General features: G+C 47.3%; 17 protein-coding genes across 17 annotated transcripts; 11 read left to right on the top strand and 6 right to left on the bottom strand.

Moving 5' to 3' along the window:
- Nucleotides 1–1,764: 1,764 nt before the first annotated feature.
- Nucleotides 1,765–2,295, top strand: ATNIH1004_005258 (uncharacterized protein; the record flags this gene model as incomplete). The annotated part of the gene is made up of 3 exons (XM_033569912.1): nt 1,765–1,841; nt 1,900–2,186; nt 2,258–2,295. 3 exons carry the CDS (start codon nt 1,765–1,767, stop codon nt 2,293–2,295), a joined length of 402 nt encoding a protein of 133 aa, XP_033428718.1.
- A 4,864-nt stretch (nt 2,296–7,159) lies between these two features.
- Nucleotides 7,160–9,147, top strand: ATNIH1004_005257 (uncharacterized protein; the record flags this gene model as incomplete). Its single annotated transcript, XM_033569911.1, has 8 exons — nt 7,160–7,242; nt 7,306–7,526; nt 7,661–7,771; nt 7,831–8,192; nt 8,248–8,376; nt 8,459–8,670; nt 8,732–8,824; nt 8,883–9,147. 8 exons carry the CDS (start codon nt 7,160–7,162, stop codon nt 9,145–9,147), a joined length of 1,476 nt encoding a protein of 491 aa, XP_033428717.1.
- A 394-nt stretch (nt 9,148–9,541) lies between these two features.
- Nucleotides 9,542–10,629, bottom strand: ATNIH1004_005256 (glycerate kinase family protein; the record flags this gene model as incomplete). The annotated part of the gene is made up of 2 exons (XM_033569910.1): nt 9,542–10,270; nt 10,390–10,629. 2 exons carry the CDS (start codon nt 10,627–10,629, stop codon nt 9,542–9,544), a joined length of 969 nt encoding a protein of 322 aa, XP_033428716.1.
- Nucleotides 10,630–11,859: 1,230 nt separating this feature from the next.
- On the top strand, nt 11,860–13,618 carry ATNIH1004_005255 (MFS transporter; the record flags this gene model as incomplete). Its single annotated transcript, XM_033569909.1, has 6 exons — nt 11,860–11,934; nt 11,990–12,379; nt 12,438–12,543; nt 12,613–12,931; nt 12,981–13,110; nt 13,172–13,618. The coding sequence occupies 6 exons, from the start codon at nt 11,860–11,862 to the stop codon at nt 13,616–13,618; spliced, it is 1,467 nt and encodes a 488-aa protein (XP_033428715.1).
- A 1,782-nt stretch (nt 13,619–15,400) lies between these two features.
- Nucleotides 15,401–16,616, top strand: ATNIH1004_005254 (uncharacterized protein; the record flags this gene model as incomplete). Its single annotated transcript, XM_033569908.1, has 2 exons — nt 15,401–16,396; nt 16,482–16,616. The coding sequence occupies 2 exons, from the start codon at nt 15,401–15,403 to the stop codon at nt 16,614–16,616; spliced, it is 1,131 nt and encodes a 376-aa protein (XP_033428714.1).
- Nucleotides 16,617–20,514: 3,898 nt separating this feature from the next.
- Nucleotides 20,515–22,087, bottom strand: CAD1 (MmgE/PrpD family protein; the record flags this gene model as incomplete). The annotated part of the gene is made up of 2 exons (XM_033569907.1): nt 20,515–21,741; nt 21,881–22,087. 2 exons carry the CDS (start codon nt 22,085–22,087, stop codon nt 20,515–20,517), a joined length of 1,434 nt encoding a protein of 477 aa, XP_033428713.1.
- Nucleotides 22,088–22,970: 883 nt separating this feature from the next.
- Nucleotides 22,971–24,137, top strand: ATNIH1004_005252 (uncharacterized protein; the record flags this gene model as incomplete). Its single annotated transcript, XM_033569906.1, has 6 exons — nt 22,971–23,039; nt 23,093–23,168; nt 23,223–23,354; nt 23,435–23,582; nt 23,646–23,936; nt 23,984–24,137. The coding sequence occupies 6 exons, from the start codon at nt 22,971–22,973 to the stop codon at nt 24,135–24,137; spliced, it is 870 nt and encodes a 289-aa protein (XP_033428712.1).
- A 229-nt stretch (nt 24,138–24,366) lies between these two features.
- ATNIH1004_005251 (MBL fold metallo-hydrolase) lies at nt 24,367–25,344 on the bottom strand (the record flags this gene model as incomplete). The annotated part of the gene is made up of 1 exon (XM_033569905.1): nt 24,367–25,344. The coding sequence occupies one exon, from the start codon at nt 25,342–25,344 to the stop codon at nt 24,367–24,369; it is 978 nt and encodes a 325-aa protein (XP_033428711.1).
- Nucleotides 25,345–25,852: 508 nt separating this feature from the next.
- On the top strand, nt 25,853–27,217 carry ATNIH1004_005250 (TauD/TfdA dioxygenase family protein; the record flags this gene model as incomplete). The annotated part of the gene is made up of 5 exons (XM_033569904.1): nt 25,853–26,042; nt 26,103–26,426; nt 26,490–26,526; nt 26,579–26,910; nt 26,982–27,217. 5 exons carry the CDS (start codon nt 25,853–25,855, stop codon nt 27,215–27,217), a joined length of 1,119 nt encoding a protein of 372 aa, XP_033428710.1.
- A 511-nt stretch (nt 27,218–27,728) lies between these two features.
- ATNIH1004_005249 (MFS transporter) lies at nt 27,729–29,264 on the top strand (the record flags this gene model as incomplete). Its single annotated transcript, XM_033569903.1, has 3 exons — nt 27,729–27,962; nt 28,026–28,557; nt 28,609–29,264. The coding sequence occupies 3 exons, from the start codon at nt 27,729–27,731 to the stop codon at nt 29,262–29,264; spliced, it is 1,422 nt and encodes a 473-aa protein (XP_033428709.1).
- Nucleotides 29,265–30,320: 1,056 nt separating this feature from the next.
- ATNIH1004_005248 (GrpB family protein) lies at nt 30,321–30,926 on the bottom strand (the record flags this gene model as incomplete). Its single annotated transcript, XM_033569902.1, has 1 exon — nt 30,321–30,926. The coding sequence occupies one exon, from the start codon at nt 30,924–30,926 to the stop codon at nt 30,321–30,323; it is 606 nt and encodes a 201-aa protein (XP_033428708.1).
- A 2,378-nt stretch (nt 30,927–33,304) lies between these two features.
- On the top strand, nt 33,305–34,661 carry ATNIH1004_005247 (uncharacterized protein; the record flags this gene model as incomplete). The annotated part of the gene is made up of 3 exons (XM_033569901.1): nt 33,305–33,376; nt 33,565–33,854; nt 33,917–34,661. The coding sequence occupies 3 exons, from the start codon at nt 33,305–33,307 to the stop codon at nt 34,659–34,661; spliced, it is 1,107 nt and encodes a 368-aa protein (XP_033428707.1).
- Nucleotides 34,662–37,227: 2,566 nt separating this feature from the next.
- Nucleotides 37,228–39,267, top strand: ATNIH1004_005246 (homeobox domain-containing protein; the record flags this gene model as incomplete). Its single annotated transcript, XM_033569900.1, has 1 exon — nt 37,228–39,267. One exon carries the CDS (start codon nt 37,228–37,230, stop codon nt 39,265–39,267), a length of 2,040 nt encoding a protein of 679 aa, XP_033428706.1.
- Nucleotides 39,268–39,345: 78 nt separating this feature from the next.
- On the bottom strand, nt 39,346–40,411 carry ATNIH1004_005245 (uncharacterized protein; the record flags this gene model as incomplete). Its single annotated transcript, XM_033569899.1, has 2 exons — nt 39,346–40,111; nt 40,164–40,411. The coding sequence occupies 2 exons, from the start codon at nt 40,409–40,411 to the stop codon at nt 39,346–39,348; spliced, it is 1,014 nt and encodes a 337-aa protein (XP_033428705.1).
- Nucleotides 40,412–40,919: 508 nt separating this feature from the next.
- On the top strand, nt 40,920–41,930 carry ATNIH1004_005244 (uncharacterized protein; the record flags this gene model as incomplete). Its single annotated transcript, XM_033569898.1, has 4 exons — nt 40,920–40,987; nt 41,047–41,221; nt 41,275–41,541; nt 41,607–41,930. The coding sequence occupies 4 exons, from the start codon at nt 40,920–40,922 to the stop codon at nt 41,928–41,930; spliced, it is 834 nt and encodes a 277-aa protein (XP_033428704.1).
- A 906-nt stretch (nt 41,931–42,836) lies between these two features.
- ATNIH1004_005243 (uncharacterized protein) lies at nt 42,837–43,343 on the top strand (the record flags this gene model as incomplete). Its single annotated transcript, XM_033569897.1, has 2 exons — nt 42,837–43,004; nt 43,059–43,343. 2 exons carry the CDS (start codon nt 42,837–42,839, stop codon nt 43,341–43,343), a joined length of 453 nt encoding a protein of 150 aa, XP_033428703.1.
- Nucleotides 43,344–47,228: 3,885 nt separating this feature from the next.
- Nucleotides 47,229–50,368, bottom strand: QNS1 (glutamine-dependent NAD(+) synthetase; the record flags this gene model as incomplete). Its single annotated transcript, XM_033569896.1, has 13 exons — nt 47,229–47,537; nt 47,595–47,635; nt 47,687–47,737; nt 47,785–47,855; nt 47,994–48,060; nt 48,114–48,257; nt 48,343–48,750; nt 48,851–48,884; nt 49,010–49,305; nt 49,358–49,494; nt 49,604–49,804; nt 49,911–50,114; nt 50,211–50,368. 13 exons carry the CDS (start codon nt 50,366–50,368, stop codon nt 47,229–47,231), a joined length of 2,121 nt encoding a protein of 706 aa, XP_033428702.1.
- Nucleotides 50,369–51,789: the final 1,421 nt, after the last annotated feature.

Raw genomic sequence — 51,789 nt, 5'->3', positions numbered from 1 at the left:
CCGGGCAAGCAGAATGAAACATCTGTTTCATTCTGTTCTCTTCATGCTAATCTTCATAAAGTAGAACGTGTCTTTTAAGCTTGTTCAGTCCGGGTAGATCTTTTTCTGGATCTAGTTATTGGGCCGATCGGCTCTCCAGCGTGAATGTTGTCGCTGCTCAACGGCCCTGGTTTGAGCAAGGACTCTAGTACATCAGTTGCCGATGGGGTTCGATAGTTCTCGGGTCTCCGTTGATGAAGTTTCTAATATAATATTAACCTGGCGTGTGTCTGTATGCTCGTCTGCACTGGAGTTTATTTTTTTAGTGTCCAGAGAATTGTCAATATGGAGGATCCCAGACACAGGCAAGACTTTAGTTTCTAGAGAATATCCGCAGTATTCAGGTTTCCTGGATTCCTTTACATCCCTGAGGTCTGATTTTTGCCCGCCTAATCCAATTAAGGGGATAGTATCTCCTTGCAGTATCTCTGGATTAATAAGTCTATTAACCTTTTGCCTCCCTCTTCCTTTGGACATTGTTAAGGCAGAATCCAAGCCAATTTACTTATCCCAAGGATATCGCGAAACAGCAACAAAAAAGAACGTGATATAGCAGAAATTAAAGAATAAATAGGGAGTAAAAAGCTCGCGTTGCACGATCTTAGGAGATTTCAGGGGTTGGAGAGCGAGAGGAAAATAAAAACATTTTTATCTACTATTTATCAGGTGGGAACTGTGGGCCAGTTTTTTACAGCCATAATTGCAATCTCCTCTAGTCGGTGCATCTTGACTTTCTTGGTAAGGCAGCTAAAGAGCCGGCGTAAACGAAGAGAGGATAGATAAGTGAACGGGGTGAGTGTGGGTGTTGATAGGTGAGCGAATCACCTCAAATGGGTGAACGAATCACCTCGAAGGGTGACCCAACCACTCACCCTCTTAAACAACGACCGAATGAGGCAGGCAGAGATACTCGTAGTATTTTCAACGGTAGATTTACCTATTTAGAGGCTGATAGATGTCGGTGGTTAGTTCTAAGTGTTATGGGAGCTTACTCCCTATGAAATAAGAACGATGAGCTGAGTAGAAAGAGAAAAACCTGAGCCTGCTTTATCCATGTATTCTAAACTGGAATTCGGAAAAGCTTAGAACGAGAAGCTCCTTCGGACGCACTTGGCCAGCCGTGGAAGGCAAAAGTAGAGTGCACTCTCGCCCGCAGTTGCACAGTACCCGCCTATGGACATTCACATAGAAGTTTTTCACTGAGGTGTAAATAATAGCACAATATCACGCCTAAATGTCACTGCCTAACAATCTTTGGACCTTATTGTACTTGTTCTTGCCCAGCGAGACTCTCGGCTTGTCAGGAAATGGCCTGGCCACTCAACCAAATACAACTCCAACCAGGCTGAAATGAATACTAGATTCAATCGAGAGTCCAGAATCCTAGTCGGCCTAGGGTCGACGTGGTTAGGTGGGGGTCTAAGGACTCTAACCATGGGTCACCTTTTTCTAGCCCTCAACCCCTGGGGTGCGTACTATATCTATCCAGCTGTAACCCCCGGACGACACTCAATTTCCTTGTCAATTATACCCGCGGCGCATCGAATATACGCCTTGTCTCTCCTCCAGATCCCACTCTTGTAACTAACCCTGTTCCACAAATAGGTTCACTCCATTCAATCATTCGTCCCAGGCACAAAGCTCCAACCACGATCACTTCGGTTTGTAGATGAAGAGCCAAAATTATCCGTATCACATATTTCGGAACTGACCACGACCCCAACAATGAAGATTACACTTTACGTAGCCAACAAACCCGAAAACTCGAAATTGAAGGTGGGTATCACCTGGCGAGATGACGGGTACGTGAAGCAAGATTCAACACAGGGGTTTTACATCATCACTTCTTAAGCCTCGCAGTCTTGAGATGATCCCGCAGGCGATGAAGAATTCGGTTCTAGCTGTCGAGCGGTCGCTTCGACGTGGTAATCGTGCGGCGTGTTCCGATGCGGCGTTGAAGTGGTTCAAACTGGATGAAATCATGGATAAATGTGTACTGACTGATGCATCCGTTGATCGGGCGAGGGAGGAGTTTCGCACTATGATTCGTGGTTGGTTTCAACCTTGTAATCCGCCAGAGAATGGGAATTGGGATGAGGGTGAGGATGAGGACTTAATTTTGGCTGAGCTGGAGTTTCCTGATGAATGTCGGGAGGGTAATAGGATGCTTGTTAGGTGCGGGTGGGTCACCTAACATTACAGTGCGCTACTATATAAGGTGTTCAGGAATATCTGATCCCATTCATCATCTTTTAGGGCTAGTTTGGTGGGTTGGGCCTTTTCTTTCGAACTGCAGCTCACCGTATTGTCCTCCAGCAAGTGTAGCATAGCCGACATTGGTTTAGACTCTGCCAACAGCCTTCCTTCAGGGTATTGGTCATGGATTGTAGGAATATTTAGCCCCTCTTTTCTTAGCATCCTGTACATCGTATCCCGTTGTAGCCGCCGCTATCGACACTGGAATAGTAGATGTTTCACGGACTGTTGTGGAGCTTGGCACCCCTGACAGGCCGTTGAGTCTTTTTGTCGAGTCTGGTTTAAGTATGTTCCGATAGCCGCGTGGCCTGACTTAACTTGGTAGTAGCAACTGGATATTACCTTAGAAGCCTTCACAGCCGCTGGATCTAACTGCCATCTGGACCGTACGCGATATAATCCTTGTTGTGTAGCTGATATTTTGGCTAGTACCGCAGTCAGCCATCTCTGTCTAGCTTGTTCAGTAGCTTCCGTGCATATACGTCGTGTATATGCAAGCGAAAAAGCTTCCTGCTTCCTCGACTCTGATCAAGGTGGTTTCATCGCTACCCGTTTAGCTGCTTGGCCCGCTCTTTTGTTTCCTTCTACTCCCTTGTGGCGAGGAACCCAGACCAATGAGATCGGTCGGTTCTGTGCCGTGAGAGCTTTAGTAGCTCGGTGGGCTTGTCTCGCTAGATACTGGCCGGGCCGGGGCCCCAGCTGTTGTAGTCGATGGACTGCGGACTGCGAGTCGAGGAGAACAGTGACTGGTCCCCGTCCTCAAATCGGTTTGGCCAACTCTAGAGCTCGGCGGGCTCCTGTCAGTTCCGCGTCAAAAACCTCCTTTCCCTTGCCAAGAGGAATTTTCTACTATACCGATAGTGGTTTATAGAGAGAAGTGTTAGAACACTATACCAGATATATGAAACTAGCAGGGATTGTAGGGTTGAAACTGCTACAGCTCGGATGAAAAGACTTGAACGCAGTTGACAACCAAGTCAATGAGTTAACGCGATGCCAAGAGGCTAAGTCTTGGTCCGCTGTGGGGAGCTCAGTGGGAAGGCTGTGGAATCAACTGATTAGGAAACCCGAGCGCATGCCGAGCCTTGGCAGCCGCCAAGGCAGCCTCCAACGCTGGTACCAGGCGCGGCCGACATCATCGTGCTTTGTCTCCAGGATGTTGTAGCACGTAGCTGACGTGGGATCAACTTTTATTAAAGGATGACTGCCGTCGCTTACGGAGAGATGTACCGCATTTTCCCTTTTCGTGTCTCCAAGCCTCTTGACCATTAATGAACAAGGAGCAACATGTGATGCCTACCTAAGTCTTTGTCACAGGATAGTATCCACCCCCGGGTATGCGGAGGGCTGGGGTAGTGCGCGGACCATGTAGTCGTGCACCGTAATACATGATGAGCCCATTGCTTGAATAGCTTACTGCGCCGACCGTTCTTGTATGTGTCAGTTGGAGAGAAAACTATTGGAGATGGTTTTACCATACAAGAAAGAGAATACGGTATTTTATGCTGTATCTAGTCCGAATACAGTTCCTTCTCTGCTTTACTATCTACTAAACCATGAAAGGATGCTGCCAAGGCTTGGCGCTCCGCCCAGAATTTGAAGCTGTATCTTGCTGCTGCCTAGACCACAAAGGCCAATCCGGTGGCGTCTTTATCATTTGTAACCTGTGTCTGGTATAGCCTGTGCATAGTGTCAATGTGTGTGTAGGCCCATAAATAAAAGTCCAAGGCAGGGGAAGCGCTATTCTTGACTACGTAATAAAGGAACTATTAGGTACTGAAAGGCCCTAGGCGTGAATCTATTTATTGCTTGGACAAATCCTTGGTATCCTCTTGCCTCATCCAAGTCATATGCTTAGTTGCCAATGACTTGTGCTTATATTGCTTCCCGCAGGAGTAAGCCTGTAAGCCCAATCATGTACAGTTTCGGACAGTGCATTAAAATGATGCATGTGGTTCCAACACCACTTGGCAGCGCCACCCGAGCCTCTTTGTGTGGTTCGAGGCTTAGACCTCGAAATTCACCGGGAACGCCTGATTTGATTCGGAAACATTTCCGTTGGTATCTTTGTTGAAATGCCATGCGTCTTCCTTGTACCATAGCTGATTGTCGAGGGGATTATGAATATTCCATCGTATCACATTCCTCCACTCTCAAGGTGTTTTTTAGTATTACAAACCTGATCCACGGAATATAGGATGACTGGGAAATCATATCTTGTTCAAGTAGGAAATTGAGCACAAAATGGCATGACAAGCAATATTAACTTTCTAATCTGCTTAGAAGTGTCTGGTATAAGAGTTATTATGAACCGCTTAGATGCATGGATGAGGCCTCCCCCGTGATCTGCCTGATCTAAACCTGGAGGCGGACCGTGATATTAGTTGGGAATTCCACACATGGTCGGTGCATAGGAAGGTGCCTAAGTAAAATTGTATACGGCAAGGATGTTCGCCATCAAATCCCCGACTGGAATTTTAAACTAGTCATGCGGGGGTTACTGTCCATCCGGGTCGGGCGGGAAACCACGGACATATGGATTCATGATTAATGGTCGCTGGGATCATTTCCTGTCGCATATTTCAGCATACCAATGGATAAACGTATAGAAGATGGACAACATCATATGAAAGAGCTTCCACAACTATTGCTAGTAGACATATGGGTTGAAGCGACAGCCATCTCTGGGGGGGGTGCTATCTCTATTACCCATCATCATCAAAAGACGAAAAGGTGGTCCATCACCTACAGGAGCATTAAATTTAACTTATACATAATGTTGGTTATGTGTGGTCCTTCGTATGGCCCGTATTGGTGCTAGATTGGTTTCTCACTGTCTGCCGCCCCTTACAACGTATCTCAACCATAGGCGTGTCATAAATCACATTTCCCAACTGCTTACGGGATATTATGACCAACCTGCCAGTATGACGATATTAGTGATTGCAACCACGTGTCTGTTGCTACTCTGTGTAGCTGAACTCGGCTTTGGGCTTTCCTGTCCCGCGTTTCGAATAGTGTCTAATGCCTACTAAGTTCTCTAAGGGCCACACTTGGAGTGGGGGCGCTCCTAGCCGCGGCTGGCTGGGTGAGCGCGGAAATCGTGCGGAGCAAATTGGATGGCGCCAGATCAGGGACCAAGGAACAGAGCTCATTATATTTCCAAGGCTAAGAAATCATGGCTTTTTTGGCTCCATGCTGAAGTAGCTGATTCTGAATTTATAGAATGACCTGTCTATTTGCCTGCAAACGGCGTGGCGTAGGATTAACTTCAACGGGGCGCAGCTGCCTGCACATTGCATTCCCTTTTAGGACTAGCTCCACAGTTACACGTGGCGCTAGATCAAAATTGGCAGATCAGAGCGGAGGGTGAGGCAACACACCGTTTCCCTTGTTCCGAATAGGTTGCAATATGTACTGCAAAAACAGAGTAGAGTATGCTTCGATATATTCAGCAATTGCCCTACTTCTCACCTGGGTTTTATATTGGTATTAATGCCGGCCCATTATTGGCAACAATCACAGCCTTATATGCCCGTGGAGTCGGAAGATAGTTCGGCTGGTAATTGCCACGTGGTTCTTCTCCGATTCTCCCTATGATGATTTCAGTATGAGTGCAAATGGATCGATACGCTTGACTTTCTTTTTAGTATAAACGCTGGATTTGCTCCTGGTTTAATTTATTCATGCTTTCCCGTACGCTCTACTCGGATAGTCCACCTCGCCTCTGTACACAACACCTTCCTTTTATCGTGCCTCCACCGGTTATACGTCATAGGAATGACTCCATTAGCTGCCTTTCGGAATGCGCCCTAAATGACGCCACTGCCGAGGAAGTCCGGAATCCTCGCACGGGGATTCCGGTAGCTCTTGCTTGGATTTGATTGATATTATGCCGTAGTCGAATTGAAGATGTCATTAATTATTTTTCGGCCGTTGGACTATGCTCCCAAGTTGAACGAGATGGTAAAGGCAACTGCCTCAGGAATACGATTCTAGTTAGCTATTAGTTATAAATATCCTGCGCATATTGCGTAATCCTACTGCCGTATCTAAACAATACACACAGACTAGATCCGTGGAGATAGGCTTAACATGCAGTTTGTTCCTTTATTCCTTTCATGGTTGTATCCATCGTAGACCACAAGTTGGTTGGGCTTCATCGTATTGCTTTTGACTTATTAGGCTAGTCTCCCCTGTAGTTGTTTTACCCGAGTCTACCCGAACAACCTGAGCTGCCCTCTTAATGCTTTTCTCGGACGTTGCTCTCAGAGACAAGCATTCGCACACTTGATCAACTGATAATGGTCGGCCTTATGAATGCCACGCTGCACTAGTGCAAGCTGTGTATGATGTCTTCCGTAATTAGTCGACATATGCACTACGAGGAAGTGCTTATTTTTACCATAATTTATTTAGCCTGGCCTACTTAGTAAGCCCTAAGAGCTCGTTCGGCTAATAACGTAACGAAAAGGCTGGAAGGATACGATATATTGACACATTCGTCTATTGAGAAGGTTGCCAAGATGCTCCATGCCACCGCCAAGTATTTCGTGCGTCGCCAACAGCGGGTTAATTATGATTTTAGAGGAGGAACTGGTCTTTTCGTCCAGTCACATCTGGAGCAGCAAGCCACTCCCCATTGCTACTAAAGCCCAACTCCCCACCCCCGAGCCATTGTCTCTCCCCGTATCTTGGCCATCCCCATACACTGTAGGAACCCTGTCATCTCGGATTACCACATTGATCAGTCCGAGATCATTGGCGCACGCCGACGTTATATATCCCGCTTCTCATCATTTCAATTTCTCCCCATCCCTATGCCAAGGTCCGATACCTGTCGTTTGCGCTGTGTCTGACCATCATGTTTGGCATCCCAAAGTTCTTTGGCTGGAGAGGGCGAGCCCTCAACTTAGCCATTAGTTCTCTTGGCAGTCTTGATTTCTTGTATGTTGCTGCTATCATATGCTGGTAGTCTCTTGGCTCGCAACTGACTGGTGTCGCAAAAAGGCTCTTTGGATATGATCAGGGTGTCACAGGTGGTCTACTGGACCTGCCGTCATTTATCAAATATTTCCCCGATATCGACCCCAAGGACCCAGCTCTCATAAATGACCCTGCTGCGCGATCGCAGCGCAGCTTGAACCAAGGGATTGCAGTGGCTTCTTACAATTTGGGGTGCTTTCTTGGAGCCATCTTGACCATCTTTATTGGAAATCCGCTTGGCCGCCGTAGGACCATCTTTTTTTGGGCTGCTGTACCATGGCTACCGGGGCGATATTGCAATGTACATCATACTCCTTGCCGCATTTTATTGTTGGCCGAATTGTCACGGGTGTCGGGAACGGAATGAACACGAGCACAGTGCCGACTTGGCAATCGGAATCATCAAAGGCCCATGATCGTGGCAAGATGGTTATGATTGAGGGTATGCTCATTACAGGAGGCATTACTCTAAGTTACTGGATCAACTACGGTGAGTGGGACCTGTTTGGCCTGCTAAATAAACCGCAGGCGCTGATGCTTGCGACGTAGGCTTTGCACATATCGGAGAAAAAGAGGTTGCATGGCGTTTCCCGTTAGCTTTTCAGATTATCTTCGCTGTGGTGATTTTCTGCTCTATTCTCAACCTGCCGGAGTCCCCGCGATGGCTTGTGATGCAAGGCCGGGATGATGAGGCGTTAGAAATCCTCGAGTGCCTACTTGAGAAGCCTCGCGAAGACCCCTATATCCAGAACGAATTCATAGCCATCAAGGCCACCGTGGAGGAAATGTCGAAGGGCTCCTATAGAAGCCTGTTCCATATGACTGAATACCGTGAATTCCATAGGGTTATGCTTGCCTACATCAACCAGATGTTCCAGCAGATCTCTGGAATTAATCTCATCACTTACTATGTGAGACCCTTCCCTATGCTACTATGGTCTTGCCCACTACTAACATGGATGCTAGGCTCCTTCACTATATAGTCAGATCGGCCTTGGTCAAGGCCAGCTACCAAAGCTGTTAGCCGCTTGTAACGGCACAGAATATCTGATGGCTGCATTTATCCCTATTTTCATCATTGAAAAGTTGGACGACGTCCACTGATGCTATTTGGGGTATGTAACTAACCCGTACCCCAGTTTTGGATCGTATCGGCTAATCAAGTATCGTAAATTAGGCTGCTGGCATGTCGGTTTCTATGGCCATCCTGGCTGGTACCAACTATCGGTTGACTCATCTAAACGACAGCCAAGCCGGTATTGGACAGGCCGTATTCCTTTTTGTATTCAACACCTTCTTCGCCATCGGCTGGCTTGGGATGACCTGGCTGTATCCGGCAGAGATCGTGCCGTTGCGAATCCGTGCGCCGACGAACGCGCTGTCAACTAGGTAAACTAATTTCTACATCCAGTGATGCTCTGAAAGTATGGTGCAACTGACATGTCTCTAGTGCTAACTGGATTTTCAACTTCATGGTTGTGATGATCACTCCTGTTGCATTTGAAAATATCGGATACAAGACCTATATCATCTTCGCTGTCATGTAAGATTGCAGTTTCTGTCCGAGGCCGGTTAACTAAAGCTTCAGCTGACAATTCTAGAAACGCGTTTATCTTCCCGGTTGTGTACTTCTTCTTCCCGGAAACCCGCTACCGTTCCCTGGAGGAAATGGACAACATATTTAAGAAGTCGACAAGCATTTTTGATGCCGCACCAATCTCGCTCAAAGAACCCTACCGCTACGACAAACATGGACAACTTAAACCCGAGTACCTCGAGGACGCCATTCGTCGCGGGAGCGATTTTGTGCACAACGCCGGCGAGAAAATGGACAGTGATGAGAGTGCGAATGAGGTGAAGGCTTGAGAAATGGGGGAGAGTAGTATTATGATATTGGTAGCATGTATTGCATCTATACCCGCTGTGCTAGTTGATCTGACACTGGCTGTTCGAATCGTAGTCTTTTTGTGGTTTCTGGCACAGTTATCTTATTTTGGTTGTGATAGAGGGATTAGAGAGGAGATTTAATGAATTTAAGTGTTAAAGGAGTGTTTACAGCGTTGTAAAATGTATCCGCGGAACTAGAAGATCTTGCCATATGATCGGCTTGTTTAAATTGCATGAGATAAAATAGGTAATTACAAACTCTCAAATAATATTATATAAACTCCAAGTCTCCAATATCATGCAAGTATCGAAGCTAAACTTCGATTGGTTCCGAGGCTAGTTGAATAGACTACGGGAGTGTTTAATTACTCCGTTATTGGCTCTGTAACCGTTTAAGATGGTTGCCGTTGATAGAACCACCATGATTATTAGCCATATTGTTGGTGTAACGGCGAGCATGACAACAATCACTCAACGATCTCTTGGTATCTTTACTAGCCGCAGCACTCCCGAGTAACTTTCCCACCATAACCATCCGCATGGCACACTCTGCACTGTCCGTAAGAAGCCGCTCTGTGTCCCTGATTGCTTCCTCGAGCGTTGATGGCTGCTGCAGGATGGAAACATAGGCATTGATGCCAACATGGTAATTAAGATCCGCATTCGGTCCGACTGTTCCAGCCAAAGCAATGACTGGGATATGATGCTTCTCCGCACGCATAGCAACTTCCGCTGGAATTTTTCCTCTTGGAGTTTGATCATCGATTCCTCCCTCTGCGGTGAAGACAAGATCGCAATTGTCAAACAAATCATCAAGATTGAAGTACTCCAATATAGCCTCATACCGGGGCCGAAGTACCGCTCCAATGAGCAAGAGTCCCGTCCCCAGACCCCCCGAAGCGCCACTCCCTGGTAACTGGGACACGTTGACTCCCAATGTGCGTTGAGCAACGGTAGCATAGGTATCCATGGCTGCGGCGAGGAGCTCCGTTTGCTGCTCATTGGCTCCTTTCTGTGGCCCATAAACCCGGGCCACTCCTTTTGGACCGCATAGAACATTGTCCCAGTTGCATACAGCTTCAATCTGGACTTCTCTGAGGCGCTGGTGAATGTGAGAGAAGTCAATACCCGCGATGGAGACTAAAGACTGCCCTCCTCCTGCATAAGGCAATTCCATCCCCTTGGCGTCGACGAGTCTTGCTCCTAATGCTTGCAGCATACCAGCACCACCATCACTGGTGCCTGAATCACCACATCCGTGATAATCCGCTGCACATCTTCATCTAATGCTGCAGTAATCAATTGGCCGACACCAAACGTGGTGGTGACGCAAGGATCTCGGCAGGTTCGAGGCACCAAGCTCAATCCCGCCGCTGCAGCCATCTCGATAACCGCGGTCTTTTGCCCAGATCCCTCTAAGATCCCATAGAAAGATGGGATCGGGACCCGGGTTGGACCCATGACGGTGGTATGCCTGATGTTTCCACCCGTAGCTGCCACGAGGGCATGGGTGAACCCCTCTCCGCCGTCAGCCAAGGGAACATTACGGATGGTTGCATCTGGTACACCACGCAGAATACCTCTTTCGATGCAGTCTGCTGCAATGTGTGGCTCAATGCTGCCTTTAAATCCTGTGGGGCAGACGAGTACCCTCATATTACAACAGTAATATAGAAGGACACGAAACTGTGATATCAAGAAGAATATGATGCCAATACTCGTCCCCAATCAGTAAATAGAAAAATTGGAGGTCAATAAAACTTTAACTGAGGTGTAAGAATAGAGACGGGAATCCATCGGTCTATATATGTGCATACATGTAGAGGGAAGTCCCCTGTTGCCTTGCCCAGACGCAGTTCTCCCAGCATCACGCATATCGCTGTGATTGACTCCTATTGGGCCCTTCAATAGCCGTGACGTCCTTGTTTACGCTGTACTGGGTACGACTCCGAGTAAACTAGTCCTCGGGTAGGGGTTTACCCTCTGGTCCAGAATTGTCCAATTTACGTCGATCCATACCGAGTACGAGACTTTCTCTAGCTCCTATTCCACATCACACCTGTAATTCACCGGTGGATTGCATGTTGACGGCTTGTAGACTCGGGAATGATGGGCGGATTGTGCCGAGGAGCACATGAGACGACCTGCAATGGTCAGATCTCATCCGTATTGGGTAGCGGAGTCGAATCAAGGCCGATAGGAATGCCGTCAAAGTAGACCAACAATGTTAATGATTGCCAAAATAAGTTATCCAGTTGCCTGAGAGAGGCGCAGCAAAGATGCCTGTTTGCGTCTTCCCCCTCTCGAAGACCGGGATGATCGACATTCCATCCCTACAAAGAAAACAAAACAGAGCGGATGACTGCGCCACTGCACAAGACCACCTACCCCTCTGGGATTAGATTCTCTTGAGGAGCCCGATAGGGACAGATGTTGCCTAAAGATAGTACTTGGTAGACAGAATTTATCGGGCTAGCCTGGTTTCTGCACCGCCTTGACCGTGAAGGAATTATGCATAGTTGAAGATCGCTGTACGGTATAACACGGTGATCGGCGTCGAATCTGCGGAGATTAATATACCGCGTGCAATATAAGTCCGTCACAGAGTTCACTTTCTTGGAAGCCCAGTCCTTTATTGGTATATACGCTCGTTCATTGTCAATCCTCTACTCGTACGCTTTTCACTCGAATATGACTCCGGCTGTCAAGTACGCCCACGTGCAAGGGTTCACAGATCCTGAAACAGACCCTGAAGACCCCAGCCTGGTAAGACTACTGATGTTCCACTATAGATTGAGGAGACGCTGATACCCGTATCTAGGTAACCTGGGATGGTCCCAATGACCCGGAGAATCCGCTCAATTGGAGCAGGGCGAGGAAATGGACTGTGACGATCCTCGTCTCTTGCTTTACCTTCATCTCTCCCGTCTCCTCCACAATGATCGCACCTGCACTTTCCACCATCGCAGTGGAGTTTGACATCCGAGGAAACATCGAGCAATACCTGGTGATGTCTATTTTCCTCCTCGCATATGCAGTCGGGCCGTTTATAATCGGCCCATTATCCGAAATTTATGGCCGTGTGGTGATCCTGCAGTCTGCCAATCTTTTCTATCTTATTTTCAACACAGTGTGTGGCTTTACACGCTCACGGCAAGAAATTCTGGCATTTCGCTTCTTGAGCGGCCTGGGAGCAAGCGCGCCCCAAGCGGTAAGTTTGACCCCCCCCACTACAGCTCTCCATTTCGTATGTCCTGACTTCAACCCAGATCGGAGGAGGCGTCCTGAGCGATTGCTTCCGGAAAGAAGAGCGCGGAACAGCGACAGCCATCTATAGCGTCATGGCCTTTCTTGGGCCTGCAGTCGCACCAATTGGTAAGTCACTGCACAGTGCGCCCTATCTCTGTCCTGTTTTCAAAAATAGATGCTGAGGAAACCTGACAGCTGGCGGCTACCTGACCCAATATTTGTCGTGGCGATGGGTCTTCTGGGTCGTCTCGATGGCCGACGCGTTGGTTCAATTACTGGCCTTTTTCTTCCTACCTGAGACGTACGCGCCGAAGATTCTTGCGGACAAAAAGAAGCAGCTTCAGCGGAGAACCGGTGACAAATCGCTTCATACGGAATATGAACAGTTGGACCGCTCATTTGGTCAAGTCCTTCGTAAGAATCTTGTCCGACCGTTCGTGATGCTCGGTACACAACCTGCTATTCAGGCTCTCGCTTTATATCGCGGCTACCAGTATGGTCTGATGTATCTAGTGTGAGCACTTCTCTCTACGTATTTCGGCCCAGTTGCTTACTTCTATTAGTCTGGCATCTTTCCCTCTAGTCTGGGAGAATCACTATCATGAAGATAAGGGCACTGCCAGTCTGAACTACCTCTCCCTCGGAGTAGGCTTTATTATCGGCTTGCAATTCTCCGGCCAGGTTCTCGATAAGGTACATTGCATCTTTCCGTGGAATGAACATGTACCAGACAGCTAATTCTAATTGATCCAAGGTCTACAAAGCTCTGCAGCGACACTACAACCATCCAGGCCGCCCAGAATTCCGCATCCCTCTCATGATTCCCGGTGGACTACTCGTTCCCGCTGGTCTGTTTCTTTATGGCTGGACCGCTCAGGTCAAAACCCACTGGATTGTGCCAAATATCGGTGCGGCAATCTTTGCCATCGGCCTGATCATTTCCTTTCAATGTGCACAGACATATGTCGTTGATGCCTACTCACGATACGCCGCGAGTGCGACAGGCGCGGCCGCTTTCGTGCGGACCCTGGCTGGCTTCGGATTTCCGCTTTTCGCAGATAGTCTATACCGGACATTGGGACTTGGCTGGGGCAATAGCTTGTTAGCATTTGTGAGCCTAGCACTGGGCACGGTCGCTCCTATTCTACTCTGGTTCTATGGGGAGTGGCTCCGCGCCAAAAGTCCCTACTGTGCTGGCTAAGTAGAATTGACTAGCGAAGCCAGGTAGTGTATGGCTCATAGGTGTTACTCATGTCCTTATGACTTATTGATAGAATGGTTAGATACATAATTGGTTAGAACATAATATTATCCAGCCACCGAGTCTGGGGACTGGTTCCATGCTGCATACTACCCTTATAGGTCCACTCCTCTCCGACTAGAGCCTCTGAACAAAGCTCGCAGAATCTGTATGGTGCCAAATGGTATCTTGTGACTCATCCGTACCAAATAGTTACAAGTACCCGGCTTGCCAGCACATAATCGAATTCTAGAGCTATTCATGTTCAAGCCTCCTTGTTGTAAAGTATGCACTAAAGGTGGCAGTCTATAGAAGTGTTTGGGCTGCACTCCTAAGGCAGCAGTTTAAATTTAAATTTAGTACCTTGGATATGTCTATTTTCCTCCCGAAAGCACCCACTATTTGCAAGCAATCCCTGGCCTCTGTTTTCTCTCCGTAACCCCGAATCACAATGTGCCTCATCCATTTCCAACATATTTTAATGTGGACTGTAAGTAGTTATCTATTACAGTATTAAACGGTAAGCTACCGTAGAAACTTCACTACTCATACAGGTCATTGTAATTTAATTTACCGGGGATGGCAGAGTGTCTATATATACATGGCTGCATAGAATGTACTATTAATTGCTCGGTGGGATTCTGCGGGGATGACCGCGAGAGCAGTCTATTTTTAATCATTTGGGGACATGGATCTGCTCCCTTCATTTTCTAAGCAGCTCCGAAAGATCCACATGCTAAAAGCGGCAGGCAAAACAAGGCATACCCATTATATAGGATAGGTTTAACAGAAATCTAAATTTTATAATGTTCCCCTTAAAAATCAATATTCGTAAAGTTTTTACCTTGAAAATATAGACATTAAAATAGTATGTAGCATAAATATACCAAGTACTCAGCAAAAAGTAAGTCTACTGTGAAACCTATTCAGTCAGCAGTGTCCAATCGCTAATCACCCGATGCAGCTAATTGCATTAACAGCACCGACTACGATCCGCGTGTTTAGGCAGTTATATTTCTTTGTACCCTGTCTTGTTTGAACTGACAATATCATTTAATCTCATGCCTGATTGTCCTCCGCTTCGGCATCAGTGCAGGCCTTAGTGAGAGAAACAATATCGGGATTCGGGATCCGAAACGCTAGCGCCTTGGCGACTGCTCCGCGTCATCCCACTGAATTGTTTCCATTCCCTGAAATAAAGTGTACGTCGGAGAGAGCATGTTGGCTACGGTGGTTGAATCGGTTGATGGTTGTTGCTACCGTGAAGATATCCTGAAGTAGGCTACAGGCGTGTAGCAAGTATAGTGTTCTTCTGCCCACCATTTCCTTCCTTAAGCTAATGATCATAGCAGATAGCCCTGGCGTCTATCACTAAAACCCAACTTGTAGGAGGTGTAACAGGGCCTGGCGAAACAGGCATCGCAATTTGGCACAACTGCAGTACGCAACTTGCAGGGAAAATTTCCGAATTGGGTCATCAAAAGTCTAGTATTTCGCCCTCATCCTGTAATTGGCTGGCATGGACTGAACCTCGTATTGAAGCAGATCTCTGCCTTTAGAGGGAAGCGCCTTGCTGGTAGAACCGTAACCAACAATGGACTGGTACCGAGACTCGAGGGTGCCTTTACCATCATCCTCCTTTCTCTTCGACTAGGCGTTGATCCTCATATTGCAGTCCTCATCCCATTTGACTCTATTGACTATCTGTCATCGTTCCCCCTCCTATTCTATGTCCCCTTCATTATGGCCAGGACGCGTGCAGCGCCGAGAGAACGTCTTTTGGACGTTGCCAATCGACTCCGGGAGCGAAAGGCTCTAGAAAAGGCAGAGGGATCCGGAAACACCGTACGTATGGAGGCATTTCCCAATAACAATACAGTTCGCTCAGCTGGTGCCCAGCCGCCAGTTGAAGCAGCCTCTCAGGCATGTGCCGTTGGCTCAATGAAGGACCAGAGCCAGCGTAACCATAGCGCCGACACACAACAGGACCGCTTTTCAAACATCACCCCATCCGACTGCTACCCTCAGGATCGCTCGCCCTTGTTCAACATGCTCCCCGCAGAACTGCGCAGAATAATTTACCTCTATGCATTTGTTCAATATGAGTCGCCCTTTAGGTCGTACCCTACGGATGCACCGTATTATCGGCCTGGATGTACCGGGCCAAAATGCATTGATATAGCCCTCCTTTGCACATGCCGCAGGGTTTTCTTCGAGGCGCGGTATATCCCACTCCAAACTGCAGTTCACGATCTCTGGCAACGTGTACCAGCCCCGGAGCAGTACACAACTAATTTCAAGCCTGCTGGCTTTACAAAGGCTGCGCGCGGGCTAACGGAATACCACCTCCCACATATGCAAAACTTTCATTTCTACAGCGACTTGGGCGGTTTTTCTAGTGGGGTACACCTGCATATATCATTCTTTGCGCATCCCCCCTACCAGTATAGATGTAAACCGCGGCATGTAACCATTACCGTTCCCTTCTTCGGTTTCCTGGCATGGCAATATGGACTTGAGCCACAACTGTATGATGATGAAGAGACTTTTCTACTTGCCTGGCCCGATACAATAGAGGAGATCTGCATCCGCTTTGAGTCAATGGAAGTATTTGCAGATACATTGCACGCGATGATGAAAAGGACCATGACCAAGAAAATACCACTTTGCAGTATTGGTGATAACAGTACTGACGCAGTGCCAACGCGTTATCTGTCGGCAGAAGGGACAAAAATGAAGGTATCTAAATGGACTGGGCCGCACTCTCAATTCTTAAAAGACCGTTGGGAAGCAGGCATTGAACATCTAGGTTCTAATCCTTTAGAAGTTCCTGAGCTATGGTATTACACTGTGGAAGCGTCTTGGACGGCGAAAGAGACTAAAACCTGAAGCGGAGATCAAGGTTTGGATCGATATTTCAAGCAAGCCTCTTTGGAGGGACCAGCAGCTCACCTCCTAGGCCCTGAGGACAAAAGAAGGCCACTAGATCTGCTACAGATATCTAGAAGAATCGCCATCATTCGCCTCTCATTGTCTATTTACTTCTATCGTCCACAGAATACATAGCGCCACGTCATAGGCTGTGTTAGCCTAACGGCTCCGTCTTCACTTCACATCGCATGTATCACTGCGCACAATGTTAGAGAGGGGCCTATCTCTGTATCATTGCCCGTGCTGCTCTAGTCCGCGTGTCCGCAATGGATCTGATTCAAGTCCCATATTTTGAGACGCAGTTGGTCCTGATCGCAAAATTATCAGTATTGTTTCGGGAATTGGAGAGGCCTGGTTACCAGACAGTGGAACTGGTGGAAGAGGTCAATCTGCACTACATAATACACTGGCGCCTTGGAGATTGGGACCGTCTTATTCGGCAGTTTCGCGGCCTGGCCCATGGGTATCATCCTGATACCGGCTGTTTTCAATCATGTCAGTATAACACCAATAGAATGGGGACTAGGGGCAGGAGATTAAGTTACCCTGATAGAAATCCTTGTATGCTTGTTCTTTCTCCTCAGTGGGTGGACCCATATACTTGGTTCTGTATCCAAAGGCGGAGTCAATGTCAAGGTTTAATATTGGATTGCATCTCGCGCAGGACCTATAGCCATCACGTTACAATATAATGGCCTAGATGCTGGGAAACATACGATATAAATCATTGGGTTCATAGGAGCTTCGGCCATATCATAGTGAGAAGGGAATAATGATTAAAAAACGAGGACTCCAATTAATGCCCACTGCACATGAGAAGCCTGTGAAACTTCTTCTGTCGCTCTTCACGCCCACTCAGCAATATATAAAAACTTGTACGGCATTTGTTTTGAGGGATCGCTGATAACGATAACTTGGCTATAAGTCTAAGCGTTGACTGCCTCTTCAACGGAGAATGTACCTGGCCTAGGAGGCGAAGATCAGTTGGAAAACCCCTCAACTGCACGACGCGCTGAACAGTGGCTTAGCAGGGGGCCCCTTGCCAGTGTTTCATATGATTAAACTCTATCCTAGCGCAGTTAAGGCTGACGAAAGCTAATATGGCCAGAGGTTCGCAGCGCAATGTTGACTATAGTAATAACTGCAGCAGGTTGCCCAACCAGAACTGTGGCCCACTATCAGCTACTAGACTTGATGTTAACAGTTAAATAGCATATCCCGTAGAGTGTCTTATTATCATACTATATGCGGTGATCTAAACAGTGGTCATCGCAGCAGACACAGTACAATGGCATATAGTAGACAGTATTGGATTAGCCAGGCCTATATGGCCAGGCCACCTCTGTACCGGAAGCAACTCAGCCATTTTTCCCATGCAGGTTGAGCAACGAAAACACAGCACGGGAAAAAGGGATGAGCAGTGTCTCAGATCTGGGCTCCTGTAGAAATAACAGAGATGCACAATGCAAGGGAAACACCCGTGAATTTCTCCCTGTCGAAGCTAGTTCTTTTTTTTTTTTTTTTTTTTTTTTGCATGCTATGTAGCCAGTCTCAGAATGAGATTTTTCATACAATGAGCAATTCTATGTTCCCTTAGCTATCGGATGATTCATGAATGAGTTGCTCAACATCGCACTACTATCCCATGACTTGGACACATGAAGACGATTCCTGAATATTATGTTAAAATAATCCTTCCACTTTTCTGATGTTTTAAGATTCTACTAAGGCTTGCACTGAGTCCCAGCAAGTATCCAGGATGCGAAAATCGGGATCTTGCGGTTCTCAATTAAGGTCAGTGGCAACAGAGCCCGCTATTAAAGGGACGTCATTATCTTATTGTTTAAATGGATAATGTATTATGCAATGATCAAATATAGAGGAATATTTCCTGGATTGAAGAATTCCAAATTTCATATTTAGGTTTTCTATTATATTGCTAGAATTTAATCCATACTTAAGATAGAACTTACTAGACTGCATTCTACAAGGCTACCGGGTAGTTCAAGTCTACTTAGGTATTTCCCTTTATTGCAAAAATTACCCAATATGCACTATGTTTAGCTAATTAGTATATACTGTAGAAACCTCATAGATAGTAAAGGACACTAGAACCGAAAGCAGGGATTCTAACCATATCCAGCCATCTTCAACTGCCAGAAAACCGAATACAACTACCAAGTTCCACGGAACTGCGATGTTGATTTGCGGGCTTTTCTAACCCTTGATTATGCTCCACGATAGACTTTAACGTTTACTTTGCATGAATGCTTGGAACGTGCCATTTCCCGGATCGATCGGTATCCAGACATCTCATGGCTCCCAGATTCGGGCGCGAAGGGTATCGACCAGACTTTAGCGTTGGAAACGCAGGTATATAGTCATTAAGATCACGGAATGACTTTCCATGTCTTCGCCATACTTGGGTCGCCCATAACCTAATATGATCTAGAGGTACTGTAAAACAGTATTGTAGCTCTCTTTCTACATCTTGGTATAGGTCAACAAACAGTTAAGCCTATTTTACTGATGTCATGAAGCCCATCTATCTAGAAATTGAACAAATTGGGGAGCATTAAAACTTGAATTAAAGCTTGAAACTGTGTTAGTTGCGTCATTATGAGTAGATTTGGTGATAAGCCTCTACTCTGACATTATGTGAACATTATGTGCAGCTTAACCGGAGCCGAAATAAGTCTAAATAGATGAACATTATAAGCATCTGACTTTCCCCGTCCCTTCAAGCATCTATGTCTTGAACACAGCAACAACCATGAATATTATTGCTCTACATTTGTGAATACCTAGGTTGTTTACCACCTCGATCGCCTTATCGGCATTGATCACAGAATGAGGGACAATCAAGTCAGGAACGCCGTGCACGGTGGTGAGCAGGGCTATTTCTATACGCTTATCAAGAGTATGGTCCTGTGAAAGGGATTTCTGTATGGTCTTGCCAAGGCAGTAGTCGATATTCGGATAGGGATTTGGTGAAGGCTGTCCAGGTCCAGTACGAAAGTGGCGACACAGACATCATCGGGAATGAGAACTATAATGACTACATTGAGAAAGGATTCGAGCTCCAAGATGGCAAGGCAATGACTTCTACGTTCCTGTTCACTGGGGATCGTTCTGACAGAATCGAACTTCAAACTTCACTATCCAGGATATGGCAAGCTGGACACTGTACGTGGAAGAACATTGGCAGGATGTTGGAGACAAAAAAATTCTAGGCGTTTATGAGCTTGTTAGTGTTGGATCAATCTTCGAGGCTGGTGGGTAAAAAAGATATGAAATTCTCAACCCCCTTTGAGATTCAAATAGTGATTCCTGCTGTGCTCCAGTTCATTCTGTAGTGGAGAGAATTCTTCTTAGTTACACATGAATATGGATTTTTAAGGGCAGTGCTAGTGATATATTTTCTTCTTTTTTCATCGATATGCCTCAGGCTAGGATTTCCTAACCTGTAGTGCATATGAAGAGGCTACTTTTGGTTTAGTATTTAATAAATAGAATACAAGTAGTATCAAATATCAGAGGCAAATATTTTATCCTGCATTAATCCTATGGATGTAGAGAGATAGAAAGTCACAATTGCCATGGAGTTTGGGACTCGGGTGGCTTTTAATAATTCGTATTGCTGGTTGATCTTCACTGGACACTGAGTGGCTCTCTTGCTATACTATTGTTTCTAGCAAATACCCCACTAACTGAGGCCATACATGTTATAAACCTGGCCAGCATGTGAGACTAATTCTATTCATGATATCCAGAAGGGTGTACCTGTTGCAGTTCGGATCGCCACTGTCTGAATACATTTTGGCTCACATAGCTTCATGGAACAAGTCTAGCCTTTATTTATACACTAGACCCCTCAAATAAATATAGAAAGCATGAGATGTCGAATTGAAATCTCAGATATAGCTCTAACCAAATACTGGTCTTACAGACGAATTCAATACCTCCACGAGTGGACTAATATCTCCCATAGACTCAAGATTGAGAACCATCTGCTCAATGTCCTGGACTTTGTTTTGGTCCAGGATACTTCCCACGAGCAGTCTGTATTTCTCCAAGATGAGTTCGTTCGAGATTGGCTCCTTGACGCCTCGAGGTTTGGCGACCGTTTCCTCGACTTTCGTTCCGTCAATAAACTCGACGACCACATGTCCACCGCTGGTCTGATCCAACTTGTCAAACTCCTCATTATGGCGCAGGTTGAACTTCTTTGCGAGGTTCCACACCTCTGGTCTCTCTAGATTGCCATCCCGTTCGGAAAATTGCGCTAACAAGCACTGGCGGTCGACGAACTGGGTGGCGAAGATATACGGCGCACTCATCTGGGCCGCAGTGGATGTAATGGGACGCTCTTCGGGCAACCAGCCGCAGTGGCTGTACGAGGAATGGGATAATTCCACAGAGACCCTCTTCACATTATGGAGATTACTGCCCGCAAAGAGGGTGGGATATTGGCGCTGAAGATTCTCAATTGCTTCGATGGCACCGTGGGTAAGGCCACAACAGGCATACATCTTAATGCGCAGCGCAAAGGTATGCCAAAACGAGCCAAGTTCGGCCGTTACCTCCTGCGGTTTGTACTGTGTGTCTTTCCCGTTGCCTTTAGTGAACATAGTCAGGAATCCCCCATAGGGCCTCTCCAGGACTTTCTTTATTCCCTCATATCCGCCGTGCGCAAGGAGAGCACCCAGCAGGCCATTTCGGGCTGCAAATCCATGTTGTACGCGCTTGATCATGCCACCATATTGGGCGGACATCAAGCCACAGGCCTGTGTACAAGCAATTCCAACTGCGTCTTCCATGAAGTCTGAGGAGAGATCTAGTGTCTTTCCGGCTGCCAGAGCACCGGCCGGAGCCCCGTATATTGCACCACAATGCCACCCATTCACGAGCAGGTCAGCGCCATGAACGGCCTTCCCAATGCGGGGACCGGTCTCAAAGCAGACAATTGCAGCGAGAATGGCCTGGATCCCGGAGACGGCTTTGCGCTCTCGCTTGAGAACCTCGCTCGCCGCAATGATGGATGGAATGGCAATGCTTGCCGCGTGCAGAGGAGCCTCGCTGTGATAGTCATCGAGCTCGGTTGCTTGGATGAAGGCAGCGTTCATCATTGCTGCTGCAACGGGGCCCAATTTCTATAGAGGATAGCGGTCAGAACGATACAAACAGAACGACTGAAGAGGGGGGGCATGCTTGATTGTATCCAATGATGCTACAATAGCCTGGAGCCTCGAAGGCCATGGTCGCCTGGACATATTTCTCTGACCAGGGAACCTTTGCACCGACAAGAGCACATGCGATACCATCGAGAATGAGGTATTTGGCCCTGGCCAGGACACTCTCTGGGATATCCTCCGGCCGAAGATTAGCCACCCAGTGACATAGCTGGGTGGTAGGCCCTGTGTCGGCAGTATGGTTTGCTTTAGTGGCGGGCAACTTTATGTCGAGTTGTTCCGATTCTCCTAGTGTAGAAGGGGACATAGTGATAGATAGTTGATATGTAAGATACTAAGAGCGCATGGATATCGTCAGATACTGCATAACTACTATGACAACGACCTGGACAATTGTTCTTATAGACCCCCGCTCGATAACAACAATCAACCCTAGTCGACCCTACCTGTCCACGCGTACTGCAACTCCAGCAACCTCTCTCAGCGTCGAGAAGCATCTCTACGTCGACGCCATCCCGGATGTTGGGTTGCATCGGAGTTATCGCCGCTCGGTTCAGCGCGGCAAATATAACAACAGTCGGATAAAATTTGGCAGATCTGACAGGCTGCGATCATCGTGCGATTGCCCCATGGATTACTGCATAAGGCAGTTGTTTCCTCGTCGTGATGCTGTTCCAATGATTGCGAAGACGCGATGCCGATTACGACAGGCATGTGAAGTACCGACGCCCGAAATCGCCGCGTTTTCTGGGATTCAATTCCTACAGAGACTAAAAAGGTTGTCTTAAATTACGATCTCGGTTTTAGATTGCATCAAGACACTGCAGATGAGATAGATGTGACAAGCTATTTGGTGCATACAGGAATACGAGATTTAGCATGCTTTTTGTCAGCGAAAATTACCCGAGTGACCATATCCATTCCTGCAACTACTCCGACGGTAAGGATCGCCCGGTCCGTTCGGAAGCGTTGATACGACCCATGATGGTCTCAGAGAACCTCTTCTGTGACGATCCTGGGATAGACACACGTTGTGGTGTTGGACGCAATGGACGTTGTTGTCGATGTTGCAGTCCCATGGCACCCTCTTACATGGTTATAAGGTACACTGTCGGAACGTGAGTCGTGATGTCTAGGTCTCAGGATAATTCTATAACTCTCCCTTATTCTGTGTACTCTGTACGTACACTATGGCCAGCGCCCACGTCGCATCTCCTCCCCGGCAAGTGGCGTCCATGCCACAGCTCCAGAAAAAACATGTACAGTCCAGAAATCTCTTTCTATCTGCATAGTAGGCTAATAGAATCTGTAGACAAAGGGCCTTCCAGCACTAATCGCCGGCGCCTGTGCCGGAGCCACAGAAATCACCATCACGTATCCATTTGAGTGTGAGCACCCATATTAATTTCTCTTCCATTTATTACTAACTCAAGAGCCGTCAGCGGCCAAAACCCGATCCCAGCTAAAACGGGGCGTCAGCGAAGAGGTACAGGCAACCCTCGCGTCGCGATTGAAGGGCTGGTACGTCGGATATACTGCGTCAGTGACCGGAACCACGATCAAAGCAGCCATCCGTATGGAGACCCGACGACGAAAGTGGCAATCGCTTTCCATCCCTAGTCATGGGCGAAAAGATGACGCTGACGCTAAGCAGAATTCGCTTCATATCATTTGTATTCCTCCGCTCTGGCTGGCCCAAATGGGGAGATGTCAGCCACTAAGACCCTAGTCGCTGGCTTTGCTGCAGGAGTCACTGAATCAGTTCTGGCCGTGACTCCATTTGAATGCATTAAAACCAAAATGTAAGGCCCTGATGCCACGCTGCACCCTCGTTGGTGGCTAGCCGGCTGACCTGCTTGGGCTAGGATCCATGCCAGAAGGCTGGGGAATGCGCAGATGAACACCGTGACGGGGGCTGTCCTGACGATTCTCCGCGAGCAAGGTCCTCGGGGGTTTTTTGCGGCCGTCGTTCCTACCACGCTGCGCCAGTCTAGTAACGCTGCGGTCAAGTTTGGCGTGTATAGTCAGCTTATGCAGCGTGCAAAGAGATCCGGCAAGGACGGAAAAGTGCATCCCCTCGTGGCCGTCCTCATCGGGTCAGTCAGTGGTCTCTGCTGTGCCTGCTCGACACAGCCGTTAGATGTGGTGAAAACTAGGTAAGTATTAGAAAGAACACAGCATTACTGGTACTGACAATGAGAAGAATGCAGTCTATCCAAGCTCAGCATATCTATGGCAACGCGTTCAACTGCGTGCGGGTTATCCTGCGTGAAGAGGGAATTGCAGCGTTCTGGTCGGGTATCTGGCATCGACTGGGGAGATTGTCAGTTGCATCGGCGATTATGTTTCCAGTGTAAGAATTGATGCCTCCGCTTGTTCTCTTGTCTATTGCTTACATACAGTTAAGATATGAGAACACGTATAAGCTTCTGACTACGCCACGATGGAAGTCGTCCGGAGAGGTGATTGTCTAGACGGAGTCTGGGTTGGTTTCAATTGCTTCCGCTAGTTCTGGATTTATTTTTGAATATAAGATCCTTTCTAAGAGTACGCAGTAGCAAAATATGTACATAAACATGTCCTGCCTTACAACTTGTCGGAGCGCTCCAGAGTCTTAGGGAAGAGGCGATGCTGATTATCGGAGAACCATTTGGCATCGTGGGAAGTAATCAATTCCAGTTCGACACCGTCTTCCTCGGCTGCGAGTTGTAGATTCCTCAGAAGGGCGAACATCTCCTCTGCAGCTTTCTGGTCTGTATGGACACACAATGTTCGCCCCTGATCATCGGTCCACGTTGCAATCCGCTCTTCCCCGGTCAAGAGTCCAACATGATGATACGTGTCTCCGCCTAGATACACCCACCGGCGGGGACCCGTACGACATAACAGATTCACATGGCCCTGTAAATGCCCCGGAGACGGAATCACGTAGACGGACCCATCCTGGAAGATGTCCATGGCTGCGGGGAACGGAGTGAGCGGTCCCCAGGTGAGTCTGGAGTCCGTTATGTCAGCTCTCACGCTGTCATCCGACGGGGGCAGTTCGACGACATGGCGATCCTGCAGGAGGACCCGATCGAAGCAGGCGTGGGATCCTGCTCCCAGGAGTTCTCCTTGGCTGAGAAGATCCAGCGAGCCGTGACCCACCACGAAGCTGGCGTGCGGGAATTCAGACGGTTCCCCGGTGTGGTCCCAGTGGACATGACTGTATATCACCAGATCGACCCTCGTATTCGGAATTCCAGCAGCGGACAACGATCTCCTCACGCTGGGACCAAATGTGACCGGCTGCCGATGCTGAAGGTGGGACTGCTGGGCCGGCGTGTAGTTCTCCGGCGTCTCTCGAAGACCAAGATCAAACAGAATGTGGGACGCCCTCTGGACCCGGTCCGTGTCAGAGGTTGGTTGACGAGTGATGAGAAATGCCATGCACGGCAAGGGCATTGTCTCCTCTCGGTTGGTGACCCCCTCGACGAAGGCCCATTTTGGGGCCGTGATCAGGCCTGCGGGAATCGCAGAGACAGAAACATAACTCTGATTAGGGCGCGCAGGAGGCAGAATCATGATGATTTGGTGGTAAGCGATGCGAATGGAATGGATTTCGGATGCTTCTGCTTCTCTAGTAGAAGAGGGGGCGTGTAAATAGCTAAATTACTCCCCATATGGTGCAGCAAATGGGACTGTACCATGCAGTATACAGAAGGGGAATTCGGCATCGGAATCGCCTGCGACGCAGATCGTCTGGTTTCATGGAACGGGGAAGTCAATCCTGCAGGTGCCACAGTCATTGTAACCATCAATATTGCCCTGCCGAAGTTACCACCATCATACGAGTTTAGCCCTGCCGATGTCATGAATCCTGGAATGAGGGGAGTCTGCCTAACGTCTCAGATCCACATGTGCATTGTACAGAGTATTGCGTCCGCGGCTAAGCGGAGTTTTATGAATATAAATTGACATTGCGCAGACAGCCCATGCATCACCGTATAGTTCCACGCAGTCCAACTGACCCGAAACATCGACCTCCCTACTTTCTTCAATCACTTCTCCCTTCCAGTCTAAAGCCTTCACTATGACGGTGAGCCCGCCACTCATCAGCAAACCCACCAATGCGGAGCCATTGAAACGTTCTGGCAAACTGGAGGAGTATAGGCACAAAATCAGCGTGCCGGCCATTGGCACGGAATTCCTCGATGTGGATCTTGTGGGGCTGATGGAGGCACCCAATGCTGATGAACTTCTGCGAGACATCGCCGTACTTGGTTCGTGCATGAATGGTATTGCCCATGTGTCCAGACTAACTCCATATCTCTTCATTTCAGTCTCTGAGCGGGGGGTAGTCATGTTCCGCAACCAAACTCGTCTGGACGCGGAGAAGCACAAGGAGCTCATTGACAGACTTGGTGCTCTTTCTGGCCGACCCAAGGCAAATGGACTCCTGAAGCACGTTTTGCATCCTTTCTACGACGATGATCCAGAGGTCATCACGTTGATCCCGGAGCGGGTTGCATCACGCTACGGTTTCACCGAGTCCAGCTACAAGCGACAAAACCATTCCAAGGAGTGGCATACGGACATGGCGTTTGAGAAAGACCCTCCGGCATACTCCTCGTTGAAGCTTGCGGATGTGCCTAAAACAGGTGGTGGTAGGTACATACTTTCAATGCACTAATCCACCCTTCCTGACGTGATGCTAACGACTTCATTAGACACAATGTGGGTCTCACTTTACGATGCGTACGACCGGTAAGTCTCATCCTCCCCACCAGTGGCACCGACTAACTCCTTCGATCATCAGTCTAAGCGCCCCTTTTCAACGATTGTTCGAAGGTCTCACGGCCACCTGGGCCATGCCATCTTATCGGACCTACGAGAAGGACCCCAAATCCTACAAGGGCCCTCGTGGATCCCCGCGAAACGCGGACTTTGATTTCGAGGCCATTCATCCTTGTGTGCGCACCAACCCAGTCACGGGCTGGAAGGCCTTATGGGTGGGCGGGGGCCATTGTGCCTTCGTCAACAACGTGACGCCGGAGGAAAATTCCGACCTGATGAATGTGGTGCAGCGGTTAATCACGGCCAACCACGACATCCAGGTTCGGTATCGTTGGGAGCACAGCAACGACATTGGTATGTACAACCAGCCCAATAAGGCAGGACTACTGCAGCTAAATCAACGATCACTAATTTGGTAATTGTAGCCATTTGGGACAATCGATGCTGTCTGCATATCCCCACCCGTGACCAAGAAGGCAAGAGACTCGGGTACCGGGTGCTGTCCGTCGGAGAAACCCCCTATTACGACCCGAAGAGCATCTCCAAGCTCGAGGAGATGGAAGCGTTGTATCCAGAACGCCTCACGGACAAGGATTGGAGGACCGCTAACCTGCTGGGAGCGAATGGGAGTGGCACCAAAGACTATCGGTGGTCAGCTTGAGCAGCTGGCGCTTAGTTTAAAGATGATCAGGGGTGTGTTATAAGCGAGATGGACATAGTCTGTACTACATAGCAGTTCCGAATGGATGGGTGGAGAATTCTTCACTCGTATATGCATGTCAGATTCGAACTAGAGGCGGAGGTCATCTCCCGCGGACCGCATTGCCGATGCTTGGTCACTACAAGCCTTGACGAGGATGAGCTTCTAGCGAGGTAGTATCCTCTAATCCATGCCACAAGTTTAGTCTACAGTAGTTTTCTGTACGGGCTCGATATTGGCAATTAGTAATGACGACCTGTGCCGACATCCGTCTCGGATCTGCAATTCTTTGTCGATCCTGCAACAACAATTATTAATCCTCTAGAGGTTCACAGGGTTCATGATCCGGGCAATTTTAGACGACCCTCTCGGTCGCCCTTGAGTCAGTTTGGTTGGATCTCTCCGCTGAGCCAACGCTCGACGGCCTGGTACTTGTCGCGGGTTCGCACTCACCCTACCCTATTCTCTGATCATGGTACCAGAACAGAGAGATCCGGAGTTGGTGGTTTGGGAAGGCCCCGATGACCCCGAGCATCCGCATAATTGGGCATTATGGCGAAAGCTACGAGTCGTGGTGTTACTCACCTTGTTGACGCTGGTGATTACCATCCAGAGTAGCATCTTTGGCACTGGCGCGGAGGAATTCGCTCGCGAGTTCCACGTGAGCAACGAGGTGACCATCCTAGGAACCAGCCTGTTTCTCGTTGTGAGTGTCAAATATTTCGATTCATTCGACCGAAGAAAGCAAACTCAATTTTGCGGCTATTAGGGTTTCGCCGTTGGTCCCCCATTCTGGGCCCCTATATCGGAGAGATACGGTCGAAAATGGCCCATGATAATTGGCGTCATAATCTGCTCCTTCTTCACCCTCATGGTCCCCCTCGGTCCGAATCTGGGCTGCGTCCTCGCGGGTCGCTTCTTATCGGGTCTCTTTGGGAACGCTCCCATCTCCATCGTTGGTGGTGCAGCGACGGATAATTGGAACGCCATTGACCGCGGGATCGCGCTGGGCGTGGTGATCGGAGTGGTTTTCAGTGGGCCGATGATGGGACCGATCATCGGGGGGTTTGTCACGGCTCATCTGCATTGGAAGTGGAATATGTGGCTGATGGTGATCTGGGGCTTCGCAATGGCGCTGATCTGTGCTGTATTCCTCGAAGAGTCGTATGTGCCGGTTGCACTCGTCCACAAGGCCAAAAGACTGAGGAAGAAAACCGGGAATCCAAACTTGACCTGTGAATTGGAACAGGCTGGGTTCGATTTCCAGCGCCTGGTGCGAGTATATCTCGTTCGTCCTTGGAGTGAGTATCGTGGCCGTGACCTTGTATGCCTCTACTAAAGATATACACAAGAACTATTCGCGACGGAACCCATCCTCGTCTTTGTCACCATCTATCAATCCTTCATCTACGGTATCGTCTATCTCTTCTTCACTTCGATTCCCATTGAATTCAAATCCATCCGCGGATGGCAGCCACAGTTATCCGAACTCCCCCTGGTAGCGCTGCTCATCGGCGTCTTGATCGGCAGTATGATTAACATCTTCTACACGAAACGAGTCCTCGCCCGACAAGTAGCAGCCGCCAGAGGGAGCCTAATCCCGGAGCAGCGCTTACCACTCATGATTGTCGGTGGAATGATGTTTCCGGCGGGACTATTCTGGTTCGCATGGACATCGTCCCCGGGCGTTCCTTGGCCGGCAATGGTCCTCGCCGGTCTTCCAACTGGGACGGGGATGTTTCTCATCTGGATCCAGTGCTTCACTTATATCATTGATGTGTACCTTCCATTTGCGAACAGTGCCATTGCCATTAATAGTCTGGTACGAAGTCTATTCGGCGCTGGGTTCCCCCTGTTCACTCCCGCCATGTATCACCGTTTAGGGTTCTCGTGGGCAACGAGCTTACTGGCTTTCCTGGGAGTGGCGATGATCCCTGTTCCCATCGTGTTCTATCGATATGGGCAGAAGATTCGATCCTGGTCGAAATTCTCCGTGAAGGATATATAATCTCTATGAATGATGCCGATGCCAAGGGCGGATCGGCTTCTCATGGATACCTGAGCATTAACGTCCCTCTGACCTTGAATTCTGGATGGCATGCGGTGGCATGTACCGCATACAGGTCAAGTACTCAGTCTAGGAAGAAGGTAAATAAGCAAGGGACCGATATAGAGCCATGTGGATAAATAACATATGTGGCGTGGTTTCTATGCAAATAAAAGTCATAATGAACTATTATATCTGTTAGTGCTCACCAAACTTTGGACAAGTTTTTTAATGATTATTTGCTGGTCTTTAGGTTCTCGCCGTGTCTATAATTATGGCAAAATTGTAAAAACTTTCACCATACGGAATATGTATATTACTATTATTGGATCTGTACATAGCGTAGCAGTGCTGTACAAGTAGACAAATATATAAACAATGCAACCTGGACGTTCAATATCTATTTTACATTATTTTTATAATCCTATGATGCTCTACTATTATTATGCAAATGTAAAGTTCTCGTCTCATGATTGGAGGATGACAACCAATTCTAAAATATAAGGCATTGTTGCGAGCCGCTACAATACATCACTTACTGAAAACAGTAAAATCGATACAGAAATAAACATATGGCCATAGCCATAGGTGAGTATGTTCCAGTGACAGTTTCAGATATTTACAGGCACCCTTATTTGTCTAAGGCGAAGAGTTTTGTGTCCCAGGGTTCCTCGTTTCGATCGAGCTCCTAACACCAGTCTTGTCGCTCTACACGTCGGAGTTTAAGTTCCTGGCGCCAATCTAGCACTAGCTGTCATTCAAGTTTGCCTTATCCCTTATCTAGATAACATCTGATTTATTCGAGCAGGACAGTGCTGCAAAACCGGGCTCGAAAACTCACAGTCTATCAATGGGGTAAGAACGACGGCAACAGGAACTGGGAGAAGCCGACAATTTGAGAGTCATGACTCTGCGAGTATCGATCGTGGCGACCTAGATATGCGACCATAAATGATGCTTCCTATTTTTGTCGTCATAATCGATTTGCCACATATAGTCGCTTGCCTGCATTTGAGCTCATTGTATATACCCGATGTCACGAAACGCTCGTTCCAAAATCTCTCGAATCACTGGCTGTTTTCGCAGGTTATATTTGGCGTGCCTCTCTCCTGCCTTTATTGTCTCTTCCGCCGCCTGCCTCTTTGTCTGCGCATATAGCTCTCGGTCCTCGGTGCATTTTATTAGCCAGTCTCGAAGCAGGCAATGCCTTACAACTTCGGGACAATCCGGCCCAAAGATGTGGAGGTTTGCGGTGGGTTCATAGCAGCTGAAAAAGCGATGCTGGTGCCAGCTCCGCTCGCGTGTGCGAAACTGAAAACCTACATCTTCGAGCAAGGGAACGTATGAGGTCTCGTCCGTGGGATCGATGACAGTGAGATCAATATCCACTACATCCTTGGCAGGAAGGCCAGGGACAGAGGTTGAACCAATGTGGGTGATAGCGACAACCCTGGAGCCAAGGGCTGTTTCAATGCGCGATTTGAGCAGCTGATAGCGTTGAGGCCAGGAGGGATCTGGTTCAACGATTTCAATTTTGTTGGGTTCCCTGCGGTCGGAGATCCTTTCAATCTTGCTGGGATCAAAGTCAGCGTGCTTGATGATTGCCTCGATGGATGGTGGCATCCCGAGAATATGTGGAGTAAGACAACCGACAGACTCGAAGGGAAAATGGATTCTGGAAAGCTACAACGTGCCCAGACACGGAGCTATAATATGAAAATGTCATTCTTCGGGCATCCTGCCACGATGATCACTCGGGGATTTGGCAGTGACTCATTCAACCCCACAACGGCTGGGTCGTGAACTCCTACAGTGCCTATGCAGACCCAGGTGAAATAGTAATTAGCGCCGGAACTGCTTACAAGATAATTTGTTGAAGTCGACAATATTTATACAAGGGCACGGAGAAAGAATCCAGAGTCCAGCTTACTATACCTTACACGAGTATTTACGAGGAAACACACTCTGTTCCGTTAGCTTTGCACTTTCCGTTCTGGGATTTTGCGGTCCTATCCGATTCCCAACGTTTGCCTGGCACGACATTTCTCAAGCATGTTGCTAGTCATCCCTCATCCATCCAGTGGAGTGCCAGGTCAGACTAAGCATCATGATCTTTCTGCAAGCTTCAAATATATACGGGCCACGTGACAGGCAATGTATGTTGGAATATTGGGTTATCCCTCTGCTGCATTGTCTTAGTTAGCATTTGTATTAATCACCGAGCTGCGCATCTCTGTATTGCATATAAAATAGCACTTCTTATAAGCCTAATATCTTAACAACAACAGGTCAACAGGGCCTAAAATCTATAACATATAATAATACAATAGCACATATATAGATACTAAGCCTAGAATCTTGTAGGATTTTTAGTTCTTTATACTTCAGAAATACATTTAAATTCAGTGGTATTTAAAATAATCATGTATTATATGTCGCAGGCTACGCTTGTATATTGCTCGCCTTCTCCGCTACAATTGGCGCATATGATTGGTCCGCTTATTGCAGTCACATGACCCCTCGTAGTATGAGAACGCACGCTTCTTTCCTCTTCCCCTTTTACTTTCTTCCTCCCAGCGATTCCTCTGTGTATATTACCTAGTCTTTAGATAGCAAGGCGTTTCGCCCCTTTACATTATAGGTCAGTAAAAATCTTAAAAATTGTAATTGTTGAAAACCAGGATGCCTAAGGCACCTTCGGATATCCTAGTCCCGCAGCTATCTGATATATCACATTCAGGGGCTAAGGGACACGTAGACATAAGGAAGCGTTTGTCTACGCTCTCTCTCCTAGATAGTTGAATATACTCACCATGCGATACTAGATCGCACCGATAGTTCAATATACTATCCAGTCACCGCTATCCTAGCACCTCACGACATAGCTTCTTCCCCGAGATTCTCAACAGTAATTAAATTATATGATCATTCTGAAATATTAAAAATCAAGGAATACTGCTATTTTTATTATAACTCTATGTTGTTCTTAAAATATTAAGGTCATTAAAAGTGTTATTTTATATGCAATACAGAGGTGCGCAGCTTGGTGATCGAGTATGTTAACTAGTGTCAAATAATATGGCCGTGGGTGGACCGGAATCATGTGATCAGATCGGGAAACCCCCCCCCCCTCCTCCTCACGGAGCACACAACAAAATCAACGACAATCAAAGAACACAATCAAGAAGAGCCCAACCAGCTCAATTCATTCAAATAAGACCTTTTTACCGATCGCAATCTATTTCCTCTTCAGGACTAGCTGAATATCTGACAACTAGTTAACTATTTAATTAGCCTAGTTCGGCCCCCAGGCTCCTTCATCGCTTCCAACAATGTACTCCGGAGTAGGCATTGCACTCCGTAAGACAGCTGAAACGGCCACCACCTGTGCACCAATATTTGAATATACAGTGTTCCAGTCTTTGGCCAATGTCCAAGGCGCTATGATGTTGGCGCTACCAGGATGTTGATCCTTTCTGGCCACTCTTGGCCTGAGCTGGTTTAAGTCAACAGTTTAGACACTGTGCGGACACACGAATTCCCCCGTATTTCGGAGAAATAAACCTATGATGTTCCTGCTAGTAGGCCCACACAGTCACTGTGCATTCTAACAATAACGACGGTGCCCTATTGAATGGTTTCTATGTGTCAATGTAGTATTCACATGAAAAGCTTACCTGCGCCTGTCTCCCAGTCCTAAGGTAATACAGATTACAGAATAATCTTTTAGCCCCTCCCTGCCTCTCCGTCTCTTAAATTTTTTTTTTTTTTTTTTTTTCCTTTGTTGCTGGGTTTTGCACCGCCTCTAGAGCTCATTATACCCTGCTTGTTTCTTACGGAGGTCAAGATGCCTGAACTGAACCTAGGCTGTAGTCCTCATAGCCGCTGTATTTCTCAGCCTTGTTCCCTGAGCGTATTTTCTTGTTTGTTTTCCTGGCGAATAGCTCTAACAAACGTTAAATAATACATGGAGACCGATATTTTGACATCTAAGCTTGAACATGAGAAGGTTTACTGATTATTTTCCCTTATTCCTCCAACTACTGAAGTTACGCGCGACTAAGATCCTCTTTGTGAGTATCTTCCTTTGGCTGTTGGTATTTGAATATTGTCAGCTTCATCTCTGGCGAGATCCGCACTCGGCATTCTTCGACGATCACCATGTGTACGACTTGAAATATAGTCTTCATCGAGAACGCGAAGCCCGGCATTATATCGCCCGGTACAATGCACCGTCAGAACCCCCCGAACATGACAACAGCGGCTCCAACCCATTGATGTGTGCTTCTTTGTGACCGTTCGACGAGAGTTGGATGATTACTTTGATCCCTCTATTGGGTCTCTGTTGGAAGGGCTAGACCCACGGGAGCGACGCGCCTTGTACCTCAATGTTCTTTTTGCCGATACAGACCCGACGAGGCATCCCAGCTGGGGACAGAACTGGGTGGATCGACTCACCGATACGTCGAGTTCCTACAATGTTTCTGGTGAACAACTCGCGCATTTGCAGGCAATAGAGAAGGATAAAGACTTTCATGAAAAGGGAGTGTAGTAAGTATATAATTCAGCTAGTCCTTCAAAAAGCACTCCTCTAACCATTTTTTCATTCGTAGTGACTATATCTATGCCTTAAGGGCATGCCAAGTAACCAACGCTCCGTATATCGCCATATTCGAAGACGACATTATTCTTGCAGAGGGTTGGATGACCAAGACCTTAAAGGCCCTAGCAGACATAAATCATATCGTCCAAAACAAGACATCCTGGATTTACCTCCGCCTATTCTACACGGAGACTGCTCTGAGTTGGACGTCATCTGATTTCGCCTATAGAAACATGCCGCTTATCTTTGGATTGATGATGCTGCTTACTATAGGCTGTCTGCTGGTTCTCCGCCGCTTCCCCATCTGCCATTCTTATTTGGACTATCCCACAGTCTTCGTCATTTCTCTAGTCTGTGTACCGGCCTTCACAGCTCTTGTGTACATGATGGGGAAATACAACATTATGCCACTCCGGGGCGTGGTGGAGATGAACACAAATGGCTGCTGTACACAGGCCTTAGTGTTTCCCAGGGCGCAGGTGGATGACCTGGTTCGATATCTCGAGGAGAAACGTGGACAAACCGACTTGTTGATTGAGGAATATGCGGAACAAACCGGATTAACAAGATACGCTCTCGCGCCACCTCAGCTTCAGCATGTAGGGCTGAAGTCTAGCCGGGGGAACGCTGATATTCATACACAGAGTACGTGGGCGTTCTGGTTTGAGGATAATGATCCAATCACTCTGAAGAGAGAACATGAGGACCTGCTGCGTAGTAAGGACATAGGGAACATCCTACAGGATCATAACTAGCGCAGAATGTTATACCACTACATGTGTCCATATATATCCTAAACTATTACTGATGGTATTGCACTGTTCTTTTAGAACGATATTGACTAGTACCTTTAGCCTCCTAGGGGTTCTCTATATGGTATCTGGTGCGCTATACTGCAACAACATTTATTTATGCGAAAATATTAAATGTCCAAATGGCAACTGATATTGTTTCGCTGTCTCTAGCTTTGTAAAAGCTCTAATTAGCTTTCTGTTTATATTTCTTTTGCTTACTCTTGGCTTTTGGTAAAGTCTTTGCCAGCTGAAGACATCAGTTCTAAAAATATAAGTATACATATTATTATTCTAGCTTATGCTGTATTATTCTCTTCAAGCAAGATAACTTGCTCTCATTTACCTACCAAATTAAAGTATTTCTAAACTCACATTTAACAGTATGCAGTTCTATATCTGTACGGTATGTATAAATAATATATATCTAAGTACAGGAATACTAAACTTAGCACATTAATTGTTTGTTGATCTTACGTACCTTCACGTGCTGCAGACAACAAAAAACAAAACGTACAACAGTATAGGTAAGTATGGTGGTGGTCACCGAGAGCTACTAATTTTATTACAGACATATTGCCTAACTCATACTCTCTACATGAACACCTACAACCCTTAATATCTTTTCCACGTCTCCCTATTTCTTCTCTAGGGCATCTGTCAATGCCGTCGTCCTTTTCAGAGAAGCTAAAGACGGATCGCAACCTGGCATAGCGAGAAGTAACTTGACCTCTCCCACATGTGCTTTAGCGGCGGCATATGGTAATGGCGTTCGACCATACCAGTTTCGACTGTTAATATCAATTTATTTGTTACGGAGCAGCAATTTCACTATCTCCCCGTTTCGCATCCCCAAAGATTTACATGGATATTTTCCAGTGAGAGAAGCATTTCGACAACGTCCTTCTTAACCCTTTCGTCAGCGAAAGCTGAAGAACCCCATCCCACCGTGTTTATTGGCCCAATGTTGGTTTCTCCAATGGCCAAAAGCCATCTCACAATAGGACCATGACACTTTGTGGCTGCTAATGTGAGTGAGGCTCTTCCAGGCCTTGATTTTGGAATCGAGATCAACCCTCGTCCTTCCAGTAGTATCTCTATTAGTGACTTGTGCCCAGATATAGCCGTGTAGGACAGTGGTATCCGCCCGTATGCAACTTACTGTCCGATGTGGTCTACTCCTCTACTGGTATCCTCATGTCCTATGGCGGAAGCATAGTGCAAGGCTGTTCTTTCTCGGTATCTGTCACGTCCGTTTTAGCACCATGCTCAAGCAATGTCTAAAATTCCGCGTTGCCGTGTATACTGCCCGGATACAATAGTGTGAGGCCGAAATCGTCTGCTGCATCTATATCCACAGCTTAACCCAACAGCGCAAGGATAACTTGGGAGCAATTTCTCCTAAAGCTACATACAATACAGATCTCTGAAGAAGACCTTTTCTCTTGGGTGTACACCATATCTGACAACAATAGGTAGAAATCTGCGAGCCTTTCCGACGTCAATAAGGACGTTTAAAGCAGGAGAGAAGAACGCATCATTGCCCCAGTTATGCATAGCCTTCCGCGTAAGATCGGCTCGAAGATCAACGTACTTCTTCACATTACTCTCAGATACATACTGACTCAGCCGGTCGGAATTTCCACACAGCATAGAACGATCACCTGCATTAGAACTGCCTGTCCAATATTCCCGGTATCAAGCAGCTGCGCCAATAGGACCAGATCTTGAGCGGCATGCTTCTGCCGAAAGTGGACATCCTGAAGAGAGATTAGATTTGTAGTATAGAGTGACACAATTCGATAGAGCTCCTAGGATATGAGTGATATGTCGCCAATGAGTTGGCTTGCTGCGAGTTGATATATATGGTCAGGGTATCCGGGAACAGGGGTCGACGATAACATGAATCGAGCATTTTTCTCATGCACACCTCGGTAACTTCCATGAAGTGGAGACATTGTTGCAGATGCCTAACCCATGTCACTCTATGGATGCATTAGCCGTCACGCCTTAGTTATAGGCCGATGGAAGCTTATAGTTAGATCCTTTACAAACTGACTATACAGATTTCCGGCAGGGCTAGTATTTAGATCGGGAATATTTAGGTAGATATTGCATATAAATTTGACGCCAATAATTAATTATAGTTTAATATTTAGTCTAACTAGTTAGTTAACAGTTCACCCCAATTGAAGGCCAGCAACTGAACACATGATCACCGTATTGCCTAGCCAGCATAGGATCCCACAGACTGTGGCTTGCAGGTGAATTATACGATATTAGGGTCATTATAATATCGTGGAATAAAGTGTCCCCCAGCGCAGAATTTGGATACACGTTGAGTGGTCGGTTGGTCTGGAGCTATAGCAGAGAAGTATACGATAAAGGCGCATGAATCACGTGGAAGGCGTATCGATATCTACCCCTCATTCTCTCCGTCTAACGGCCCATCTAACTCCCTCCAAAGCCCCACGCCGCCTTTGTCGGATAATGTTGTTAGTAATGCGAAGTATATCGTGATGGCCAGACGATGTCAGACAACGAAAAAGAACAGCATGGTTTCGAGGAAAATGACAGCTTCGATTTCGATATGGGCCTGGGGCTAGAACCGAGCGAATTTGAGCCGTCAATGGAATTCTACTCGGTGCCGTCGGACTCACTGTCCTTTGACATTGACCAAACTTCTACACAATACCCTGCTATTTCCCCACATGGAAATGTGCCTTTGCTTCCAGACAGTAGCCTGTCCAAATCCACGCCGGCGCACGAGTCGTCACACCAACCCAAGTCGTGTGGCAAGCTATTGCGTCGGCCACAAGACACGGTGAAAACCTTAGAACAATGGCTGAAATATCGCTCTGATGATCCCTATCCAACAAAACGAGAAAAGGCCTCCTTGGCCCAGGCAACCGGGCTTACTATCGCTCAGGTGTCCACCTGGTTTGCAAACGCGAGGAGACAGCGTAAGCGTGGCAGGTCGTACGGCAGCAGTCAGTCGATACCTGGATTGGTTGATTCTTTGCCTGAATCCCACTCGATTACTCACGAGCAATGGCCTTCGTTGAGTCCACTAGAACGATGGCAGAACTCACCCCCAGAACTAGAGCCTGCGCCGTTAGAAGCTATTATGAATGCGGTAGCTACCGGTGAAAGCGACAAATTGCCTGAGGGAAGTTCTGAGCCCACCTATTCGTTCTCTGGTGATAGACAAAAATGCGTATCATCGGCCGGCAACGATGCTCAATCAGCTATATCGTCGAACGCATCTGGATCGGGGCTATCCACTAGTTCTGGTTCGTCTGCCCGTAGCTTCGTTTCCAGTCACTCTGGAGGATCTTTCAGCCGTTTCTATCTAAATGAACCACCGCGGCGCCGTCGCCGTCGTCGACCAAAGACATTGAGAACAGGAACAACGCAGAAAAGGCCTTTTCAGTGTACGTTCTGCACGGACACATTTCGTACAAAACATGACTGGACGCGGCACGAGAAAACCCTACATTTATCTCTCGAAAAATTCACTTGTGCTCCTTTTGGCCCAGTCTACTGTAGCCCAGCAGGCGGGACCAACCATTGCGTCTTCTGTAACGAACCCTGTCCTTCGGAAACTCATATAGAGTCACACAGGCTCAGTTCATGCCAGCAAAAACCATTAGGGTTTCGAACTTTTTATCGCAAAGATCACTTGGTTCAACATCTACGTCTTATACACGGGGTCTGCCGTATGACGCCAGACATGGATACGTGGAAAACACAGGTCCAGCATATTAATTCACGGTGCGGCTTCTGTGATGAGAGATTTGTGGTGTGGTCTGAACGAAATGACCATATTGCACAGCACTTTCGCAGCGGAGCATTGATGAAGGATTGGCGAGGATGCCGGGGCCTTGACCCATCCGTGGCCTTGGCTGTAGAAAATGCTATGCCGCCCTACTTGATAGGCATGGAGTCTACTGGGATGAATCCTTTTAAGGCTTCCCGATCGATGGATAATGGTCAAGGATCTAACTGTGGAGTAGAAGAACTGGACCATGGCGCTACGAAAAAGCCGAACCCGACCCCTTTTGAGTATCTTACAGCCCGCTTGAGCGAATTTGTACAGAAGATAAGCGCCGGTGGACAGAATATCACGGATGAGATGTTGCAAAAGGAGGCGCGTTGCATTGTCTACTGTGATGACGACCCATGGAATCAAACACCAGCGGACAACCCGGAGTGGTTAAGGTTATTCAAGCAAGGTGTGGGTTTGGGATCGGCTACTGATCCATTTCAGATTGGACCTTCCGATAGGCCTAATGGTGAAGATAATGATTTTTGTCTTCCATGGTCAGAGGAGCAATGGGCACCGTTGTGTTTTAACGCTAGTGATCTTGCTCCAAGCCTTTTGGACACGAACAACGCCTGCATGACATGGTCATGGCAAAGTCCAGAGTGTCTTGTGGAGTTCAGACGAAATATGGAAAGGCCCTTCGCCGAGATAAGTGCACAGAGTAGGGCTGATGTTGGTTGTCAGTTATTGACTAACACCCCGGCGCCAGATATTGAGTACCCGATCTCAAACAAGGATGCATGATAGCTATTCAGTTAGATGAAACCAATTTATTTGACACATTAAGCAAAATCGCAGGGCCTAAAGTAGTATTGCTAACTTTCAATCTGTTTCACCGGCAAACCCATTAGTCTCCATCCAGGAATCGTCTGCAAACTTGGTCAGGTAGTTTCTGAGACTGTCTGGAAATATAAGAACGATTGTTTTGTCCTCCACATTGTCTTCAGGATGCATGCTCAGGTATTGGAGCAAACCAGCAAAGGCTGCTCCAGATGAACCACCGCAGAGTATCCCCTCATCCCTGACAAGCCTTCTTGCAAGCCGGAATGCATCTCTGTCGTTTGTTTTGATCCAAATGTCCGGTGCTGTCCGGTCCAGAACTCCGGGCACAAAGTCGTACCCAATGCCTTCAACTTTATACTCGCTCCTTTCTTCGTTCAACTCTTCTGGATGTGCAAGGATCGATCCGATGGGGTCCACGCCGACAACAGAGACATTTCGACCCTTTTTCTTCAGACCCCTTGCCAACCCCGTGACTGTCCCTCCCGTTCCAGCTCCCGCTATTAAAATGTCCACTCTCCCCTCTGTTTGATGCCAGATCTCCTCTGCTGTTCCGTACTCGTGGGCGCGCGGGTTCTCAGGGTTATTGTATTGATCTAGAATCCATGAGTTCGGTATCTCCTCCTTCAGGCGTCTGGCAACACAGAGAATGGAATCGGGAGATTTGATTGGTACACCAGCGGGTGTCCTCACGACGCTGGCGCCTAAAGCCCGCAAAATTTGCTCTTTCTCAAGTGACATCTTTTCAGACAGGACAATGATGCATTTATAGCCTTTGATCGCTGCCATGAGAGCTATTGCTATACCTCTGCAACATATTAGGCGGCTATTTCAAAGGGTGGCTGTCTCTTGCAACCTACGTATTTCCGCTAGATGCTTCAATCAGGGTATCTCCAGGCTTTATCTGTCCATCTAGCTCGGCCTGCTCCACCATGCTCTTTGCAATACGGTCTTTGACTGATCCAGCGGCGTTGAAAAACTCGAGTTTCGCACATATTCTCGCTCTGATCTTAAAAGAGGTAGGAAGACGGTTTAAGCGAACAAGGGGAGTGGCACCGATATGGTCCGCGCAGGAATTGCTAAGCAGCTCACCTAGGTATGGTGCCATTGGGTTGGATTGTAATATGAAGTTCCGGTCACCATACAGGCTCAGCTCGTGGTCAAGAACAAGAGCTATTTAAGAAGTGGAATAAGGGATATGCATAACGTTAAATCTTTATAAAGTCATAATATATTTCAAAATAAGGGAGATGGTGAAGTCGGGTGGCATGTGAGTATTATATTAAAGCGCCCTACACATTACCCAGTTAGGCAGTCCTCGGCCCTTAGTTCCTTAACGCCAAGGAATCCCCCCACCCCATACCCATGGCGGAAATACAAAGGGCGCCAGTCATCTCCCTATGTCCCATAACCAGCTGTGGTTCCAGTTTTGATTGGACAGCGGGAGGGTGTAAGCGTCACTCCAAAATTTTGCGTACAATGCCCGACCGAAGCGTATTTCTCATAAAGTGAGGTTCTAGACTTCAAAGTGAAGAGAAAGAATATAAAGAGATGGAATATACCGCGTGCTACGAGACAAACGAAATACTTGATCAAGTCTACCGAAGGTTAGGAAAATGACTTCACCAGAGCGCGTCCTAAATGCAGAGGGCCAAACACGCCTCGTCAGGCATTTTCAAGATCAGTATGTCACCAAATTCATTACGTGGCTTCTGTGCTGGAGGCAGACATATGTTTTAACAGAATTAGTGAGATCGAAAGTCATGCGGCCGGGTGGTCCAACCTTTGGGACACGGATAATAGCAACCTTTGGGATCGTGGGAAACCTTCTCCAGCATTGATCGACCTCATTGAGGAGAGACGTGACTTGTTCTATCCTTTGACGGAAACGGGAAAGAAAAAGAAGGCACTAGTTCCGGTGAGTCTTCTATGCTTAGGCCCATCATGACCTAGGTTAATTTGTATACGTAGGGCTGTGGCAAAGGTTACGATGTTGTCATGCTAGCACTGCATGGATTCGATGTATACGGACTCGATGTCTCAGCGACAGGCGTAGCTATTGCCAGAGAGTATGCCAAAGCAGAACTTGCAACACCGCAAGCCTATAATTTCGGGAAAGCCTGGAACTCCGTAGAAAGTGAAGGGCAAGCGACGGGTGAAGTTACGTTTATTGAGGGAGACTTCTTCCAGTCAGATTGGGAGACTGAGGGTCAGTTTGATTTGATCTATGATTATACAGTAAGTTTTACTCCTTGATCTTCCCTACCTCGGGATCACCGGAACTCTGCACTGATGCCATGCAGTTCCTGTGTGCCCTTCATCCCAGCATGCGCCCCCGATGGGCATCTCGCATGGGGGAACTTATCTCTCCAATCGGTATGCTGGTGTGTCTTGAATTCCCTATGTACCAGGATCCGAAGCTTCCCGGTCCACCCTGGGGTCTAAAGGGAGTACATTGGAATCTGCTCGCGGAGGGTGGTTGTGGTACTGTTTCGGATAAAGGAGACGACGGGCTGAGAAATCAAGGGAAAGCACAATTTCGGCGGGTGTTGTATGTGAAGCCTGCACGATCATATGAGAGCGGAAAAGGAACAGATATGTTAAGTGTATATATCAAAAAGCCTTGATCTCGCGAATGTATATCGGCAGCATGTTCACATGACTTTATTCTAGCCCTGTGCAAGATTCGTGTATGTAGTAATATCTAGATTTGTTACACCTTTTTTCGTGGTGGATGAAAGTGGGGAAGCTCACTAAGGACATAGCTCTGTCAGGAAATGAAATTCAAGGAGCTAAGCATATGACGGACCTCTTCTAAATCACCTATTTCGCCGCGCCTTAAGGTTGCCCTTAGGACTACTCCGCCTGTCTCACCATTAGCTACGCCTTAGTTGCTTCCCTTTCGGGGCCTCCCTTGCACGTCTTTAGAATATTCGTTTAGACTTCCCGATAATACAGTGATAGTTCCGTCCTATTTAAGGGCTACGTACACAGTGGAAAGGAATATAAGCAATCAGCTAAACGTCTACCAAACTGGCCGGCTTTGGAACTCATGCAGTGCGGTCTGGCTTGCCTCGCGACACGACTACCGGAGCCCTAGTTGAGCCTGTAACTCTCCGTTCGCCGCTTGATCTGGTTGTCTAGATTTGATGCTGATGGAAATAGATCTCCCTCTCGACTACTTTTTCCCAAGACCAAGTCGCGTCCCCTAGAGGCGCTTATGTTTATTCCCACTCAGCTAACCCCAACCGAGAGAGTTTTGAAATGACTATTGCCGAACTCGAGGGAGCAAGTTATGCACTGGCATTTTCATCGCATGGTTGCCATGGGAGCCATCATACAAAGTCTGGCGTGTAACTCACATATTGCCTGCATGGCGAGCTTTTATGGCGGAACGCGCAGGTACCTTGCACAAATAACACCATTACTTGGCTGTACACTGACTTTCGTGAATGATATGCAGACTGAACTGGCGAGCACCTTTGATAAATGCGACAACACGACAAAGATTGTGTGGATGGAGACCCCGAGTAATGCAACTTTATCGCTGGTGGATATCAAAGCCGTTGCGGATACCGTGCACCACAAAGAGGTCGTTGCTCGTAGTGGATAATACGTTCTTGTCGCCGTATATCCAGAACCCGCTGAGACATGAGGCTGACGTGTTGTATTTGGTGACCAAGTACATCAATGGACACAGTGTTAGTATCAGCTCCAGATTTCTTTTCGGACACTCCTTCTAATACAATGTTTAGGATGTGCTTATGAGTGCGATAGCGCTTAATGACCCAAATATCCACAAGTGTCTTGCTTTCTTGCAAAACGCAGCTGGAAGTGTTCCCAGCCCCTTCGATTGCTGGCTTGCCCACCGTGGCGTGAAGACCTTGCACCTTCGTTCTCTTGCTGCATCTCGGAACGCTTCTACTATCGCCCAGATACTGGAAGTTTCACTTCATGTTCTCTCCGTAAACTATCCTGCCCTACCTATGCATCCACAGCGCGAGGTTGCTGTCAAGCAGCACCGCAATAGGCTTGGTTGAGGGATGATTTCCTCCCTCATTCGAGGTGGCAGTGAAGCGGCTCAGAAGTTTCGTGAGTCATCGCGGCTCTTTACACTAGCAGCGAGCTTTGGTGGAGTAGAAAGATTGTGGAGGTTCCCGCTGTGATGACACATAAGGGGATGCCAAAGAAAGCGCGGAAAGAGAGCGGAGTCTGCGATATTTTGATTCGGTTGAGTGTCGGGATTGAGGATGTGGAGGGCTTGAAAGTGGATTTGGCACGAGCGCTTGACGAAGCAATGTCTGTTATACAGAGCATTTCTTGACTGACAGTCTGGACTTTAATACTGGCAGAGGCTTGTTTTTCCGGAACTTGGAGAAAATTATGCTTCGGGTGGGCGGCCTTCATGGTAATCTACAATGGAGCTTTGTGGTAGATGTAGATATAGCTCCAGGGGAGCGATATGTTAAAAGTCCAACAGCCAACAGCTAAACTTCATTATAGAGAGTAATAGAATGTACGAAACTCATTCATTACGAGCTCTACCATTGTCGGGACAACAGTGACCTGTACCAGTCAAGGTTTGGCATTGGGCCTATATATTCCCCATTGCTGTTTTACTCCCCCGACTACAATACGTCTGGCACTATAGCAGGCTGCAGTGTCAGTTGCCCCGTATTTGAGAAGCACCTTCTCACACTCTCCATGTCCATTTTGAACAGAATAGCGCAGCTCCCTGCAACCAAAGTAGCCACTCTTGTTAACGTCCGCCCCAAAATCCAGCAATACCAGTGCAATATCCGCATATCCGTACCGACAGGCCAGAAGTAATGGTGTCTATTCGCGTGACGAAATGGTGTCCACCTCCGCACCAGCATCGAGAATACTGCATACTCCGTCCAGATTGCCATGGCAGGTTGCAACATGTAAGGCTGTCTTGCCATTCTCGTCATGTTGACCAACGGGTGCATGGGCCATTAATAACCTTAACAGCATAGCGCGTCCATGAATATCGGCGGTAGCAACTGCCCTATGGAGATGAAGATGACTTCCGAGATTGATCTCAGAGACGATATGTTTATCTGTAAAAGAGCGCAGGAAGTGCAAAAATCTGCTGCAACTAAGCCGAAGGGATAAGATATCTGATTTACTGCATGACTGAGGAGGTATATGTCAGTTTCTCTCAGTGACGGCTTGCAATGTCGTAACAGCAACTGACCTGAGCCAGGTGATGTAGAATATCGATGGGGAGGCCATCAAGAGCGACCATGCTTGAGGAAATGGCGCGATCAGGTACAGGGAATCTGCAAAATCTTGTGTACTACACATTGTAATAGGGTAATTGTTTGCATTCATTCCTTTTGTAGAGAATCATGTATTTGCGCCTTAAGAATTTCCTCTTTTGGAAAGCGATTTGCTCCGCTTGCCAAGAGAACCATAGCTCAACGTCTGGTTCGCTGCGCAGAGCTATTCTATCACTATCTATCACTAGGATATCAAACTTTCCCGCACGTTTACACGCACTCATTCACATGATCAGACCCTACTTGAAGATGGCCTGAAGTTGCCCGTACTGGAGCTTCCTTTCTCTTCCGAATTGCAATCATATGGCGGCGGCAAACCTCTATACGGAAACCATTGCTGCCAATGAATGTTCCATCGACTAGTAGTGCATCCATCTGCATGGCACTGCCAAACTTCTAGAGGCATGAACTTCGAGAACCGCTCAAAATAGGCAAGCAGGCATTTCACATACTGTTCACGATTCGAAAGTGAAACTATCCTTTCTGAGACGGACGCCTTTAGAATTAGTGAAGCTAGTATTAGTGAGTGGAGATAAGGGGTCAACTCATCGGCAGAAGAGGACGAAAGGGAGGCCCCTCTCCAGCAATTATTTAACAAACCTGATCATTTCACTTGCAATCCATACTGATATCATAACCCGCCTTTTGTTTTGTCCTCACAATTTCTTCCACCGCTTAATCCAATTTCACTTCTTGAAACCTGTGATTCCCATTATTATCCAGTTTTGAGTAGACATTCGCCACACCTCTTTCCTCGGCCTTCACAATATAGTAGATCTCCATAGCCACAGGAGATAAAGAAAGGTTCAGACTTAGGACTCCCATTTTGTCTTGTGGTTTGACTACACACATATGCCAGTCCTTGCCAACTTCATCTAACCAATGCATAATGCGAACAATATGGGCCCCATTGTTTCGGCTGGTGCAGCTAGTTAGAATGGTGCCAGAAGCAGAAGTTGCACAAATACGGGCAGGAGAACTGCTTTGCAGATTCATTGAGGGTGAAGAGCCGGGACGGCATTTCAGGCTTGTGGACCTGCGGAAGAGTGATTTCGAGGGAGGAACTATCAAACGCTCTTTAAACATTCTTATAAGAGTCTTCCACCTCCCATTCCCACTCTTTTCTGTCTCTCCTCATCTCCTAGAGTACCAGACCTCATCATTTTTTGTGGTTAGTTACAATCATAGTTTCTTATCAAGCTCTAGCCGTTGGACACTGGATTACTATTGTACTGAGCATTGATTGATACACCCATGATGTTCGAATGCGTTATAATCAAGACTGAGTAGAGCACCAGAATGGATAATCTGCCAATGCCTCTAATCCTCCAGCATGGAACTTAAGATAGTTATGCTGTATTTGGACCATGCTTACATCGACATTAAAAATTGCGAAGGCCACCCGACTGCAGTAGGACAATCCATAACTTGAAGTTCAAGTTAGGGCCAAGTTATGGGTAGTCTGTTTTACCCAGATTTGTCTGGTAAGCCGAGCCAAGGTCTTTCAAGTAGATCATCACAAATAGTTTGAATAATAACAGGCCTAAGACCTCGTGGCCGTCCTTTTCTATTAGGAGGATCCTTCACTTGCCAAATTGGCGCATATTGGAGCAAAGCAGTCTAATCGTACGCTCATTGCACCCAGCAGGGGACAGTGAGATTATTACCGACGATAATATTAAGGATTAATGCCAAGGTTAAGGCAGCAAGACTGGGCGCTATCCCTACCACTGCACTAGGATGATCGACCGGGAGGATTTTCTAGTTAGATGAATTGTCAATTGTCGATCTGTATCTAATACCTTAATGCAAGATGTTAAAGAGGAAACTAACGAGATATAACACCTATTATTGTATATACCTGTATATCTTGATATAAGCTTGACTATGGCCCGTTTAATGCAGTGTGCTACCTATCAACAGGTGGAATCATTGAGGGTTGAACAGTAATAGCTTCTAGTAGAATTTAGTAAATTCGATTGGACCAATCTTCCATTCAGTCGGCATAACAATACCCTGTTTATAGCTCACCATCCATCTGCTTAGAACCTAAAACTCATGAATGATATCTTGTCAACCAACTTGGCGCTAGCTGCTATTATTTCTTATCCAGGCAACCGTATTGAGCAGGCATGTCCTCTCTTTTATTTACTTACATGCATTTATCATTTACATCACCTTCACTGGATGAGCGTACGGAGTAGTGGTAGTAATTATGATATGTATACAATTTATAGATATCAGTCGATATGACGACTTGTTTTCGGGCTGACACTGACAAGACTGATGATTATCTAACGTCTTTAGACTGCACTGGTCTCGCCATCACAATGGATCATTGCGAGATGGGTCGTCCTCTGTATAATCAAGCGGACGCTTAATCCAGCGCAGTAAAACGGCGGTGCAATTTCCTTAGGGTTAGTGTCAATGATAGAGGTGATAACGGGGAGAGAATTATCACCTAGTGTGATGGAAGAGTATCGACAATGTCTGAGCTAATGGTAAATTCTCGCTGGTCTGTTAACGATGTAAGCGTCTAACTTCTATCTAAGTACCCAAAAATACCCGGGCTTGCGCCCATAAATATACATCCGCTATTTGGAACGCGCTTTCTACCTTGGCCTACTTCCGCCCTAGAGCCTTCTCCAAAGACGCCACCCTCTCATCAATCTTCTTGAAGGACCAGCTCTCGAAGGCCGGTGGGTACACAAAAGGACGTAAATCGAATCGGTGGTCATCAGGACTATAGCTTTCCGCATGGTAGGCCGGCGTGGCTACTGTCTGCTTGTGCCGGTTGATATAGTGATAGTGATGGAATCGCTTCACCTTGTCGGCGATCTCGCGCGGGCTTAGCTTGTCGCTACCGCCCCACTCGTTAAGCAGTCTCAAGAACATACTGTACGGCCCGAGCTTATGTTGCTTGCGTAGCGTCTGTGACTGGTTGTTAGTTCAAGTGCGCTAATGCGATCATGATATCACTTTACTTACTCCGAAGCGAGATAGTTCGGCATAGGTCATACCCATATCGGCTGAGTTTGTCTCGTCAGTATTTGATTTTCAAGGCATGCAACTTCACTCACCTTCGTCACTTTGGACATAGTTCTCAGTGATAGGTTCAAGTTCGGCCGTAGCTGTCTCGTTAGTAACAGGACGACAGGTTACCAGGTTTTGGACCTACGAATAGCATGAATGAATTCCTCCAGGACGGGCATGTCAAAGCTCTTGCTGGCCCAAGCAATGAAACCCTTACTGTAACATCACGTATTAGCAAATGCTCATTTTGGGGAGCGAATGGGAGATATTCGGAGTGAGGTCAGAAAAATCTAAGATATTTTGGAGTGACCACTCATAGTGCCTCAAGGAAATATCGTATCAGGAGTAGCTTACAGGTCCGTTTTGCTGATGGATCCAATGGGGTTAATGTCAGCAGAGCTGCAGTCGTACTTAGTGAGATCTATAGCACATCATTATCAGTATATATCTGACGCATTTGTAAGGTTTGCTCACATCCTCGAAGGCACTCATCAACATTGCTAGATCCAAGGACAAGCAGACTGCCTCCTCCTGGCCGTTGTCGAACTGTCGGCAGCATCTGTGCGTAGTAGTAGGCGATGACCATGCGGCTGCGGGCCTGGATGTTTTGCAAAGCCACTGTGGCAGTTAGTGAATCGCCTTAGGTTCGAGCCAAATGCGCCGCCAAGCGGGCAGCCGCGACAACTGAGAGGGAATAACAAACAGTTCTCCGTAATTGATCCTCCATGAACCTTAAACTGGGGCTCAAATCCCGTACCCTGCGTGAGCAAGTTCTTGGTGGCGTGGAAGGTATCGTCGATATTCATATCTGTGTGATAGCTGCCAATACGACTTGCCAGATCCTTGGCGCGCTGTCGGGTCTCCTTGCTACTTTGATTTGCCATGCCCATATAGATCGTATGGAAGATCTGGTTACAGAACTCCTCTGGGGTATCGGGCAGCTTTTTGGAGAAAGCGGCGATTCTTTGGACGTCTGCAATTACTTCTCTGTTGCCATTTTTGATGGCCTGAACCACGAGTCGGCACATACTATACACGATGGTGGCTGTCGCGCACGAATCGATGCCTCCCGAGAGAGGTACCAGATAGCCTGCGGCCTTGCTTCGTCGCACTTTGTATCAGTGGTTAGTAACGGCTTCGAACAAGCTGATTTATTGAGCATATATATGTAATAAACTCCGTGCCAGGGGACAGAAAATCGGAAAACTCACGATAATCCCAGAGCCAGCACGCTGGACCAAGAGCCTATACAACGATGGTTAGCACTGTTTCTTTCGGTTCACCTAGACGTCCAGGGTCGAGCACTGTCGGCCTAGAAACCTGTATTGCCAACCCTGTCATATGCATGACCCTGATTTGAGAATACATACAATTTCCTCCTCCGGGAGGTGATACCGTGGCGGCCTGGCAGGCGTCGGCATTTCAGGGATACCGATATTATCATGGGACAGAGTAAAGTCGACCTCGATTCTCTCGTATGTTGGCGCTTGCGCGGCTTGGAAACCGCGAGATGGTGCGAAGCGGTAAGCCCGCACTTCCTCGAGATCAACCGTTGCCGTTACCACTTCAACATCATCCAAGCTAAACTGCGAGCCTTGTGAGACAATTTCGCCATTGACCATTATCATTGAGCAACCATCGTAGAGTAGACGGTCGCCATCGCAACCTATAAAGGTCAGAAGAGGAACAGTCGCCAAACGAGACCGGGTACGAAGCACCTGATTGATTTGCGTAGAGGTAGATGCCGCCATTTTTGCGGGTGGCTTCCTGGATCAAGGCTATTCGTTCATTGAGCTTCCGCAAGCTATGATGCGACCCGGAACTGTTCGTGAATATCTCAACGCCGTTCAGGCCCCTGGACAAGGTCAGTGAACCGTAGGTGACGGTGCCGGGTCGGTTGAGTAGTAGGCAGAGCATGCAATATCACCGCTATAACTTCTTGCCGCTGCTGCTGAATTACTTACATGTTGATATGTGGTGCTTGAGGTGTGAAGAGTTCCTCACAGGTCTCCGCCGCAAGAGACGTATCATTGAGGGACAGGATAACGTCGCCTATGGGGACCTGACGTGTTCCCTGATGTTGCTGGATCCGAGGCGGAAGACTGTATTTCTCAACATGTCTTGGCCTGCTCCATGGAGTGAAAAATCGGTTTTCTCGAAAATTCCTGCGGCAAACAAAGTCAATAATTTCCAAAATGAGAGCAACTGGTGCATATCAGGATAGGCATCAAAATCGACTAGCTTAAATTCAAGGCAAGCAGGCAGACATACCCGTCGTTAGCAAGGTAGATCTTAGGACGGAGGCACAGGAGCTTCCCATCAAGGATGATCGCACGACTGTTGTATCGACAGCCCCTGTGCATGATCGGTAACCCCACGTCAATAAGGATGCCGTGGAGCGAGGAGTCGGTCAGGATACTGAATAGCATGTCCATAGAATGATCGTAGATATCAGATTCAAGGTAGTGGTCGAGACTACCATGCACAATCAGCACTTACTCGGTTCAACAACAATGGTGGAACAGAAGACGTCCAATTGCACCAGTCCTGCTCAAAGGGCTCAAAACTCACCAACCATAGCCACTTACTTCCAGCTCTGGACCCGTTCGCAACGTAGCGCCGGCCTCTTTGGCCTTCAGAATGCTAGCTTTAATTCGACCAAGATTGCCCTCCCAGTCCAACGCCCATTGGTTGAGGGAGCATGTTGCGAGAGTGATGAGTGTCGCCATCGCACAATAATGATGGGACCGAATTAAATGTAGAGAAGCGTAGATTCTGAGCAATTATCAATCCACCTTAAAGAATAAAAGATGGAATTGGAGTCATTTGAGGATGACGGATGTGGGGGGCCTGGCCAGGCGGTGTATTTTTGCTGTGTTATCCCGGCGGTGAGACGTGGGGTAGTTTCAGTGGCTTACGTAACGAGGATGCAGCTCATCTTGTGGGTGGTTCACAGACATTAGTTGTGTATGTGACAGTCACAGGATTGCCAAGATCATTCGTCAGAAGGAATGTGACACAAGGGTCCACACCAAGGTCTCGCCATCTGCAACCAAGCGGTGCGCAAGACTTACATAGGTGGTCGCCAGACCTTCCCTCCTCGTCCTTTATCAGTACAACGATCTGTTCATTTCCTAGTCCTCGCTCTAAAAGGCGAACTTCCTTTCTTTCTCATTTCGAAGTATGATTCAGAGCATCTTTTAAGCTAGTATTATAGTATGTTATCGACAATTAACTATGGTAATGTTGATTATTCAGCACCTTTCTCGACCAAATGTTGTTGATGATACAACGTCAGATCGCTTAGTTGAATCAGAGACTTAATTCAATGAAGGATCGATACTTGCGAGTACGCGTATTTTTTATGGTCGACGTATGTTTTTATCTAGAAGACTTGTCCTTCCTGAGGCCCATATAATCTTATGGTAATATATAACTTCAGGGAATTTCCAGGGCCCGAGTCATGTTCCAACGATCAGCCTGGAAGTATTAAGAATGATTATATATTAGTTCAATGATAGTTTCAGAGGACCAGACATACCCAAAAGTCTTGCTTCTGAGTTCATAACATGTTGTAATTGAAATGGATTAATTTTTATTATTCTCATCTGCAGGCTTGAGGTATATGAAACGAAGAAAAGTCTTGAAATAAATAAATATAATTATAAAAAGATATTACTGTATGGAAAATTCTACTACATACTGCTGCCCGTGACACTCAAGATACCAAATAAAACAAATAGTAAAGAGTATAAGCAAACTGAAGCAGGTTCCCGCATGACACGGCACATAAGCTAGGATTAACTTGAGAGGACGAGGTTTGAGGGCGTGCCAGCGAATGCTTCACCTATTCACGAATATACCTAAGGCACTCATGCAGCCTCCCTTAGTCCAGAACGATGAATCCTCCCCGCAGCTTCTGCATTCGTTCTCGTCAAAAGCCACCAAGACAGAGACCCAAGGTCCATGAAGAGGGGTCCCAACCACACGTTGTTGGATGTCATCTGCAGATACTACTCTGCAGGATGATGCCAAGACGCTAAGACTTCGCCGGACTATTTCCCCCTCTTCGGGACTCCCAAAAGAGCGAATGAGCTGTCATCTTGAGTCCACTTGCAGGATCATCCACCCTGTCGTCAATGCAGGCCAT

This window comes from Aspergillus tanneri (genome assembly GCF_003426965.1).
Source record: "Aspergillus tanneri strain NIH1004 chromosome Unknown AapTan_3_pilon_pilon_pilon, whole genome shotgun sequence".
Lineage (NCBI taxonomy): Eukaryota > Fungi > Ascomycota > Eurotiomycetes > Eurotiales > Aspergillaceae > Aspergillus > Aspergillus tanneri.
The sequence above is the reverse complement of the archived record's forward strand: the minus strand, read 5'-3'. Positions and strand labels throughout refer to the sequence as shown.